General features: G+C 39.7%; 1 long non-coding RNA gene across 1 annotated transcript; it reads left to right on the top strand.

The window, feature by feature from the left end:
• Window positions 1-6,851: 6,851 nt before the first annotated feature.
• On the top strand, window positions 6,852-37,277 carry LOC119795633. Its single transcript, XR_005282348.1, has 3 exons — window positions 6,852-7,036; window positions 7,139-7,459; window positions 37,130-37,277. It is a non-coding gene; the product is annotated as an uncharacterized LOC119795633 (long non-coding RNA).
• Window positions 37,278-72,089: the final 34,812 nt, after the last annotated feature.

Consider the following 72,089-nt stretch of genomic DNA (forward strand, 5'->3'; position numbering starts at 1 on the left):
TGTTTTAGCAGTTTGATGCACTGAAGAGTGAATTATGTAGTTTTTTAGGACCTTAGGTAGAGCCAGAAGCCCACAGCCTTACAGATCCTCCACTGTACCCTCTACTGTGCCATAAAGTAGAGAGAAGGTGCTTTTTGAGACTTTTGAAATGGTTTACAACAGAAACATCTATTTTTTATTGACATAAAAGCAAATTAGACCAACATATAGAGCTCCAGTTAAAGCTTTATTAAGTTAAGAAAAAGCTGCATTGTTATCAGGACAGAAAACTGTTAGAAAAGTTCTCTTTAAGTTGTTTTAATTTACTCGTCATCCGCACCACACAAGAGTCTCTAACTTTTGCCCTTACTCTATTTCTTGGTAGGTGTAGGGAATTTTTTTGTAGACTTGATTACATTTTATGCTTTTCTTTTTAAATTTGAAGAGTGGTTTGGATATATAGAATATACAGTATACTGTAAGCCTTTTTGTCACTTCACATCCACACCCCTGGTAAAAGTAAATTCATGGATTATTAAATTAAAACTCTAGAGAATGTAACTTTAGAAGGAACCAATTTTTTAAATATTGTATTAAATGTTTTAAAAATCATGGGAAAAGTTGTTGTTGTCTGAGGTCCATGTTGCTCGCAGGCTTTTAATGTGTGATCTGCCCATGCTCCTTGGAACCTCTGTGGGCTTTCCACAGCAGCAGAGTGGAGTGGGGTGGACATGATGCAAATAACGAGAGAAGAGAAGTTTCTGTGCGGGGTGGAGGTGGCGGGTTGTAGATTCAGGCTGACTATACATTTCTTGGAATTCATTTAGTGCACATTTCTTTAATTCGTTAATGTTTGCAGACATTATGTTCTCTCATGTCCACCACATAATTTTAACAGGTTAGGTCTGGATTTTAATTTAATCATTGCAGCAGCTTGATTCTGCTGCAGTCATTCTGTTGTAGATTTTCTGCTCTGCACTGATAATCCAGTTGTGAAGATGTCATAAGCTCAGAACTTAGGACCCATCTATCCATTCATCCATTTTCTGACATGCTTAATCCCAAGTGGGGTCGCGATGAGTGCTGGAGCCTATCTCTAGCTGTCCATTGGCGAGAGGCAGGGTACTCCCTGGACAGGTCGCCAGTCCATTGCAGACTTAGGAATAGTGTTGCCCCGATGCCATTTTTTGGCCCCGATACCGATACCTGATACCTGGCTGTGCAGTATCGGCCGATACCGATACCATAATAATGTCAAATAATTGCCATCATGGCTTTGTCAAGCTGCTGGCTAGCTTTGTGAAACAGGAAAAAATCTAATACAAAGTGAATCCAGTAGAACTTTTTATTGCCTACCAGGAGTGGGTGAAAATAGTTGAATAAACTTATGGCTCTCAAAATGGTATCGGTGCCCTATTTGTTGGTACTTGCCGATACCGATACCACCATTTTAGGGCAGTATCGGGGCCCCGTCCGATACTGGTATCGGTATCGCTGCAACACTACTTAGGACCCAATATTCCAATATCCCATATAAACCAATTTATGGCATATTGCTCAATATTGCTAGTCTGCCTTGCTATGTGTTTCCTGGACGGGGCCACCTTTTACGGTTGCCTTTTGTATCTATGCTTGTTTTTCTATGTTCTGTCTTCTGTCTCCTTGGACCCCAGTTGACCTCAGCAGATGGCGGTTCAAACTGAGTCTGGTTCTGCTGGAGGTTTCTTCCTGTTAAAATTTTGTTTTTCCTCTCCACTGTCGCTACAAGCGTGAGAGGGAATTGAATTAAATTATTCAAAGCGAGACAGACAGTGGGAAGATTCAAAGAGTTTATTAAAACTCAGGATCGCAGCCAGGATCTGCAGTGGCTGCGGGGGGAGACGGGGCACTGCCTATCACTGGCAACTCTGGTTTAACGATGGACCGCCATAGAGATGCAGTGGGAGCCGCCCAGAGTGAACCAGATGCTGCAGCCCCAGTGAACAAGCATGAAACCAGGCCAGGTCAGGGAAACAGTTCACAACAGGTAGGCTCAGAGATGCAGGGGTCTGTAGCCTGGAAAGGGTTCTGATCAGAACAGGAACAGGCAGGTCCAGGGTTCCAGGAGTCCGACAGGGAATTCAGGCAAGTTCAGGATTCCAAGAGTCGACAGAGAGTTCAGGCAGAACATTCAGATTAAAACAGCCAAGCTCAGTAGTTGAGAGGCAGAACAAGACATGATATCAGAGAAAACTATCGTATGTTTAAACTAGCTCCCTTTACTGAGCCAAAACAGGAACAAGGCACACTCAGTGGATAAGAAAGAGGACATGATCAGGAACACAAGACAATACTAAAAACTCTTTCTCCCCACTAGCCTCAGAGAATGAGAACATCAAGGTCAAACTCAACATAATTTCCAAGTCAAAACTCAGAAACGACGTCAATGATCTGGACCCGATACCTGGGAGAGAGCCATACAGGTGCTGGTCATAAAATTAGAATATCATGAAAAAGTAGATTGATTTCAGTAATTCCATTTAAAAAGTGAAACTTGTATATTATATTCATACATTACATACAAACTCATATATTTCAGATGTTTATTTTGTTTAATTTTGATGATTACAAATGACAACAAATGAAAATCCCAAATTCATCATATCAGAAAATTAGAATATTACTGAAGACCAATAAAAACAAAGGATTTATAGAAATGTTGGCCAACTGAAAAGTATGAACATGAAAAGTATGAGCATGTACAGCACTCAGTATTTAGTTGGGCCTCCTTTGGCCTGTATTACTGCAGCAATGCGGCGTGGCATGGAGTCGATCAGTCTGTGGCACTGCTCAGGTGTTATGATAGCCCAGGTTGCTCTAATAGTGGCTTTTAGCTCTTCTGAATTGTTGGGTCTGGTGTATTGCATCTTCTTCTTCACAATACCCCATAGATTTTCTATGGGGTTAAGGTCAGGAGAGTTTGCTGGCCAATTAAGAACAGGGATACCATGGTCCTTCAACCAGGTACTGGTAGCTTTGGCACTGTGTGCAGGTGCCAAGTCCTGTTGGAAAATGAAATCTGCATCTCCAAAAAGTTAGTCAGCTGCAGGAAGCATGAAGTGCTCTAAAACTTCCTGGTATGTGGCTGCGTTGACCCTGGACCTCAGAAAACACAATGGACCAACACCAGCAGATGACATGGCACCCCAAACCATCACTGACTGTGGAAACTTTACACTGGACTTCAAGCAACGTGGATGAAGTGCCTCTCTTCTTTTCCTCCAGACTCTGGGACCTTGATTTCCAAAGGAAATGCAAAATTTACTTTCATCAGAGAACATGACTTTGGACCACTCACCAGCAGTCCAGTCCTGTTTCTCTTTAGCCCAGGCAAGACGCTTCTGACGCTGTCTGTGGTTCAAGAGTGGCTTGACACAAGGAATGCGACAGCAGAAACCCATGTCTTTCATACGTCTGTGTGTGGTGGTTCTTGAAGCACTCACTCCAGCTGCAGTCCACTCTGTGAATCTCCCCCACATTTTTGAATGGGTTTTGTTTCACAATCCTCTCCAGGGTGCGGTTATCTCTCTTGCTTGTACACTTTTTTCGACCACATCTTTTCCTTCCCTTCGCCTCTCTATTAATGTGCTTGGACACTGAGCTCTGTGAACAGCCAGCCTCTTTAGCGATGACCTTTTGTGTCTTGCCCTCCTTGTGCAAGGTGTCGATGGTCGTCTTTTGGACAACTGTCAAGTCAGCAGTCTTCCCCATGATTGTGTAGCCTATAGAACTAGACTGAAAGACCATTTAAAGGCTTTTGCAGGTGGTTTGAGTTAATTAGCTGATTAGAGTGTGGCACCAGGGGCCATCAATTTTGAACCTTTTCACAATATTCTAATTTTCTGATATGATGAATTTGAGATTTTCATTTGTTGTCATTTGTAATCATCAAAATTAAACAAAATAAACATCTGAAATATATGAGTTTGTATGTAATGTATGAATATAATATACAAGTTTCACTTTTTAAATGGAATTACTGAAATCAATCTACTTTTTCATGATATTCTAATTTTATGACCAGCACCTGTATATAAAACAGATGGAGCAGGTGGATGAGATGACTGGTAATTGGTAACCGGGAAGAGTTAGACAGGTGAGTGAAAAGAGTAATTAGGTCAGATATCAGTCATGATCATGACAGAACAGGTTTCAGCTGTCAATATATGGGCCTTATGATTAACTTCTTAGCCATAAAGAGTTCATAATCGGCTCAGTGACCGCAAAGTACTCCGGCTGTATAGCCAGCCCATGACATCACCCCTTTCCCACTGTGCTTTGCTTTTGCTTTCACTTTTACCATACCCTATTATAGGGAATCTCTCCTTCAATCTTTTACAACAGGCAATACTCGTTAAGCATCTGTATGATTTTCCTTTTACAATCTTTAACATGTAACATGCTAGCTAAGCCTTTTAAATTTTAAGATGGAGGTCTCAGGTTAGTTTCTGTACAAGTTCTCTGATCACTGGAGACAGTTAAGGACATATAGCAGAGAAGAAGGAAAACAGTTTCAAATGCTCTTCCTTTTCAGATCAGGAAGAAAAATCTAAGTTTTTGGATCTGTGTGAAAATAGATAAACATTACTCAAATACCCATATCGTCAAAAATCAACTTAATCAACAGGGAGAAAATAAAAACTCATAGTTGAAAGACTCTTGGCTGGGGATTGAGTCAAGGATTGTCTTACTAAAAACTGAACCACCAGCTTTTCAATTACTTAAGATTTTAATGCAAAACAGTCAATTTAGCAAAACTTGTACAGCCACTACTTGCATTCAATCAATTCATGTTAGTAGGTGTCCAGTTGGGAAGCAAGATACTAAAGGATATATGAGGGTTACTATGGAAGGAGTCTAAACATGCTAATCAACCAATGCCTGTCATGATCTTGGCACCATAGGCTGGGTTTTACTCCTTTTTCTCTCATCTGCTTTGCTCCACCCTGCGTTCATCATCTCTCATCAGATCCACCTGTTCCTGCTTCTATTTAAGCCACCGGTTCCCAGCCATCAGTGCCAGATCATTCAAGCTTCAAGTGAGACCCTTTCTAGCGCTGCCTGTTGTGTTTAGTTCTACCTGTTGCTGACAGTTTTCTGCCCCCGGACTTCTGAGTTTCGGCCGCGCTGTTCAGCCATGTTTTGTCCGTCATGTTTTTCCAGACTGTTACCTGGATTTTTCCTGTTGTCGACCTTGGACCAGTCTCCTGACGACGGCTTGGATTTGCCCTTCTGGAACCTTCAGTTCGTCTGCGTGCTCTGGCTACTGCAGGTAGCTCCTCTTCTTTCCTGGATCTCTGGCTCAGTAAGAAGCTACTCTGGATGTCACTCCTTCTTCTGGGCAAAGACTGAACTTTGCCAGGTTGCTGGCAATCATGCTAATTGTCGTTGAATTCTAAAGTCACTGACCTGAGTCTCCATTTCTGCAGAGAATCCAGTGATCCCGCTTCAGCTAACTCAAATGTCTAACTGTTTAGTATATATTTATGGTCACATGAGATTTTTCGATTTTTTTTGGAGAAAATTTCATGAGGTTTTTGTGAAAACAAAAGCGGCGTTTTGAAGTCCTTCACAGACCTTGATGACAAACTCATTTGGAGTTTCAAAAGTCATGAAAATGTCTTAAAGAGAGTAGAGAGTTGTTCAGTCAGTGTAGCATTACCTTGCTTACACAACAAGCATTCTGTATTCTGTTCTAGGTTCAATTACATGTTTCCTGTATTATTTATTTAAGTTATTTTTATCTGAAAAAAAGACTGAAAACAAAGAATAGGGTGAACAAGGTGTTGCTTTATTGTATGTCTCGTACCATGTCTTTCGGCTGTGCTGTTCTTTTTGCTTCCCGTTGCAGGTGATGAAGCAGACTGAAAATGTTTTGTCATTGTCTCCTTTCTATCTCCTCTTTCTTTCATCTTTTCTCTTTTTTTTTCTTTTTCTTCTGTTTTTCCTCTTCTGTTAAAAAAAAGACTGAAAAGAAAGAATAGGTAAAACAATTGTTCGTTTTTTTCCTGATTCAAAACTATGACAGAATGAAAGGTGGATTGTTTGATTCATTATAATCTATCAAAAATGACTCTGATAAAATGTCTCTTTTCAGTTTAAATGAGGATTGATGTCGGTAGATGTGAGCCGTAGGATGAGGTGGCTCACTTCCAGATGCTTTACTAATATTTGTTAAGGTAACCTGCAGACAGGGAATGTTTAGTCAATTGATTCCATATTTAATGTTTCTCTCATGTTAAAGATCAATTTTCATATTACTTCTCCCCAACCCTTAAGACAAAAGGTACTTAACCAGTTTACATTGACTTAATTATCTTATCGTTTTCAGGTATTTCTACCACACCATCCTATTACACATGTTTCTGTAAAGACTTCCAATATCCTCTACTAAAGACATAATACAAAGCTAATGTCTTATGATGGTATTTACTGGCACAGACATCTCAACTGATTGGCCTCAAGGATTAATTTTTGTTATTTCATTCTCTGCCCTCATGAGAAAACCCTGCCCCCCTTCTTGCCCCTCTGGTAAATTGGGTCTCGAACCGACACTGAATGAGCCGTATTCTGTTTTACCTCTTACCTTTGGGCCCTGGTTTCTTCAGAGGCCTACCTTTCATGGCAGGGCACTTTGGGAGGACCTAGGCTCTCATTACAGCTACAATGAAATAATTATGAATGGTGCGCAGAGACCTCATCACAAGGATATATATTGTATTATTTATTCAGTCAGTCCCCTGGTTGATGGGGAGAGAACACATATAAACTTGCAGCCACATTTCTCTTCCCCTCATTCAAGCTGCTGTTTGCTGCTGAAAGCAGAGGCCCACTTTGGCTTGGATTCTTCCTTTAGTTCTGAGCTCTTCTTCGTTCATTTTCTCTACTTGTTTTTCATTCTGGAGACGCACTGGGAGAATCCAAGAGCCCCCCAGGCTTCTTCTCTCTACACACCTTTGCAGGGGGTTAGAAACAAGATATAAATGAAGAGAGTCCCTGATCTCATATATGTATTACGGTCAGTAAATGTGCAAATGTTTGATATATTCCTAGGATATGCTTTATTCAGACGTTCCTTAATGGGTTCTGGTCTCTGACATTGCTGATATTGGCTGTGCAGGATATGGAAAAAGAAATAAAGAGCTTCTTTGAGGGTCTGAAGAAGAAAGAAAATGTTTTCTGCAACACGAAAGCTGAACAAACTTCATTTGCATCAAGAGATGAAACTTTTTTTCCGGAGACCAGTCGGTATGTAGGAAGAGACTGCAGCGCCAACGCTGTAGGTGCAATACAATAGGCCTCATTCAGAGGCAACTCTGCATGTGCTGCAAACGCTGATGGATCATAAAGAAGGAGGGAGAAAGAGAGCAGGCATTGGATCGGCTGTAGTGACAGCTGCATCATGGAGATCAGGAGGGAGGCGTCGCCCCAGGCACAACAGGTGAGTGATGCAGCTCTCTGCCTGACTGTCCGGCTGTTTGGCTGGAAACAGGAAGCACACAATAATTACAGAGCTACAGCATTACTGCTTCGACTAACATGCAATTTGCATCAAGCTCACTTCTATAAAAAAAACATTATTAAAGGAAAAGTCGCTCATATTCAGAATTCAAACTTCTGAAAGTTCTTTAAATCTGAAATGATTCCATCCTGTTCAATAAATGATCAGTGTTTTTAATTCAGAGTAATTTTCATGTGAATGTGCTTTACTGGAGGCATCCATGTTTGTCAAAGAACACTACTGCCACCTACTGGTTAGTGACGTCACGGTGCGGTATCGGCTGTTGATCAAGTCCCAGTGCTGTATCTGGTGTTTGTCACAACGCGCTATTATCCAAGTCATCTTGAAAACATTCTTCTTCGAAATGTTGGCTACATATTACGGGTTTTTTCTCTGGCCAGAAGTTCGATGGCAAATCCTGCCTCTTCAAGTTGGCGATCCAACGACCAACCCGTCCGTGGAGGATCAGGAATCAGAAAGGTGGAATAACTCTTTTTTTTACTTTTACCCGATGTATTCCAGCATCCAGCTGCCATGCACGTGGGGATTGTCAGTTTCACTATAGCTCTGGTGAATTTCAATGGTGAAGTCCTCTGGAAATCTTCAATAATTGTTGTTGATTGCAGATGTGTCTAGTAGTTCCCATTGATTTAGCTTGGAAAGCGGGGAGAATGGCGCTAGGCTTACCGCACCGTGACGTCACTGCTGGAAGATGGCAGGAGGGAGGGGCTACTATATTTGGACATAAATGGCCGCTCCCAGACTCAGTGATTGCGAAGAAAATATATATTTTTATTTTTTTTTACTAAATTCATTAAATTAAACAAACATCTTAGTTTTAGGTATTAGTAATGATCCATTGGTCATTCCTCGCTGACCGGACTTTTCCTTTAATAGTAGCATTTTAGAAAAAAAACACAGTAAACATGATGAACTTCATTATTTAAGGTGAACCAAAATTTAGCACGAAACTTTTAGCCTTCTTGACTAAGTTCCGATTTTGTAGAATTAAAATTACATATCAACAAATGGTGCCTGAAAATGACATGTAGGATGTTTTTCTCTCTGTCTGATATTCAATTAAACTAATCCTTGTATTTTATTAGGTTTCAATCGTAACAATAAGGAATTTATCTGTACTTGCTTTAAAGCAAGTCTTTACTAAAATGTGTATCAGTACTTAGGACTTATAAATAGATGGTGTGTTTGCTTGATTTCAGGAGCTTGTAGAAAGATTTTCATTTCAGCAGCTCTTCTTTAGATATCTGCAGGTCCGTAGTTTTGTTCAGTCTACTTTTCCTGGGTTTCCCACTCTACCAGAGGGCGCAGCCCTTGATGTGTTCTTTAGACCAATACGAACTCTTAAAGGTTGTATATCTTATATTTATGATCACATTAATCTTCTCAATCCTGAACACCTACACTTTATTAAAGGGTTGTGGGAGGAGAACTTGGGGATGGCGTTTTCACAAGAACTTTGGACAGAGATATTAGGACGAATACATACATCTGTGGTTAGACACATATTAGACACTCTCATCCAATCTAAAGTGGCACATCGAATCTATTATACTAAAACTAGATTGGCTAAAATGTATGATGGAATAACTGCAGCTTGTGAAAGATGCCAGCAGTCTACAGCGGACCTTGTACATCTGTTTTGGAACTGCCCCTCATTGTATAGTTACAGGTCAGACATTTTTGCCACTTTGTGAAAAGTACTGGGTGAAAAAATTGAACTGTCTCTGCTTCTGTCTCCTTGAACCCCAGTGGGCCTCAGCAGATGGCCGCTCACACAGAGCCTGGTTCTGCTGGAGGTTTCTTCCTGTTCAAAGGGAGTTTTTCCTCTACACTGTCGCTACAAGCATGCTTAGTGTGAGGGATTGCTTAAGAGTCAATGAGTCGAAAAAATCAACTGGTTTTCCTTAGATAGAAAACTTTGAATCAATCTGACTGGATGATCTGGTGAACTGGAAAGTGACCTGAGATGACATGATGTGAATTGGAGCTATAGAAATAAACTGAATAGAATTGAAATTGAACCCAATGCTGCGATATTTGAGACCCCCCTTTCCTTAGGGAGACATATACTTTGACTTCCTTTGCAAAATCTAAGAAAGATGTTCTTGCTTTTGCCACCCTACTGGCGAGACGAATGATTGTTTTGAACTGGAAATTCTTCTCAGGGTTCGTACGGGTGCTGGAATTCCTTGAAAATGCTTGAATTTTGACGTTGTGTTTTCAAGGTTTGGAAAGTGCTTATATTTTGGATGAAATGCTTGAAAATGCTTGAAATTGTAACTATTTCTTTCGCAACAAATGCCTATCTAACTGACTCGTGTGTTTATTAAATGGAGAAATAAAATGTTGGCGAGTCTGCGCTGTCGAGTCACATGAAGGGTAAGTCATAGTGACGGAGAGTACGGTGTGATAATGTAATGTTAGTATTGCAGTGTTTCCCGTAGCACTATCTCGGCGAGGCGGCCGCCTAGCCAAACTCACGCCTCGCCAACGTTCCAAAAAAAAAACAAAAAAAAGGAAGTTTTAATTCATTATCAGGCCCAGAACTTAAAACAGCATTGATAACTCTACTGCTGATGATACTGAATTGCGACACCCTCTGGTTGGTTATATAACTACGCCATGGCAGAGGAGTAATTTTCTTTGATCATCCGAGGAGAGGCCGTCATCCGCCCCGGCCGTCATCCGCGCAAAACTGGTTCCGTAAGGTGCCAGAAAACGTTTTAAAATGGATCTTGAAAGTGCTTGAAAAGTGCTTGATTTAGACTTTGGAAAAGGTGTACGAACCCTGTCTTCTGTACCGCGCTCTCACATCCATTGGATCAAGGACAATTTTCTCAAACTAGAAATGAAAATCAGACTGTCTATGATAGGTAGAAGTGGAATGTTTATGAGCCTTTGGGGACCTTTCCTTGAATATGTCAACTTGAGGGGGACATGCTGAGCATGATTAATATGCTCTGTTTGGCCGTGGCTATGTCTATTTAATTATGTCTTGTATTTAGCAATTCCTGTTTGATGTGTATTGTTTTTTTTTTTTTTTTGTCTTTGTTTGTTAGTTGGTTTTTTCTTGTATGTGTGTGCGTTAATTTGTTCTTCTTCAAAAAAAAAAAAAAGAAAACTGTAAATTTATGAGAAATATTGTCTGAGATCATTTTGCTTAATAAACAAAGTTTGAAAAAAAGTGTGTGATTATAGTGATAGGGTTTTTCAAAAAAAAAATGAAAGCCTTTGGGGAAGTATCAACTTTGTGAAATGTTAAACAGCTAAAATGATGACTGTGTTACCCTTTGACTCCTTTTACTCTCGTTCCATTAAAACATTAAAGAAAATAAACATTTCAAAAGATATAAGTTGATTATCTGATTCTCATTGTCAGTATTCTGTTCTTCAGTGATGTCAGCGGATGCTTTCCCAGCATCCCTCGGTGGAGACGGTTTGGGTGCTGCTTGGTGGGACACAATGAGTGCACCTCATCAATAATGCAAAATGTTTAGAAACTGCCTGGCAACCGCGACTGCAACTCCTGCAACTCCTGCATCCTGTATCAGAAAGAGAGCCTGAGAAACAGGAGAGAGGGAACAGATGTACACATATCTGAGTAAAAGGAGGAAGTGAAGGAGATATAAAAAATTATTACATAGAGAGACGAGTGGGGAAAGGTTTTTTTATGTTGTTCCTAAAGTAATTCAGAGTAAATAAAGGTTATTTTATGGGACAGTAAATTTGAGCAGCAAATGAGACTAAACCATCTGATTGTGTTTGTTTTTGCTTTTGAGTTTTCCTTTATTTTATTTGCACAGAAATGTCCAGTATCAGCGCAGTATACCTGCAAAATGGTGCATACTTCTCTTTCTTTCTGTCTCATTTTCATCATATGAAATTAGCAATTTATTGCTACTACAACATCGTCATAAATAATTTCTCTCTCTTCCAGAATGTTCAATTTACTTGAACAGGATGGAATAATGTCACTGTGACAGGTGCTAATTACATTTAAACATTGTTAAAATAATTGTACACCAATCAAAAGCCATTAAGCACAACCTTTACTAACGCATGGCTAAAATATGCTAAAGGTCTTTAAATAAGACATTACTCAAACATCTGGAATATGAAATTGGTGAATTCTGCACCAAAACCTTTTGGATAATCTTTCTATAAAGATGTAGTGGCATTGAGCTAAATAAATAAGTTAAAGCTCTTAGGAATCAAACCACTAGAAATTGTCCAGTATGGAAAGAAAACAAGGTCTGTCTATTCAAAGGTCCAGTGGTCAATTAAAGAGTCGCCTGCAGTGTTTTAAACATTCATCACTGCCCTCCTTCCCAGATTTGTAACAGTAAATTATTAAACCTTCACCTATATTTCAATTATTTAAATAGCCGCTGCTATTTTAAAAAACACCTGGCTCATTGGAAGATTGTATCAGAAGAATCCCATCTTGGTATGAAGATTTCACCTCTTAACCTCCCAAAATGATCTATGTTTTATCAGCCATTTTAACCTTTATGTCTAGTGTTCCAATTAATTCAACTATAACAAATATAAATACAATAATTTATTAATTTGGAGCCATGAATAAATTCTCCTAAACACTTTGCTAAATCTTCTCTGTATCGTGGAGGTTATGGTTTGGGATTTATGGGCGTGTCTTGGTGCGGCGGACAGGGATTCCCAACACTCATCTCTCCCTCTTTAACGTTCTGATTAATACTTGATGTTAGGAGGATAGATACCCCTTGTACCACAGCGTTTGGCTGATGCTTGAAACGGAAACATCCATCTGTGTGTGTCTGCATGTATGTGTGTGTGTGGTGGGGGGGGTGCTTTTGTCCAAATTTAGTTTGGTGATTATGGCCACCTGTAATTGATTGGCAGATTGCTTGAACTACAACATCGTCATAAATAATTTCTCTCTCTCCCAGAATAAACAATCACCCTTGGTCGGCCACTCTGGCAGCCTTTCATTGAAGAGGGGATGCATTTTTTATAAATTTCTTGACCTTTATTTAGGTTGTACAAGAGTTATTTCTTATTTATCAGGTCATGGGGAAATCATCCGATGTGCGAACCATTCAGGGACTAGAGCAGACACATTCCAATGATCCATGGGCTATTTTAACTACTTATAATTATCTCTATGAAACAAAAGACCCAAAAAAGATTAAACAGGTTTCCTTATCCTGTTTTAGTCCCGGTGCACATTATAAATTTAACTGAATTTCATTTTTTTTTTTTTTCATTCAAAGTAAAGCTTAGTACACGTCCACTTCCTTCACATGCGTACAGTAGCAGCCATGCAAAATGGCCCTTCCGTGTCAAACGCCGGCCGAATGGCAGCCAACGCCCAACAACTGCAGTGACCCCTCTTGCATGTTTTTTTATTCTGACTCCACCCTTCACTGAATTACAGGGTCTGACCAGGAGATGATGCTTCTCTTTAGATCTTAATGTTCACAAATTAAGACAGAAATAATGTTTTAGTGCAAAGATTGATGCTTAAAAAGGGAATCATAAGGGACCAGCCAGGGGCCATCAAGGACAGTGGGGAAATTTTAAATAGCTGCTAACTCTGTAGGGGCAGTGATAGTCATGCTAACTATGTAGGGGCAGTGATAGCCATGCTAACTCTGTAGGGGCAGTGATAGCCATGCTAACTATGTAGGGGCAGTGATAGCCATGCTAACTCTGTAGGGGCAGTGATAGCCATGCTACCTATGTAGGGGCATGATAGCCATGCTAAGTATGTAGGGCCAGTGATAGCCATGCTAACTATGTAGGGGCATGATAACCATGCTAACTCTGTAGGGCAGTGATAGCCATGCTAACTATGTAGGGGCAGTGATAGCCATGCTAACTATGTAGGGGCAGTGATAGCCTTGCTAGCTATGTAGGGGCAGTGATAGCCTTGCTAGCTATGTAGGGGCAGTGATAGCCATGCTAACTATGTAGGGGCATGAAAGCCATGCTAACTCTGTAGGGGCAGTGATAGCCATGCTAACTATGTAGGGGCAGTGATAGCCATGCTAACTCTGTAGGGGCAGTGATAGCCTTGCTAGCTATGTAGGGGCAGTGATAGCCATGCTAACTATGTAGGAGCATGAAAGCCATGCTAACTCTGTAGGGGCAGTGATAGCCATGCTAACTATGTAGGGGCAGTGATAGCCATGCTAACTCTGTAGGGGCAGTGATAGCCATGCTAACTATGTAGGGGCAGTGATAGCCATGCTAACTATGTAGGGCCATTGCTTTGCACTGAATCAAATATGAATCTGACCTAAAAACGGAGTGATATTTGGTTGATTAGGATTTATTTTATAATCAACTGCACACTGAAATTAACCTAAATCACATCCTGTATTAATTCTTCTGCAATAATGCGGATTTCACCTAATGGAGCATATATTTTCCGAGCAAAACAGAACTAATTGTGTTCAAAACTAAAATATGAAGAAAAAAACAATAATATAAAGTAAAGAAATGTATGGGAAAAAGAAATTAGATCATGGGAACTTGGCCTGGAGCGTTGCTTCTTTCAATACACTTGTCGTGACAGATCCTGTAGTCTTGATTAAGCCGTGCTTCTTTTATTCAGAAGCCACAGACAATGACTTCCCCTGAGAGATAATAAATATTTTACTTTAATGCTGTTTTCATTTATATTTTATGATCCAATGTTAAGGAATGAGTTCGGCTTTCACTTTAAGGTCTACAAAGTAACACATACGTATTTGTTACAGATGAAACAAAAATAGAAAAACTATTCATAGGAAATAAATTGAAATAAAAAGAGGTAACTTTGATGAAACGGTAGCTTTGGGAACCAGAAATGTTTCAGAACATCTCCAGATGGTCCAAACTGTCTGGGTCAATGAAACAGAATCACCCAGAGGATAGATGTTCAAAATGGGAAGATGGAAACAAGAAACTGTTTATACAGGAGTTTATTTGTAAAGATGTTTTCTGTCCCTTTAAATTACTGAATGCCGAAAAAAAATTTGAGCTTTGTACATTATGTTTCCTGGTATTAAATCATACCAAAGATTTCTGGAAGAGGATTGTGGTCCTCCAAATATATGGTTAAGCCTTGTGCACATTTAAATTTTTTTATTATTAATTAAAAAAGCATGTATCACACTGCTTAAGGGGGAGACAATAGTGTCAAATGTGCGTATAAAGCCCCAGAATATAGATAGAGGGATGGTTAATGTGCTGGCCGATGCTGGTTAGAGAGAATTATTATTATCTGCACTATCTGAAGGCCTGAACAGTCCTGGGCTTGGATGCCACTCAGAGAAAAAGGAGGCATTAGCTAAGAAACAACATAAAAAGTATAAAACAATAAAAATAAAAACAAAAATTCAGACGGTGACGCTGACTTTCCTTTTCTCAGGAAAAATGGGAAAGCTTGCAAGGATGGGAACTCACCCTGTACACAGCTGTAAGGTTATGGAGTAGCATCATGATAGTGCTTTGCTGAAGTAGGGACTGGAGTATTTTATAGATTAAATTCTATTCAGTTTATTTCTATAGCGCCAATTCGCAACACGTCATCTCGATGCACTTTACAGATCACCAGATCATCCAGTCAAATTGTTTAAAAGTTTTCTATCCAAGGAAAACCAGCTGATTGCATCGACTCATTGACTCTTCAGCAATCCCTCACTCTAAGCATTCGTGTAGCGACAGTGGAGAGGAAAAACTCCCTTTGAACAGGAAGAAACCTCCAGCAGAACCAGGCTCAGTGTGAGCGGCCATCTGCTGAGGCCCACTGGGGTTCAAGGAGACAGAAGCAGACATAGAAAAAGAAGCATAGATACAAAAGGCAACTGTCAACCAGCTCCGCAGGCGGCCCCGTCCAGGAAACACACAGCCAGGCAGACGAGCTCCGAGCCAGCTCCCATGTCAGAGGATGAAGAGAGCACATCCAGTTAGTCACAGTCAGAGAAACAGGACTACACTGGAAAACAGGCCAAGCTCCAACATCTAGAAACAAAGGTGTTGATGGCAGCAGCACAGCTGATATTTCTCTCCAGGATGGAGTCACAGCCAAACAGGAACAGACCAGATGAAGCTACTATGAGAAAAAGCAGAGAGAGCAGAACGTTAGAGACTAGATGGAATAATGAAAACAGAACATGTGTGTCAGAATGAAAAGGACTTACATGTAAATACGCAAACTGCTGAACTTAAATAAGAGTGTATCCGGTTTATTAGGTGTGTCTTAAGGCGTAAAATACTTTACAGTACAGTATTTATTTTGCTTATTTTTTAACTCTTCACTATATTTGTTTGACCATTTTTTCTATAATATTGAGCAGAATTTCTCCATTGTGGGGCAATAAGGAATTTTCTATTCTATTCTATTCTATTCTATTCTATTCCATTCTATTCTATTCTATTCTTTAGGTGTATCTTTTCCTACTGTGTCTAGTTCCCCAGGAAACTGCAGAGCAGCTGAGCACACATAACGGATCAAATGACACCAGCGCCGTGGACCGCCCAACCAGAGGATGAAAGCAGTGAACAAAAGTGGTTCTAAGTGTTTTCCTTCATGTGGAGTCGGTCCCTTTGCCTACTGGGAGGCACTGGTGGTATTCTGATGCCTTTGAGACAATCTCATCCATATTACATCGTTTTTACCATGAGCTCTGATCAAACCCACAGAGACATAAGGGAGGACAGAAAACGGAGGAAGAGCAATGGAGCAGCAGGAGGGAAGGCCACAGTAATATGGAAGCAAATGTGAATTACATTGAAGTGAGAGTAAAGCGAAAGAATGGGTCCCGCAGTGGAGTCTGGGGAAAAGTTATAAAAGACCATCTAAAAAAAAAAAGGGAAACATAAAGAAAAAAAAACAGCATTGAAACAGATGATGGCATGCCCAAAAATAGAAGAAAGTGAGATGCTTTTATGTTAAATGACACGCCCAACTCTTGAGTCATCTTTGCACTCATCCGCGCTCACACACAAAAACACAAAGACTCGCACAGAGGCACGCACTCCCATCATCCCCCCTGTCCCTCTGCATTAAGAGCAGCCTCGGGGCATGCAAGTCTCAGACTTACTGAGGCAGCCGGGCAGACAGTAGAGTGGAAGTTGGGAGGGATCAGTCTGTTAAGAGCTGTCATTGGAATAAAAGTTAGCTGTGGGAGTGTGTGCTAGCAGAGACTGCGTCGGTCGTAGCGGCATAACGGCTTACAAAGAATAAGGCTGACAGCCGACATGATAGCTCAGTGGTGCTTTTGGTCATTTCAGACTTTAAACTGAACAACCAAAGTCAGCGTGTAAACTACAAGTATCATTTTCATTCTTACAACGTGATCAGACATATTGCTGATTTAGACATAAAATTAAGACAGAAAATAAAATTTTTTTTTAAATTTACAATTAATTTTAAATCAACATTTAAAATATTTTACATTTTATACATGTATTTTTTAGATGTGCAAGATACACACACCAGCCATTTAATCTTTAATGACTAGTAATGCGTCATTTCATTTTTCGTCGGACTGATGACGTATTTCCTTAGCCTGGGTGCCATTCCGAACTTAGTCCCGCCCACAACGTCTGAGGTCAGGAAGTTCGGTCTGGCATTGCTCCATAGTAGCGCGAGTATGCTAGCACAATATCTGGCAGCCCAATCAAATTGTCAGGGCGGGCTTTATACGATGATGGACAGATGATCAACAGTAACGTTATCAACCACGTGACCAAAGCGCGCTTGGGTGACAACAACAATGGCTGCCGCTGGAGAGTTGAGGTGAGTAGATTCTGCTATTAGGTCTGTTCTAGAAGATATCGACAGCAAATTAATTTTAAAAGAGGAACAGAGAAACGCGATCAAGGCTCATCTTCTTATTCTAGGCGTGCAACTGCACGCTTTGATTTTTGTTGACAACAACTATGCGTGGCTTAACATACGTCACGCACTCCGTTTCTCTTATTGGTTGTAGGTCTATCCAATTGAGTGCAGAGGCATTTTTTTCCTGGTTCCTTCGAAACACGCCCCATAATCACAGCTCTATGGAGCAGCATCAGACTCATTCTGACTAGAATCGAGTAGGACTACGTCAGGCTAGTATTTCCTCCCTAGAGCGCAAAAATCTTTTCCCATTGACTCTCGTTAAAAGTTGTACATGTGCAGCAGCTCCCCTGAAATAGAAAGGTATAGGAGAGCTGACAGGAAGTGTGTTTGCTCACCACCTCCCGCCACACTGCATACGTTCTGCAGGTGATTCACAGGTCGAGTCACAGGAGTTGATTGGAGAGAGAGAGACAAACATGGCGTAAGAAACAACTTTTTCCAGGACCTGGTTTAGCTCCAAGGCTAGGCTAACTGCATGCAGCAAGGCTAAAGCTTTATCCTGCTTTCCTTGCCTCCTTTTCCAAAGGTCATTATCTCATCCAGCATGGATAAAGACAGCTAGGACTGATTTAAAGCACCTTTTTAGAAAAGGCAAAACGAATAATCTGGGATTCACATGAAAAAATAATAGAATATAGTCTACTTATTCTAGATGTTTTCTCAGAAAATAACTAGTTTTTATTTCTATTAAAAATATATAAAACTGACTAACAGCTTCTCCATTATTAAACTGGTTCATTATTATTTTAGGTTTGTGACTCAATATTGGACCAAAACACAGATTTACCTTCACAGTCTCAGAAGGACAATATTTATGTACAGGAAGTAAACCTGGACATGAAATGATGTTTTGTTTTTATAAAGTGTTTTTATAATGTTTTTGTCGTTGGCATTCATATAAATATACTGCTGTGATAACTTAGTATACGTTTGATTAGTTTTTGGTTTAGGTCCAATTTGAACTTATAGCGCCCCCTGGAGAAAGCTCCACCAGCCGCCACTGTTGTCTTTTGCATAGATGCGTATTTTTGTTGTCAGTAAACAAATTATTCATACTCACTTTTGCTTATTTAATTAGTGAAACTTATATTTGTGATCACTAATAAGACTATTGATGATTCTCTAACTAACAAAATCCAGTCTAACCATTTCTAAATGAAACGTAATAGTTTGATTATAATAATTAAATATTTTCATGTACTGTATGTGAACTCATTTATCCCATAAAGTCTGTCAGAAAAGATAAATGATTTTAGTAAAATAATTACTCTTTGGACATATTGTTGGGTTTATCAATAAATAACATCTGATAGGTGAGATACTAATATAACTTATTAGTTGCTTTAAATGCACGATCCACCATCTTCTTAGGCAGAGTCTATTTTCTGGGATAATTGAAAACAAGCAAACCTTGTCATTTGCAGACATGAACCAGCACTATTTATAAGAAGTATTTGTGATTAATTTTTTTATCAAGCTTTAACACATCAAGTGAAGAGAGGTACCTTGTTGAGAAGTTATATGGCTAGAAGAAGTTAGCACTGCATCTAAAGCAGCAGCAGCCATTATAAGTGGGAAGAATCTTATTCAAAATTAGGATTTTCAATTCATTATTTTAATCAGTTTTCTATGTTTCTATTAGTTATATTTTCCATATGATATATTTTCCTGCATTTTTGCACAGCTTTTAATTATTTATTTTACAATCCATTGGTCACCAATGGTAGTTAAACTTGTTCAGTGAGGGAATGGAATAACTGAACTGGACTTACGGAGTAAAGTTCAAGTGAAAGTAGGTATCTGTTATTAATGGTGATGAAATAAATGAAATATATTAATTAGATTAGATTACTAATTGGGTCTTTCACAGCAGTGATCCAGAGGAGTAAATCTGGCTGAGAAAAGTTTCTTTTTTTTATGGGGAGCCTGACAGAAACCACCAATGTGCGCTGAGAGGGGATCTGGTCCTCTAAACAAAAACACACAAAGCAACTTTTATCTAAATGAGACTCCTGGAGGGCATGTGGAGCTCCTCTAGCTTTCATTGACGATGTTACAGATATTAAACTAAATACAAACAATGATCTTCAAACTTTAGTGGATTTTTCTATTGATTGATTGTGAGTTTTTTTTTCCTCTGACACTGAGCTGAACTCACATGCGCAGACGAATGAGAGTGATGGAGGCTAAGAGGGAGGGATGATGGGCTCTTTAGTGGTTGTGTGATCGTAGCCACCAGTTCCACAGCTGGTGCACCAGCAGGCAGCCCAGCCTGGCCATATGTTGCCTGGGCTGCTCCCTTTGCTCCCATTATCCTCGGAGCAGGATCAACCTCTCCCCCACTCCCAACTTCCCAATCCCAAACCACCAGCATTACAATGCTCTTACACCCCCCTCCCCATCTCAGCGCCACTTTCAGCTCCCACCGCAGCTATTATGGTTTGAGAAAAGGCTTCCACACAATCTAAAGCCTGTTGGCCATTTCGCCATTTGTAAACTGACATTATTGGGTCCTTTCAGGAAAATAAAGCTAAATAAACAACAGAAGGAACCACTGATAAGGGAAGATTTCATTTGCTGATTTTATTAAGATGAAAACATATTTAACTGCAGTTTTTTGATTGTCATCAAGCTCGTCATGTTTGACTTGATGGGTGACTGTAAGAAGAAACTATCTTTTTTTACTGATTATTAGGAGTTTATGAATATTTACAATATTTAAATAAAAATGTAAGCAAGAATGTTTTTCATTTCAAAGTTTTAAGATATTTTCTGTTAAAAACAAACGTTTATTCTTTAAGAGTCTTACTGTTTATCCAGGCTCAGATAGAGAACATGATAAGTCTTCACATGTTTGTGAGAAAACTATTGGTCTTGAGATTTTAGTCCTTAAATTGTGTCTATGTTGTGTTTATGTCAATTTTAAGTCTTTATCCTTTGGTCAGCAGCCTCTGGTCTTTGGTGCGACAGGCTTTTAATTTCAAATTGTTTCAAAGATAATATATAAAGTCAGTGGTTGTTTACTCTTTATTGCTGGAAGTACGGCTTTGTTAGATCATTCTGACAGAACTCTACAATAGTCAGAAAAAGAAGTGACTCTCATAGAATCTTTGAGCTTTTTTCTCTAATTCAACCAATAATCATTATTCTTTATAAGTTGCCTGTGAAGCTGAGATTAATTTCCTTCCTATTAATTCTTGTAATATTTCTAACGCATTAAACACTTATTTCTTAAAATAATTCAACCTTAAATTCAACCTTAATTTGATTTTATATATATATATATATATATATATATATATATATATATATATATATATATATATATATATATATATATATATATATATATATATATACAGTATATATATATATATATATATATATATATATACACTGCAAAAAATTTAAATCTTAAAGCTACAGTGTGTAATTTTCAGCGACATACCCGTTATTTTTTCTACATCGTTGTGACATTTTGGTGAGCTGCTTTGCATGGTGATATAAACAGACGAAGTAATTGTAGTCATTAGTTTAACAGCGAGATTGTGTTCGCTGGAAGAATATATATTCCCCGTTTACAGAGTCCAAGTCATTTTGGTGGCACGGGGGTTACAAGGCGAGGAAGAGGGAGAGGGCAGGGAGGCCGTGCAGCTAGGGCCAGGCGAGGGAGGGGTGCCAGCGGGGTGAGAGCAGAGGAGGAAAGGCTTGAAGATCTCCAAAGGAGCCGGAGAGAAGTAACCGAGGTATATATCCAGAAAATTATTTTACAGAAAATTACTGAATCATTACCTGTGAAACGTCAGGGACGTTGCTGAATAAGTATACTGGAGAGTAACAGCATCATCACGCCGCAGCATGTTATTGTTTTAGACAGGTCTGAGCATCCTGTACTCCAAAAACTGCAGTGATATTAGACAATTGTGTGTGTAGGATTAATTACCTGTCCAAGAGAAAACTGGCAACTTGAGCGTCCCTTTGAAAACCTTTTTCCTCCATCAGTGACTTCCATCGTGTAAATGCCGTGCCAATGTTGATCCGTGTTTTTTGTTGTTTCTTGTCACGCTTGCGTTTATTCTCGTCGTGTTTCCGCTTCTTAGATGACGGGGGTTCGGTGCCCGCCGCTTTTCGTTGTGATACAGTGTAGGCATGATCCTCCATTCGTCTGATGTTTGGCCACACAGTGCCAAACAGTTTGCAAAGTCACTCACGCCTGCCGCCTTGTTCACCTTTCTTGTTACCGAGGCGCAGTATACCTGCTTCTTCTTCTTCTTTGGTTTCAGGCAGACTAAACGCTTCTCAGGCATAATACTGCCATCTACTGTTCAGTACCGTCTCAGTTCATCTCTCTCAACTTGCCGTAGTTATTTTCGAGCGTCATGGGAGATCTCGCAATCGCTAGTTTGTTGCCTCTGCGCTTGCCGTAGCGCAAAGATGTCAGCCTCCATGGCTGCGAGACCCGCTCCTATGTAATTATAAATAACGAATTCTAAGGCAACGCAAATATTATGGTTAAAAGGCTGAGCTCATAGGTGATGATAAATAACATAGTTATGTATAATATATTACATTTCTGACTTTATATGCCTGTAATTATTACACACTGTAGCTTTAAGAAGTCCTTTTGTCTTAAAATAAGTGCATTTTTTCTTGGATTGAAGAGGTAAGTGAGACACTTTGCCAATGGAACAAGAAAATTTTGATTTAAATTAAGAAAAAACTATTGCAATGTCTTATTTCAAGTGCATTTTATCTAATTATCTTATTTTAAGAGTAAAAATACTGATTCCATTGGCAAATCCTCTGACTTACCTACTCAAATTAAGGGTAAATACACTTAATTTAAGTAATCTTTACTTATTTCTAGATTGTTTTTGCAGTGAGATGATCTGCCAATAGAATGAGTATTTCTACACCCTGAATAAGACAATTAGATATTATAGACTTGAAATAAGATATTGCAGCTGTTTTTTTTCTTAATTCAAATGTAAATATCTTATTCCATTGGCAAAGAGTCTCACTTAGCTGCTAAATCCGAGAAGAAATGCACTTATTTTAAGAAAAATTGACTTACTTGTGTGACTGCAGTGCAGTCATTTCTATCCCAGAGAAAAAGTTTCATTCCCTCTAAACTGGAAAACTACCAAATAACTGCTGCAGCTGTTGATAACCAGCATTTATCGAAAGTTTTGACAGCACCGTCCACCTTTTACTACGTATTTCCCTTCATCACACTCTGGTCTTGACCTTTCTGTGCAGCTTTGCTCATTCTTACCTGTATTTTTACGTTTTTTATTCTGTTCATACCATCTTTCAAAACTATAGAAATGTAGGTGGAACAGAGTTTCTAAATTTCCTTTTTATGTGCATATTTTTTTCAAAATTCACTTCATACTCACAATGTTTTTGTTTTTTTGTTTAAGTGAAGTGATTAGAAAATAAAGTTGTTAATCCTGTTCGGCCTGTTTTCCAGTGTGGTCCTGTTTCTCTGACCGTGACTGAGTGGATGTGCTCTCTTCGTCCTCTGACATGGGAGCTGGCTCGGAGCTCATCTGCCTGGCTGTGTGTTTCCTGGACGGGGCCGCCTGTGGAGCTGGTTGACAGTTGCCTTTTGTATCTATGCTTCTTTTTCTATGTCTGCTTCTGTCTCCTTGAACCCCAGTGGGCCTCAGCAGATGGCCGCTCACACTGAGCCTGGTTCTGCTGGAGGTTTCTTCCTGTTCAAAGGGAGTTTTTCCTCTCCACTGTCGCTACAAGCATGCTTAGTTTGAAGGATTGCTGAAGAGTCAATGAGTCGATGCAATCAGCTGGTTTTCCTTAGATAGAAAACTTTGAATCAATCTGACTGGATGATCTGGTTGAACTGTAAAGTCTCTTGAGATGACATGTGTTGTGAATTTGGCGCTATGTAAATAAACTGAATTGAATTGAATTAATCCGTGTGAATAATATAATAACGGAATATTTCACAGTGTTGTTAAAAAAACACTTTTTGGATTCACACTGTGAAAACAACCATAAAACTAAAGCTAAAACTGATTAGCTTAGCCTTGATTTAACTTCTTTTTTGCTGCTGAAGTTAATCACCAACTTGCCAAATAGATTTTTTTTAAACAGCAAGACTATGTTTAGTAAAACACAACGTTTAGCTTATCCTGGTTTCTGCAGCGAAGGGATCCTGGACCAGAGGCAGGTTCTGATTTTTATGGTTGTTCTTCATTTCTCGACTCCATTATCCACATTCTGAACAAACTCATGTTGGAATTAAAAAAACAAAGAACAGATTGATATAAAACCAAACAGATTGTACAATGACTACAGGATGCTCAGCAATGCCAAAGATAAATCCTTCAAAATCATCGAGTGATAACACTATGCTGGTTCTATCTCTCTTTTTCTGCGTTTTCAGCTTAGTGAGCGTTAATGAATAGCATCTATATTATGATGTCTTTAACCCAATAAGAGCTATGTGGGATCTCTGCTCTCAAAGGAGCATTTTTATTGAAATAAGCATGTAGAGAAAAACAATAGTTCTTTAACACTAATAATCAAACTGAAAAATCCGATTGAACCAAAGGTGAAATGTTTGGCAGTAAGAAAGCAGGAAGAATTTAAATGTTTGTCCTTTCATCTGACCTTAGAGTTTTTATTATTCTGTGTTTGCATGAAATAATAGAGCAATATTTGTCCCAAAGGAGAACGAACTCCTCCTTAATCATAGCCTCGCCACCACGGCTCTGCACCCCCCCCCCCCCCCCCCCCACCCCTCATCTTGTGTGGGCCCCTGGCAGAGATTCAGGGTCATCTACAGTTTCACAGTTCCTGCTCTCACTGCTGTCACTCAGCTGAGCCCTGCTTACGCACAGCGAGCCCGATAATCATATTATCAGTCCTAGCTTTTAATCTGCCCCCACCACCACTACAACTCTTTCCCAAGTGTCTGTCTTCATTCATTCGTTCTTCTGGTTTTGCTTCTGCATCTCGAGGATGTGCATCCAGACTTGTTTCATGAGCGGAAATAAAAGTATTTTAGATTATTTTGACAATTATGAATTGTTCACTGATTGAAAAGCAACAGATCAGAGTCTCTGAAGGCTTCAGTGGTCAGAGGTGATCTTCCATTAAGAATTCTTTTTTAATCTTATTAATATGACATTTACCAGTGACACTGTTTAACTGAGATGATAGTTTAAATGACTCTCATGTCTCACAGCTGGAAAAGGCTGATAAAGCTTTTAGGTATCTTGTTGTTGATGATTAAAAAACCCTTGAAAGGAAACACAGTAACCCCTGGAATGTAAAGGGGGGGGGGGGGTGTCATTATGAATTTATTACATTAATGATTAATCAATGACATTTGATATTATGAACAACATGTCCAACGGTAGAACAAGACATTAGGATGAATGGACAGACGGACAGACGGATGGATGATGATCTGTCTGATGGATGGATGGATGGATGGATGGATGGATGGATGGATGGATGGATGGATGGATGGATGGACGGATGGTTGGATGGATGGACGGATGGATGGTGATCTGTCTGTTGGATTGATGGATGGATGGATGGATGGATGGATGGATGGATGGATGGATGGATGGATGGATGGATGGATGGATGGACGGATGGTTGGATGGATGGATGGATGGATGGATGATGTTTGTTGCTCTCCTATCCTTCCAACAGAGCAGAAAGACCTTATATTAATGGACTAGCAGTTAATCCTCATTACATATTGATACAACAGAACATACAGTAAAGTGAGTATTAAGTATTAAGGACTTCAAATCACCCCCCCCAACCTCCACCCCCAAATTTGTGAGCCAAATCTCTGAGTCTTTAATGTTTTATTTACTGTGAGCTGGTGAGCAGCAGTATGATAATTATTTGCCTCTACTGTGGGGTTTAGATGATCCCAGAGTCACACTCTCCTCTGTGACAGCTTGAGGATGAGATAGTTTTACACAAACGCACATATAGGCCAGCACATACACAATCACTCAGAAAAATATATAAACATGGTTGTAGACACACATGAAATCCAAATGCATTTGGGATGTTTTGCATGTTAGATATTAAGCGTGTTTGAGGTGTTTGGGGTTTAGAAGCAGAACTATGGTGGAGGAGATCAGATCCTGCAGACTGTTAAAAAATATGCCTTTTTTAAGTTTCAACTATACAAAGCAAATCCTCATAATTTACCAAAAAAGGGCTTTTGGAATATTTATGTTAGTTTTGCAGCAAATGAGTGAGCACTGTAATTATCACCAGTAAACGACTTCCCTCTTTAAATTTGTTTATTATTGCTTTTTATTTCTATCATCTCAAGCCCAAATCGAATGTTGTACCATTTGGTAAGATATGGCTAGATTTATTTCATTAAACACATTTGTTTATGTCTTTATTTGAATGTAATCCGTTTTTTTTATATAATGCCTTCAGATGGTATATGTTGCGAATTTACATTGACTTCAATCAGAAGCTAACTGTCTGCTGACTCCTCTGCCTCTGACTCTAAACTTCACTATCAATACTCAAAAGGAATTGTGTGAGAACATTACAGCTCACTGATAATCATGCTTTCTGAACAAGTGACTTAAGTTGGCACCCAAGTATTGTTGGTTGCCTATAACTATAGCTCCATTTACACTGTCCCTCTAAGTCGTGCTGAGATCATCCGAGCACGGTAACCGAAATAACTGTTGCGTGTAAATGGCACGCACACCTGAATCAACATCTGTCCTTATTTCCTGCACCTGGAAGCCCTGATTAGACTATCGTTTGTCGTATCCACTTCCCAAAATCCGACTCAGTCAAGTAAATTCCCCAAAGGCCTCCTTCTTCACCTGACTATCTGCAAACAACGAAATATCACAATGATAACAAAACAACAGTTCCTGAATGTTAAGGGTGCCACCATGTTGGCTTGCTTGTTTCCCTCCAAAGAGCAGTAGTACCATAGATCGCCACTAGGAGGTGAGGAACCGTGCTAGCGCAGTGTGTAAACGGTCGTAAGAAACTAAGCTCGGCACGGTTTACTGATCCAAGCTCACCACGGTTTGGTTTTCAAGGGGTAGTGTAAGATTAAGATTAGTGTCATGATCTTGGCACTGATGAGCGGCTTAATTACTTGATTCATGCCAGATTATTACTGTTCTCTCTAGCCAGTGGTGAGAGCATTTTTAGAGTTCCTTGGTATTTCTTATTCCCTGATCCTGACCTGTTCTGCCTCTCAGCCAGTGAGCCTGCCTGGTCCCGTTTGAACGGTTTACCTGACCGGGCTTCCGACTCCTGGACCTCTGAGCCTGCCTGTTCTGATCTGTTTGCCTGACCGGGCTTCCGACTCCTGGACCTCTGAGCCTGCCTGTTCTTATCTGTTAGCCTGACCGGGCTTCCGACTCCTGGACCTCTGAGCCTGCCTGTTCTGATCTTTTTGCCTGACCGGGCTTCCCACTCCTGGACCTCTGAGCCTGCCTGTTCTGCTCTGTTTGCCGGACCGGGCTTCCGACTCCTGGACCTCTGAGCCTGGCTGTTCTGATCCGTTTGCCTGACCGGGCTTCCAACTCCTGGACCTCTGAGCCTGCCTGTTCTGATCTGTTTGCCTGACCGGGCTTCCGACTCCTGGACTTCTGGGCCTGCCTGTTCTGATCCGTTTGCCTGACCGGGCTTCCGACTCCTGGACTTCTGAGCCTGCCTGTTCTGATCTGTTTGCCTGACCGGGCTTCCCACTCCTGGACCTCTGAGCCTGGCTGTTCTGATCCGTTTGCCTGACCGGGCTTCCAACTCCTGGACCTCTGAGCCTGCCTGTTCTGATCTGTTTGCCTGACCGGGCTTCCGACTCCTGGACTTCTGGGCCTGCCTGTTCTGCTCTGTTTGCCGGACCGGGCTTCCGACTCCTGGACCTCTGAGCCTGGCTGTTCTGATCCGTTTGCCTGACCGGGCTTCCGACTCCTGGACTTCTGAGCCTGCCTGTTCTGATCTGTTTGCCTGGCCGGGCCTCCCACTCCTGGACCTCTGAGCCTGCCTGTTCTGATCTGTTTGCCTGACCGGGCTTCCCACTCCTGGACCTCTGAGCCTGCCTGTTCTGATCCGTTTGCCTGACCGGGCTTCCGACTCCTGGACCTCTGAGCCTGCCTGTTCTGATCTGTTTGCCTGGCCGGGCTTCCCACTCCTGGACCTCTGAGCCTGCCTGTTCTGATCTGTTTGCCTGGCCGGGCTTCCCACTCCTGGACCTCTGAGCCTTCCTGTTCTGATCCGTTTGCCTGACCGGGCTTCCGACTCCTGGACCTCTGAGCCTGCCTGTTCTGATCTGTTGGCCTGACCGGGCTTCCGACTCCTGGACCTCTGAGCCTGCCTGTTCTGATCCGTTTGCCTGACCGGGCTTCCGACTCCTGGACCTCTGAGCCTGCCTGTTCTGATCCGTTTGCCTGACCGGGCTTCCGACTCCTGGACCTCTGAGCCTGCCTGTTCTGATCCGTTTGCCTGACCGGGCTTCCGACTCCTGGACCTCTGAGCCTGCCTGTTCCTGTTTTTGAATAATCCCACTGTGTGCTTTGCCTGAATGATGGGTCCTTCTGTTCTGAGTCCTGACACTTAGTCCCTCTTTAATCCGCTGATTAGTTCCTTTAGTCAGTAAACAGATGGAACTCAGTAATCTAGCACCTAGTTAGTCTTAACCATTACAGAACATCAGTATTCTTTTTAAATTATTTTTTAAAGAAAAATTATATTAGTATAAATTAATGCAGCACCTACACACCTTGTATTTGACACATATGTCAGTGTATCTGTCTGTACCTGACACTGCAGGCTGCGGTATATCTGCCTTCTCCTCCCGGCCTGAAACAGGATGCAGCAGTGGTCAACGTTTGTTTGGTTAAAGCTGCAGAACCGCAAGGTCAAATTTCAGAGACAGCAGAGAAAAAGCTGGACACGAATATACAGTAGAAGAAGAAGAAGAAGAAGAAAACTGAGAAGGGAAGAAGCCCCCATATGACACCTTTTTTTTCAGCATCCCTCAGAACCTGAGATACGGAGCACACACACAGAAACCCACACACCTTTGTTTACTAAACTTTCCGCCTTTGAAATATTTATTAGCACTGGGAGTCTCGGCGTGCCTGTGTGTGTCTGTGTGCCACTGTGTGTTTGTGTTTATGAGTGTGTAAAAGAGCAGAAGGGAGCCCAGGAGACTCCCATCCATCAGGGGAGCGAGCAGAAACCGTATGCAAGTGTGGAGAGTGCAAGAGATTGGGTCATACTGCTGTAACAGAGCCGACATGAGCAGACTTTGACAAAACTATCTTTCTGGCATGAACCTGGGGCTAAGCATGCCCCTAACCACCCTAAGACATATAAGTTAACATTTTAAAAAAATACATGTGAACATTCTCAAGACTCTTGCTGTTTGAGTTCCAGAGGTGAGTAACGTTAGTTAGATTTACTTATAAAATATTTGAAAAATAGTACTTTTAAGAGTAGTTTTAATTTTCATTACTTTTCGCTTTCACATATTGTTACTTTGGTAAAATTGTTTGCTCTACCTGCCAGGAGGAACTTGAACAATTCAGAGATCAGGCGAAAACGAGTAGCTGCTGCAAGTTATTTTTTTCTTTCCTAACTTACGGTCCTGGAGTAAATTCAGCACAATATATCAGCTGTGCTGCTGCCATCAACACCTTTGTTTATAGATGTTGGAGCTTGGCCTGTTTTCCAGTGTAGTCCTGTTTCTCTGACTGTGACTAACTGGATGTGCTCTCTTCATCCTCTGACGTGGGAGCTGGCTCAGAGCTCGTCTGCCTGGCTGTGTGTTTCCTGGACGGGGCCGCCTGTGGAGCTGGTTGACAGTTGCCTTTTGTATCTATGCTTCTTTTTCTATGTCTGCTTCTGTCTCCTTGAACCCCAGTGGGCCTCAGCAGATGGCCGCTCACACTGAGCCTGGTTCTGCTGGAGGTTTCTTCCTGTTCAAAGGGAGTTTTTCCTCTCCACTGTCGCTACAAGCATGCTTAGTGTGAGGGATTGCTGAAGAGTCAATGAGTCGATGCAATCAGCTGGTTTTCCTTAGATAGAAAACTAAAATCAATCTGACTGGATGATCTGGTTGAAATGTAAGGTGCCTTGAAATGACATGTGTTGTGAATTGGCGCTATAGAAATAAATTGAATTGAAAAATTGTTCCTCATTTAATGAAAGAAAATGTCAGAATGGCAATAGGAATAGTTTCAATCTGATAAAAGAAATGATACATAAAATATCTTTTAAAATAAACAAATGACAGTCAGACATTGTTTTTAAAATATGCTTCAATAGAATAATTAAACAAATAGAATTTAAAATTCAGAAGCAGGCCTGCACTATAACTCAACTTGATATTTAGCTGCAGGGAAACACTTAAATCATGTAGGATAGTGGGCCTGAGGACCGGGTCTAAGTCTGCTGTAAAGATTGATTTTTATAAGTTATATTAAGAAATGTGATAACAAAAGTGTTGTATTCTTATAATTATAAGCAAATTCTGGTATTCTAAAGTATAAAATAAAACAAAAAGTTTTTTTAATACTTTGGATTACCAGAATTTGCACTTAATTATCTGCAGTTTTATTATGTTTAACAATTTACTCTCATCAAACTGAGGATGTGCTTTTTATTAAGATCAGCACATCTGTATTAATAGTTATTAATAAAAGCATCATATTGTTAGAATCTGCACTATTGGGCAAATTTGTCTGCGCAAACAAGAAATGTGATTTCAGCCTCACCTGCTCAAAGCATCGATACACGCTGTATGCTAAGTATAAACATGTATAAGTATCACTATGCTGCGTATAAACTAAAGGAATTAAAGGAAAAGTCCAGTCAGCATTTTCCACCATAGTTACAAATCTTGGAGTTAGAATGGATTCTCAATTTACTTTTGAAAATCACATTAAGCATCTGTCTAAAATCTGTTTCCTTCATCTTCGTAATATCTCCAAAATTCGTCCGTTCCTTTCTTTTTCTGATGCTGAGACTCTCGTTCATGCATTTGTCTCCTCCAGGTTAGACTACTGCAACTCTCTGTTTGTTGGAATCCATAAAAAACATCTTCAGAAGCTCCAATACATTCAAAACAGCGCAGCCAGGATTCTCTTGAGGGCCCGCAAATTTGCCCATATTACACCTATTCTGCATGACCTTCACTGGCTTCCCATCACCTGCAGAGTTCAATACAAAATCGCGCTCATCACCCATCAGTGTTTAAACGGATCCTCACCGGATTATCTGAAGGACCTTCTCACTCCACATTCATCCACCAGATCTCTTCGATCACAAGACTGCAACTTCCTTCACCTTCCTCGCTCCAGATTAAGGTCCATGGGAGATCGGGCCTTCGCTGTCGCTGCCCCCCGTCTCTGGAACTCTCTCCCAGATCATCTGAGAGCTCCACAACCATTGAATGATTTTAAAAGAGGCTTGAAGACTTTTTTATTTAAGCAAGCCTATTCTGCCTCCACATGATTTTTATGTTGTTTATTTTTATCTTTGATTTTATTGACCACATGATTTTTATGTTGTTTATTTTTATCTTTGATTTTATTGACCACATGATTTTTATGGTTGATTTTTATCTTTGATTTTATTTGCACTGTGTAGCACTTTGAGATTTTTCTTAATGAAAAGTGCGGTACAAAATTGGATTTATTATTATTATTAATAATCAATGGATCATTATTGATACCTAACACTGATACGTCTGTGATTTAGTGGATTTCATGTTTTTTTTTTTTTAAGTTGATAATTTTCGTCTCGATCACTGAATCTGGGAGCGGCCATTTTTGCCCAAATATAGTAGCCCCTCCCTCCTGCCATCTTCCAGCAGTGACGTCACGGTGCGGTAAGCCTAGCGCCGTTCTCCCCGCTTTCCAAGCTAAATCAATGGGAACTACTAGACACATCTGCAATCAACAACAATTATTGAAGATTTCCAGAGGACTTCACCATTGAAATTCACCAGAGCTATAGTGAAACTGACAATGCCCACGTGCATTGCAGCTGGATGCTGGAATACATCGGGTAAAAGTGAAAAAAAGAGTTATTCCACCTTTCTGATTCCTGATCCTCCACGGACGGGTTGGTCGTTGGATCGCCAACTTGAAGAGGGAGGATTTGCCATCGAACTTCTGGCCAGAGAAAAAACCCGTAATATGTAGCCAACATTTGGAAGAAGAATGTTTTCAAGATGACTTGGATAATAGCGCGTTGTGACAAACACCAGATACAGCACTGGGACTTGATCAACAGCCGATACCGCACCGTGACAATGTCACTAACCAGTAGGTGGCAGTAGTGTTCTTTGACAAACATGGATGCCTCCAGTAAAGCACATTCACATGAAAATTACTCTGAATTAAAAACACTGATCATTTATTGAACAGGATGGAATCATTTCAGATTTAAAGAACTTTCAGAATTTGAATCCTGAATATGAGCGACTTTTCCTTTAATAAAACAATAATGAACATGTTAATGAACATTCAGTTTTATTGTATTCATTTATTTTAAAGGTGGTTTAAATTGAACAATATAATTTTACCAAAGCTATAAGTTGTTCATTGCATTTATCACATAAACTGATGGGGAAGAAAGTTTCTTTGGCAACTAGATTTTGCAAATAGCTCCATTTTAGACCATGCTAAAAGTAAAAGTTAGCCTGGGTGTCATTCCGAACTTAGTCCCGCCCACAAAGTTTGAGGTCAGGAAGTTCGGTCTGGCATTGCTCAATAGTAGCGCGAGTATGCTAGCACAATATCTGGCGGGCCAATCACATTGTCAAGGCGGGCTTTATACGATGATGGACAGATGATCAACAGTAACGTAATCAACCACGTGACCAAAGCGCGCTTGGGTGACAACAACAATGGCTGCCGCTGGAGAGTTGAGGTGAGTAGATTCTGCTATTAGGTCTGTTCTAGAAGATATCGACAGCAAATTAATTTTAAAAGAGGAACAGAGAAACGCGATCAAGTCTCATCTTCTTATTCTAGGTGTGAAACTGCACGCTTTGATTTTTGTTGACAACAACTATGCGTGGCTTAACATACGTCACGCACTCCGTTGCTCTTATTGGTTGTAGGTCTATCCAATTGAGTGCAGAGGCATTTTTTTTCCTGGTTCGTTCGAAACACGCCCCATAATCACAGCTCTATGGAGCAGCATCAGACTCATTCTGACTAGAATCGAGTAGGACTACGTCAGGCTAAGTAAAAGTGGCCGTCTTCCGTAACCTATAAACCTTTTCATGTCCTTAAAAAAGCGACGTCAGCCTCCATGTTCTGACCAGAGTTCCTGTGGAAGGTTTTACTTCCAGAATCATCGCAGGAAGTACCTATACTGAAGGGCTTCCTTTCATTTCTTATTAAAAACTCAGTTTGAGCCAAATAACTACAGTCGATCAATTTGGTTTAGAGAATGTAAGTATTCTGCATTCTGACTCAGAGGGACCTATGCAGCTCTTAATTCAATTATAGCAAAAAAGACCAGAGGTCCCACATTACTAAAACTAGTGAAAAAAGTGATCTAATTATTAATTTTTATTTAGTTTGGACAAACATTTCATAGTGATGCTACGGCGTTCTTGTTTTCCAGGCCTCTGAATGCTGCTGTCTGACTCTGAAAAACACTCTCTTCCTCTTTAGTTGGATTTTGTTTCATTGTTTTAATTTGCCAGCCCTTCCATTTCCCTTCTCTCTCCTGATTCTCATTGGACAATGAAATCTAGAGTAAAGTGGGACCGATCCTCATAAATCATTAAGCAAGGTTTGTTTTGCCTTGTGAATGTAATTAATACATAATTAATATTTAAAGATTGACTCATTTATCAAATTTAATTTCTCCACCGCAGCAGATACAGCGAACTGAAGAAAACACAAATAGAGGAAGGGTTTTTCTTTATGCTGTTTTTCTAAAAGAGGCAAGAATCCGGGATGGAAAAACGAAAAGGAAGGAGAATAAACAAAAGGCTGAGGGAGGGAAAGACAAATTAGCACTAATGAGGCAGCCTCTTAATTGGCAGACAGGTAGCAGTTCAGTCCCAGAGGTGGGCGGAGTTAAGTCAGAATACTTGCTGGCATAAATGAGTCTCTTTATGCCCCTTATTTGTTTTTAATTCCTTATTTTTAAACACACTGATGAATAAATTGCAACCTCTTATCTTGTTAGCTATTGTAAAGCTAAATGTTCTAACAAATTAGGTCATAAAAACTTAATATGAGGTGTATAAGATCATTCACAAAACAAATAAATAACTAGTCAGTGATCGGTGCAACTCAGACTGATTAATATGTACATACCAGAAAGTAATTGTTTGTTTTTTGGATGATTTTATACAACTTTTACTACATTTTTATGACCAAATAATTTTTGTAGAAAATAGATCATAGTATTCATACATTCTTTACATGTCTGCAAAGAAATAATTCATATTCAACAATTGTTACTAGTATCAACACATTTTTAGAACATTATTTGGGATTTTTTTTTTTATCTATCATTTCATCAGACTTTTAAATTACAACCAAAATTCAACCTTAATTTACTTAGTGGTGACAAAATATACATTATTTTGCTAAAAGTATTTGCTCACTGAACCAAATTATTGTAATCACTTATTCTAATTACTCCAATGGCCTCAGGTGAATAAAATTAAGCAGTTAGGAATGAAGATAGTTGTTAGAAGCACATGTGAAAGAATGAGTCAGTAGCTACGTTTACATGCGCAAAATTTCCCCGATCCGATCCAAACCTTGGTTGATCGGAAATTCAAAATCTCCGTTTACATGGACACTAAATGAAATGATCCGATCATGACGTGTGTATACATGTACCAAGCGTTGGATCAGATTAAATCTTTTAAGCATGCGCAGAACTTCCTGCCAAACTTGGCAGTTCTGTCTGCGTCTGGTTTTTGGGAGGCCTGACAAACGATGCGCTCGGAGCGAGCGGAAAGAAAAACGGAGAGAGGAGGAAAAAAGAGCTTGGCAGCGAAATGTCCGAGATAAAATGTAGAGAATGAGCGATTGAACCGGCGTGGGAGAGCGAGTGGGCTGTGGAGAGGAAGAAGAGGAAGAGGAGGAGGATAAATCCCTGCTTCCTGCAGCTTTAAATGAACTTGAGTGTATAAGTCGGCGTTCCTAGACTCCCCCCGCCATGTTGTTCACAGCGAGAGCGAGAGCGACCGGTGGTTTCCTGTTGTTGACAAGGCGGAAAAACGTCACGCTGACGTCGCACACATGCGCAGTGAAGATTATTTTACTCTTAAGATCCGAATGGGTGTTTACATGGACGCCAATCGGAATGGCGATCGGCAAAAACCACCTCTCTCTTTCGGAATTAAATTTAGATCCGATCGGACCGAATCGGATTAGAATCTTCAGTCTGAAATGTTTACATGAAACATTTTTGATCTGATCAGGCCTTCAATCCGATTAGTTGTGTCCATGTAAACGTAGCTACTGTCTGGACCTTATCAACAAATCCAGTCTAAATTTTTTTTTTATATTCCACATTTGATGGTCAGCTGTACCATAAGAAAATGGAAGTGGTTCAGAAAAATAGGAACTCAGCATCAATAAGGAGGCGACGTAAACTGATGGAGAGAGGTCAGCAGATGCTGAAGTTCATAGTGCCAGGAGGTCGTCAACTTTCTTTAGATTCATTACACCCAGCAGTCTAGTTTTAGAAGTAAAAGAAGGGGGACAGTGAAATTATTTATTTATTTTGGAAGCATACATAGCCTAACTAATCTAGTCTATTAACCTAAAGCAATATGCATGGTCTGGTTGTTCCATGGCAGGTGGTCATTCACCTTGACCAAGACACCTCACAGTAGAACTGCAGTCAGTCCCTGGCCTGGCAGAACGGAAAAAACGTCCCAAAATAAACACGTTCTATCAAAGAACCGAAGAAGTAATGGTGGACATTGCTGCTACAGTGAGTGAAGATTGCGACCAGGAAATGAATGGAGAGAGCGTGGGTGGGGAGGGGGGCTGTGAAGCTGAACGTAGTCCGATAAGACTCATTTTACAGCAGAATATACTAAAATATATCCATGTCTACTCAAGGTAAGGAATGATGAAGTTTGTATGGTTGTCTACGATGGCTGGGGGGGATCAGAACTCTGGCTGCAGCATTTTGGATCAGCTGAAGGCTTTTAACTACAGTTTGTGGACTTCCTGATAGTAAAGAATTACAATAGTCCAGCCTTGAAGTAACAAATGCATGGACTAGTTTCTCAGCATCACCCCTGGACAGGAGATTAAGAGAAGTTAAGAGTCATCCAGGTTTTTCTGTCTTCAGACATGCCTGTAATCTATGTAATGGGTTAGCTTCATCTGGATTTATAGACAGATATAGCTGGGTATCATCAGCATAACAGTGGAAATTAATCCCATGCTGTCTAATAATTCTACCAATTGGGAGCATGTATAAAGTAAAGAGAATTGGTCCTAGCACTGATCCCTGTGGTACTCCACAGATATTTATAGGTCTATAATTCACCAAGTAATCTTGGTCAAGAGATAATTTGTTAAGTAAAGTTTTAATTCCAGCAACCTTAAAAGCCTTTGGTACATATCCCTGTAACAGAGATAGATTAATCACATCTAGAATGGAGGAGGAGATCAAAGGGAATACCTCCTTAAATAATCTGGTTGGAACTGGATCTAACATACAAGTTGAAGGCTTAGATGAAGACAATAGTTTTGCTAACTCAGAAAGTTCAACTGGATGAAGGCAGTCTAAACCCGGTTCAGATTCCATGACTACCTCAGATGCTGCCCCACCATTCGGAGGTGTCTTGATTTGGTCAAAATGTTTGGCATGATTCACAAGAATCAAGGACTCGTTTTTTTAATTTAAGATTTATATTATTAAAAGAATTAAGACTCTCTTCATGCTGAATGTTTCTAATTTGCTCTGGAGCAGATAAAGGCCCATAGCAACATAGATCCTCTGTCTTGTCTAACAGTGACGCAAGGTGCTTCCCCACAACATTATACTTTGTTTTTCTCCCGACCAATCAGGACAGTTAGTTGAAGACAACATCCATCTTAGTCTCGTCCACAATCCCTCTGGTCCAAATCAAGTTTCAGAGGCATGAGTCAAGTCTTAAAATAAATAGTGATTATCTTTTTGAACAACCAGGAATTTAAATTCTCCTCTTAGTGTTTTCGATTCGTTTTCACAGGTAAAAACTGGTATAAGGTAAGATTATCGACATCGGATTGTAGAGAAGAAGCTGCAGCTGCATTTAGGCAGTAACAGTATATGGCTACTGTCAGAATATTTCAGTCTTTTTACATTTCTATATGTATTTATTGCCAAAACCTTAGTATGAAAAAAAAACCTGAAAATGATAAAAAGTTTAAAGATTGTTGTTTGCAGATTTTTTTCTTGGATGGATGGATGGATGGATGGATGGATGGATGGATGGATGGATGGATGGATTGATGATGGATGGATGGATGGATGGATGGATGGATGGATGGATGGATGGATGGATGGATGGATGATGGATGGATGGATGGATGGATGGATGGATGGATGGATGGATGGATGGATGGATAGATAAACATGTTCATCATAGTCCTCCCTTGCTTTGCTCCGTCTTTTGTTTGCTCTTTCTCACTCTTGTTCTCCTCCTAATCCTGCTTCCCATTTCTGGTCGTTTTCCCCAGGAGACGCCATGAGAGCGAACGCTCGGCCCGTTAAGTAGGACCACTTTATCCTGTCAATACCTTCAGCAGAGCGTTATTGACTTGAACTTTGAGAGAGTCGCTGTGTTACAAAGGAGGGAAAGAAAGACTTGAATACAAAAATGTTTAAAGGGGGAAAATGATTTGTTGATGTTTTTAAAGGAAAAGATACTTTAATCAGTTTTTTTTTTTTGCTGTGATCAATGCTTATCAATTCATACATTTACATATTAATTCTGATGTTATCTTGTTATTATAAAGTCTTCATTCAGGCACTGTCAGCCTACTGGTCTTAAATTAATGTTAAAATCTTTGACAAGTGTTCCTTATTTTCTTTGTAAGGTTGGTTTATATTTGGAGTGTTTCATTATTTAATTTCTACAAATGTTTTTGATTTTTTTCCACCTATGATGTTTGCTTTCCAAGCGAAGAGTCTCTTTAAATGTTTGATGCAATCTCAAAATGTTGATACTTGTGTAATTGTTAATGTCTCTTAAATTCTTAAAATAACTGGACTGCTAGTAATTTAAGCTACAGTAACTGGGAGGTTTTTCATATCTTTTTAAAACAATCAGATTTGTAAAATCATGGAGAGAAAAAAAAGTAAACTTCCTCCGGCAAATACAGTATATTTGTGTTTCCTTGCACACAAAAGAAGTAAATATATTTATTGATTAATTATCTATTTATAATTGACACATAACAATATATAGTAAGTAAGATTAAATTGCATTGGTATCCCCATATACAGAATACAACCTGCTTATCAATAAAAACAGTGTCACTTGAGAAACGTAAGAAGACAAAGTGCTAATTTATGCAGCAATTGTTGGTTTGTAAGGTATGTGACATATATATATATGAAAACCTCAGTGTGCCATTTTAACTTCTTAATCTCAATAAATCTACAATCTACAATAAATATTATGAGACACAAGCATAAAAGCAGCTAAAATGATAAATTCAGGTTTTAGTTTTTTTAGTTTTATTTTTTGCATTTAGTCCAAGAGAATATACATATTTCAATTAATAATTTTATTTAAAAGAGTAGCAACATTTTATGCTCCTCACTACTTTTTAATAATTTTGTAGCAAAACTCTTTCAGTCAGTTAAATAACTGATAAAAATAAAACTTTTGAAGGTCTAATTATTTTAGAAAACAAGAATCGTATTCTATAATACGTTTGATTCCTCTGATTAAAAGTCTTTTAAGGCAATAAATTGCATCATGGTGATTTCCACTCTATTTTTTTTTTTTTTAGGAAAAACATCACTATAATAGGAAAAAGCAAATTAAAACATATATTGGAGTTTATCTGCCCTTTTCTGGAATATATTTCTCTCACCTGAACACCCAGATTGTGATGCAATTATTATCCTAAAAAGCGTGTTGTTTGTGTTGCATGATTCAAATTATTAAAGGATCTGCAGCTTGAGTTGTCAGAAGTAATGACTTTTATACAGAGGTCAGATTGGACAAAATATGAAAAAATAACACAATCAGCCATTCATGTCCAGAATAATGACATGTACATGTGATGATGGGCAAGCACGCCTGCCTGAGCGAATGTCAGAAGAGAAGGAGCTTTTTACTCACACACACACTTCCTGAGTCCACGGCTCTGATGAAAGCAATTCCAAGCTAATGGATTAATTTCATTCCGCTGCTTTCTGCCGTGCTGAGGACAATTAGCCTGGAATGGAGCTGTGAATATTTAATGAGAACCATTGAGAGGTAAGATGGGGAGGGGGGGTTCTGCAAATAGGGAGAGAGGGAAACCTGGAAGAAGAGAGCATGTCAACTGAGAGTGAAAAAAGGACAAGACAATGAATGTTAACAAGAAAAGGGGAAATTATGAAGGATTTCTTTGAGGAAAACGTTAAAAGTACTTTGTGAGAAATAGAGATATGTCCAACTGTTACTACTGGCATTCATAACCATATTTAAATCATTGTTTAGTGAATAATAAGGGTTAAAAGTGATAGATTATTAAATATAATTTTTAATAAAAACCCTGGATTGAGGTCATGTGTCAGATGTCCAATCATTCTCATTTCTATCATCATTTAAAACAGTTCAGTCTAAGTTTACTTTGTTAAATCTCCAGAGGACTTAAGTGAAAGTATCAGCAATAGACTATCCTACACTCTATGCGTATTTCCTGTTTGGTTCTTTACCGGCTGGTTTTGTTTGTCTGGCCGCCATTGTGGAAAACGACTGGTGAAGATGGAGCAGCTAGCAGAGCGAGGTGCGCGAGAACGCTAGGACCTTTTTTCCACCTGGATCCCCGCTCTTTCTGTCCTCATGTCCCTCCGTTGTCGGACAAACTTGCTCCCCCTTCCTCACCGCCTCGGCCGTATCTAGACCCACAGCTAGTTCCTGATTGGCCCTCTGGCGTAGTGGCGTGGAACAATAAAATACCTGCGACAAGCTAACTGCGACGCACTGCTGTATTATCGGCCCTTTAGAATCAGAATTGCATGCTCTCCAATGACAAAGTGTAACCATTTTTTTTTTTCAAATGAGTGTTTCTGAAATACTTATGACTAAGACCCATTCAAAATTCTAAATCCCAAAATACTTGTAAAAGGAATATGAGCTGCAGCTTCTTCCGGAAAGGTGCATTACACTTTGTGACAAATTACGATAGCTGCTGACAAACCCACTTTTTAAGTCATTTGAAAGAGCAAATTCCACCTCCGACAAGGAGATTTTTAGCTAGCTCCTCTTCCTCTTCACCAGCATTTTTAGCTAGGTTTATATGTGTGTGTGCGTGTGTGTGTGTGCGTGTGTGTGTGTGTGTTTGTTGGTTGAAGAGCATCGATATCCCAATCCTACAGAGCTGAGGTCTTCAACAGGGGGTCCGCGACCCCTAGGGGGTCCACAGAGGTACTGCATGGGGGTCGCAAAAGTCTTGGTTGATTACTTTCTTTTTATATTCCTCCCTGCAATTTTTGCCACTAATTGAAATGTCTTTAAATCCACATTAACATGAATCCAACAGACTGTAGTAAACAGATAAATGGAGGCAGAAGATGTCTTTCAGTCATCAATGCTCACATTCAGAGACACACAGGAGCTCTTTCAAACTGGACACCGTTTCATTCACAACACCTGTCCCATCAACCAGGAATTAGAAATACTCTAAGGCCCCGTCCACACGAAGTCAAAACGAACATGAAACGCTAATGTTTTCCAGAACGTTTGTCTTAAAGACGGAGACGTAAAATAAATGTGATCGTCCACACGAATGAATGAAAAAGCTGCAAAATGTATGCCAGGCCTGTAAGTGGCGCTGTGGTGCCAAAGCAAAAATAGGCGACGAAATGTAGGGCATGCGCAGTAATATTTATACATGGTTGCCCTGCGGGTCCATTTTGGTGGTTCAGTCAAATTCAGGTGCTGAACTATGTGGTCGATATTGCTCTGTTCTTCCTGGAGATATTCCAGAAGAAGAAGATTCTGTTGTAAGCCCGACAGCAGGGTGAGTAGCATGAGCAGCAACCATTCAACACAGTACGGCGCCATTGTTGTTGTGATACTGTGTCGTGCATGCGTGTTTAGAGGCGATGCTATGACGCATGCGTGTAAGAATAAAAATGCGGTCAGACCTTAAAGATGGAAACGCGAAAACGGCGTTTCAAAATCTTCCCACTCTGAAGGCTGAATAAAAAAAAGATCGTTTACAGACCCCTGAAACGCCGGCTTCGTATGGATGAGAGGCTGGTTTGGTGAAAAATTTGTGCGTTTAGGCCAGTGTTTGGCTTCGTGTGGACGGGGCCTAATAATCCCAGGGAGGGATTACTTTAGTTACATTGCTCAATATGTAATTTGGGCTACGTTCACACTGCAGGCCTTGATGCTCAATTTTTATGTGAAATCCGATTTTTGTTTACGTTGCTGTTCACATTTCCAAATATATAAAGCGACTTGTATGTGATCTCCTCTGTTAACTGCAGTCATACAATGCAAGGGTCCTGCATGCAAGTAGAGAACGCGATGACGTCACAGGCCAACCTGCTCTATGTTTATGGAAGTAAACATGGATGGTAGTGCCGGCGCGCATCTATCAGTCTTTTCCAACCATAAAATCACAATCTTTTCAAGATGGTTAAACATAAATACTGCTCTCCGCATCATCATCTGCCATGGTTGTTGTTTTTCTTGCAGCTTCTGCGCAACAAGACGCAGAATAGTGACCTTTGTCGGGTATTAATGACGTTCAGGTCACAGGTCGAATTTAAAAAGATCAGATTAGGACCACATAGCCAAGTGGCCTGGGTCGGATTGGAAAAAATTGGATCTGTGTTGTCATGAAAAGATCAGATACAGGTCACATATGGGCAAAAAAAATCTGATTTGGGTCACTTCAGGCTGCAGTGTGAACGTAGCCAGAGTGACTATAGGACCAGTTTGATATAACAATATATATAATTAGGGGGTCCCCGCTCCATCTCGCCATCAGTTTGGGGTCCTTGGCCTGGAAAACGTTGAAGATCTCTACAGTGGGATTTTCCATAAATAGCCACATTTTGTTTTTCTTTGTTTTTTTTTTTAAGAAAGTTTGATAATGTTGACTAGGTCTGATTTTTCTTCTCAATTTGTTTGAAAATGTAAAACTTTCATCTCATATGGTAAATTTATTCAGAATCTTCCCAGCTTCTTTAGCTCTGGGATTAAAACTGCAGAGAAACAGTTTGGCCAAATTTTGGACCCAGTAAAACTTGAAACTTTCCACCTTGAGCTCAACTTTAAACCTTTGCAGCAAAAGACTATAAGAGAATGTAGAAACAGAGAGTTGTGTACCAGTTGGCATGCATTGGCACCTCTGTTCCTTTTTTTAAGTGTGTAACTTTGTGTAACTTTTGTCACCTGAGGATTCAGCTGAGGCAAATTCACAATTACTGTGAATACAAGAGATGATGCTCGCACGCGCCTCTCATCAGGTGGACCTTTCTCTTTTTTTGCCCTGAGGTGACAAACTGTGATGGCTGCACCGTAGCCTGTCGATCAAAATCCCCCAAAGTACCTAAAGGTTTCAAAAAGAACAATTGCAAGCTATCGAGCAGAACAACAGTGAGAGTCTGATAAAAGTACAGCCAGGTATGAGGATGATTGGTGGCTGGAGGGATATGGGAAGTCCTGGGGATTATTTGGGAAACAAACTTTTTTTACATTTATTTTCTCAAAAATTAGTTTTATATATATTTTTTTTTTCATATTTGCCGATAATAAATTAAAAATTTTCTATTATATCCTATTTGAGTTTCATGAAGCATAAAATTAAGAGCAAACAGGGAATTAAGTTATATTCTCTTTCAATTCTATTCAGTGTATTTCTATAGCTCCAATTCACATCATGTCATCTCAGGTCACTTTCCAGTTCACCAGATCATCCAGTCAGATTGATTCAAAGTTTTCTATCTAAGGAAAACCAGCTGATTGCATCGACTCATTGACTCTTCAGCAATCCCTCACACTAAGCATGCTTGTAGCGACAGTGGAGAGGAAAAACTCCCTTTGAACAGGAAGAAACCTCCAGCAGAACTTTGCACCTCAAACTTACAAGAATCATATACAAAGCCGTTGGGGAAAAAATCAATCCATAACATAAATATGCTCTGGATAAAGAGGCTGATCTATTTTAGATACTTCTCAAAATGCAAGGAGATAAAATGCTATTCAGGGAACCCGTGGCGGCTGGTGGAGTTTTCTCCAGGGGGCGCAATAAATTCAAAATAGATGTTTAGCAAAACCAATCAGACCTATACTAACTTATCCCACCAGTATATTTATATGAATGCCAACAACAAAAACATTCTAAAAATACTTTACAAAAACATAATTTCATGTACAGGTTTACTTTTTGCACATAGATCTTGTCCTTCTGATGCTTTGTGTAGATAAATCTGTTTTACATGCTCCAATATTGTGTCACCAACCTAAAAAAATGATGTACCAGTTTAATAATGGAGAAGCTATTAGTCAGTTTATATCAATGTCAATATCTAAAACTAGACTTAGACAGACTATTCTCATTTTGTAGACACTCGGTGTATACAAAAATACATTTCGTTCAGTACAGCTCTCCAGACACTTTCATTTAGACCGGAGGTCTTCAAAAGGGGGTCCGCGACCCCTAGGGGGTCCACGGAGGTTCTGCATGGGGGTCACGAAAGTTTTGCTTGATTAGACTTTTTTTTTTATTTCTCTCTGCAATTTTTTCCACTCATTGAAATGTTTTTTAAATCCACATTAACATGAATTCAACAGACTGTAGTAAACAGATAAATGGAGGCAGAAGATGTCTTTCAGTCGTCAATGCTCACATTCAGAGACACACACACTGCAAAAACTGTTAATCTAATTTAGTAATTATTTCTTAAAATAAGTGGATTTTTTCTAAAATTGAGCAGACACTTTGGCAATGGAATAAGACCATTAACATTTAAAATAAGAAAAAACACCTGAAGTCTCTTATTTCAAGGGCACAATATCTAATTATCTTATTTCAAGGGTAAAAATGTTCATTCCATTTGCAGATCATTTTATTTTCCGGCTTAAATTAAGGGTGAATACATTTATTTTAAAACATTTTTACTCATTAGCAGAATGTTTTTCCAGTGCAGGAGCTCTTTCAAGCTGGGAACCGATTCATTCACAACACCTGACCCATCAACCAGGAGTCACAATCAGAAATACTTTAATAATCCCACGGAGAAATTACTGTCGTTACATATAGGACCAGTTTGATATAACACAATTGAATACAATATATATAATTAGGGGGTCCCCGCTCCATCTAGACATCAGATTGGGGGTCCTTGACCTGGAAAACGTTGAAGACCCCTGATTTAGACTATATATTATTCAGGGTTATGCATCTCTTCCATAGAGGATCTTTGTGGAGAACCTGGTCAGCCTACACAGGTGGAGATGATCTTTCTCATCAGTGCTGGGCTTAAAAGCCTTCACTCAGGGCTGGTTTCTTTTGTTGTTGATGTTGTTCTGTTGCTTTCTAGTCTCTTGATTCCTTCCATTATTTTATCCATGGGCGTAGGTTTGCATAGGGACCATAGGGACATGTCCCTACCAAAGTTTTGAACCGACCTAATTGTCCCGACCAATAATTGGATGTGAGCAACATGTTTATAATTTACAGCAGTAGTTGTTGCAGCAGTGGCTTCTTTTCCTCTCGCAGCTCCTCTGCTTGCTCTCTCCTGTCCCTTTAATGTAGCAGCGCATGGAACTGTGCTGCGCTGTTTAACTCAACTCTCATTGGTTGTTCTGCCTTAGGTTCCGCCTTCTCTCTCTCTGATTGGCTGTTTTCTTGTCTGCGTGTGCTTGGAGCACAAAATTGAACATTTATTCACACTAAAATGCCGTGGTTACTACAATTAATATTAGGCTACAAAACTAGTCCCAATAATAATAAAAAAAGGAATATTATGTACACTAAAAAACAAAAGCCTTTTTTTTTTCTGTTATAAAACGAAATATTCTGAGTCAGCCAGGAGTTCTGAAGACTGCTGGAAAAATGGGCAAATAAAGGCTGTAAGCCATCAACATTTCTGATTCTTAGCCACAGCCAACTAAAAAAGAAAATGTGAGGGTTTCCTTTTTGCCTATATCTAGTTGCTGTTACTGTTTTCATTTTTTGATGACTCTTTGAGGAAGTTCAGGTATAATTATTAGCAGGTGTTATTTCTCTTATAGAGTACAACAACAAGAAATGGTGCCTATACATCTGCTATTTTTGGTTTAAAAAGCATAATTAGGGTTCCACATAATAATAGTAATTTAATTGACTATTTATACTTCTAGAAATAGGATAAAGAAAAGAACAAACAGAGGAAGAATATTAATATTGATTTTATCTTACATAGATTTCCACACATTCTATAAGTAAATTAGTACAAACATTAATGTCTGGTAAAAATGCTTGAATCTGACTGTTTATTTTGGATATTATTACATTCCAGATAAGATAGTGTTATAGTGTCTTTTATAATTGCTAAAAGTGATTTTATATTTGAATACACTCATTCTACGGCTAATTCTTAGTGTTGTGTTTGTAGACGATGCCACTAAAAAAGAAAATAGACATAAGGAGCTATTTAAACAGTCAGACAGTAAGCAATATAGGACAATGATAAAAGGTTGTGTTTCATTTAATGCTTTACTATTAAAAATGCACTTATACATTATATGATTATAGGAAACACAGATATCCAGTAATAATGATGCAGGGCAGCTTGTACAGTAGGTGAAGCAGCTGCCCTTCAGTGCTTTAGGTGATGTCTAAATAAACCAGGTGGTACTAAAATATTTCCTCTTGGGGAATTCTGCATGGAGAATATTGACAGACAAACATTTTTTTTTTTTAAATCATATACACACATACTGTATATATATATATATATACACATATATATATATATATATATATATATATATATATATATATATATATATATATATATATATATATATACAATACAATATATATATATATATATATATATAATATATATATATATATATATATATTTATTGTATTTTTACAATTTTGGTATAATTACTGATCTAAGTGGGTTGCTCTGTCGGGGAAAGGCACATTTTACATTTATATTACTGTATGTTTTAAAGTCTCTATACTCCAGTTAATGATAAATTACATACTAAATTAGTTGACAATTATTGAAATAATCAATTAATACATTTAATTTTTTTCAGCCCCAGATGAAATACATGAAATGGGCTATACAGAGTAACTACAGCCCAGATGTTCAACTTTTATAGTGAAGTTAATATTTTAATGAATGTATTATTTTGCTTGATACAGAGAGAGAATAGTAGGTACAAATATTAGAGTGGGGTTTAACTCTGCACTATTCTATATCTTCAAAAGAAAATCCTGTATTTACCTTCTCTCTTAGTCGTTCAAATGATTTTCAAAGTGGAAAAAAGTCCTAATTCATTAGAGCCGGTGATACCTCAAACATTGATAAACAGCATCTAAAGAGTGTAGTGCTTATACAATTTTTATTAATGTAGCAAAAGGATGCTTTTCTCTTTTAACAATGAATTCCTCTTATCAGTACGGATGCTCACATCGAGCTTAAAAAAGGGCATGAATATTGCATAGCACCAATGACACCAGACCAATAGTGTCCCCACCAAAGTTCAAATCAAACCTACGCCCTTGATTTTATCTGATGTTTATTGTTTTTTTAATTTTCAGTATTTTTGAATTTTGGATTGTTTGCCTGTATTCTGCTTGGACTTTCATTAAATCATCAAAAACTCATCTGTGCCTACTCCTCTCCTCAAAGCTTTTACACAACCTGACAACATTATTGCAATTCTGACTAGGAAATTAATTTTGATCAGGAAAAATCATATTTTAGGGATCTAAAAATTGAAGAAGACAGAGCAGAGTGCTTTTAATAAGAGTCAAAATGGCCTGCCATAGCCCACTTCATATAAACCTGTGCATTAACTTGAGCAGCAATCTTCTCCTTCCCCATCTTCCTCTCCTTTAGAGCTGTAATGCTGTAGCTCGTTCTTTCAAACACATTCTGCGTTATTATTAAATTCTGCTCTAGTTCCAGTGGGGTGAAAAAGGCTGTTGATTGTTGTCAAGACGAATCAGTGAATCAGGGCTCCACTGATAATGGCTTTTCATACTTGTTTCTCACGTGTTCAGCTCTGAATGGACCTACTTAGAGTTGATTAAACTAACTCACTGCAGCCGTTGTGAAGCCGAAAACTTCCCGACTTTAGGTTAGAGCTGAGGATTTAAATCTGAGTTTGTTAAACCTGCTTATTGAAAAAGACCCTTTGAGCTTGATTGGCTTGAAGGGCTAATGAGGCAGCTAAGGGGTAGCTTGGGACCAAGTTCTCTGCTAATCGAAGAAATACTTTCATTCACACCTTCCTGTTTAGTGCAGACTGGCTGCTTTGAGTTAGAAGTCACAGATACGTTCAGCTAGCCTGGTGAGACCATCCTGATCTCGCGAGCTTTCAAGGTTTCACTCGCAGATCAGTCTGGAGACTCTCTGTTGAAGAAAATTTGGAGCCGTTCACCAAACGAACGTCCAATCAGCGTTGGCTTTGAGGCGGGTTGAGGTGTGACGCAACGAGAAGCGCGACAGTTCAGTCTAAAGAACATGGCGGCTTCAGCCGATGAAACTAGCGTTAGCGTGGCTATCGAGCAAGTTTTATGGGAATTACAGAGTATTTCTTCACTGAAAGAAGAGCAAAACACTGCTCTGGAGGCTTTTCTCAGAGGAAAAGATGTTTTTGCTCTTCTCCCGACTGGTTTCGGCAAGAGTAGCCTGGCTTGTGGTTGTGTTTTCATCGTCGCTCTGTTAGTACGCCATATGCTTCGTTGATCTGATTGGTTTATTTGGCCCGTCTATCACCAACATAGGCCAATCAGCTAACCAGTATTTTCGCCCCTTCCCAAAATTACTTCAACGGAAGGTTTCCAGATGGATATGCGGAGCAAATCCATCTGGCGGAGTCAGGTTAATGTTCAGTAGACTCCACAGAGGCAATGCTTCAGGGTTGGATGAGATCCGACCTGAGTATATCAGGTATATTGATATCGTTGGGCTGTCATGCTTGACGTGTCTCTTTAAAATCTCATCTTTATCAGAAATCAGGGAGTGCGCTAATCTCGGATTGGGACATGATTTCTGATCGTCAGACGGGACGATGGTTCCCCTCTAGCGAAGACGGATAATAGGGTGTATGGAGGTCTCAGCTGATAATAATAAAAGACGAGTGCAAGTTAAAATACGGGTTCAACAAACCGAAGCCCATTTGAAATTCAAAATGTTGCAAAAAATGGTAATGATAATTTGAAGAATAGGACACATGTGGTCTTGTTCCCCATTTGTAAATGCTGTCTCTCTTGTTGACGTAGTTATCAGCTGAGCTTTTTATTAGCATTTTTTGGCGGTGCTTAAGAGCAACGGAAGTTGTCATCCATGATATGTTACTCTGGGTTGTTTTTTTTCCCAGCAGGCCGGTTGCCTAACTGTCATTTATTAAATAAAATAAAATGTATAAAAATAAATAAATAAATGTATTATTTACTCAGCTCTCCAGCTTGTTTTTGGCCACATGAAGCTACAGACACAGCAGCAAAAATGAATGTCAGTAACTGGTGATTCTAATCCTGCTCTCTGACTTATTTATGCAAATGTCAAGGACCTATGCATGTCTAAAGTAAGAGCTCCGCATAAAACAATTCAATTATCAGATTTAACTGAATTGTTTGACAGCTGGAATGTATGTACTTCACTTCAAATCTTTCCATATGATTGAACTGAACAGACTTTTTATAGATGTTATGTTGTAAAGTGGAGTTTTATAAATAAACTTAGAACCTAACTTTTATAAAACAATGTTTTTTTTTTTCTTTTTAGAAACTTCAAGTGTTCTATACTGAATAATCACTCTTAAAGTGATGTTTTAATTGTGAATTATGCATAATGTTATTCTTCAAATGTTATATTGGTTGATATATGATCAATGAAATCACAGATAACTGAAGGTAACTTATCAAGTTGGCTACAAGTCACCTAGTTTTAATGTTTTACGTCAGTGTTTCTGGGATCTGATCATTTTGAACAAAAAGTCTAGAATTAAGGGTCTTCAAACAGGGGAGCTTCTCTTGTTAAGCTTAACCTGCAGCGAGGGGGAAACATATGGCACATGGGGCAAAGGATCAGCTTTGCAGAGCGCTAAATGCTATCCTGTTTCCCTGTGGTAACATACAGTCGGCTGTTATCCTCGACAGCTGCTGTTCATGAATGCTGCTCCTTGTGCCAAGTCTGCTCTCTGAAGCAGGAACAATTCAGACATGTTTAGATAAAAGACCCTCGGATGTGATCAGCCAGCAACTCAGAGAAGATCAGTCAATGAACTCTTAAAACTGCTTGAGGGATGCTGCCGAATTTAGTCACACAGATATAGAAGAAAAGAAGGAAGGATGTGGAATCGCTGTATTTCAAGGTTAGTAATTGGTTGTAAGAAAATTATTTCCACAATAAAACAAAATGAAAAATGCATTACTTTTTTTTTTATAAAAAGCAACAAAACAAAAAGTTCTAAACTCTTCTCTTTTTTAAACCATTTACATAATACAAATATAACAAATTCAAAACAGCAGTGCTGACCACCCAGTCCTACAGTTGTGCAATATATGATTCTTCATCGTGGTGAAAGTTTCTGTTTATGCTGATATGACATCAGTTCGGACGTATGATATGATATGTTTTCAGAACTCTAATTAAATTCACAAGTTTGTTGGAGCTTTTTCTGCTTTTTTTCTAAGAACAGCTGTGATGTGCAATCAATTTCTGATATAGAGTAAACCGATTATTCTAAGTAAAAGACTACAAAAAGGTCTGCTTCATTTAGGTCTAGACTTTTAATGGAGATTCTCACAAATAATTTTTTTATTTTTTTTATCTAAACCAGGGGTTTTCAAAGTTTTCCAGGCCAAGGACCCCCAAACTGATGGTGAGATGGAGCGGGGACCCCCTAAATATATATAGTATGAAATAGTGTTCTATCAAACTGGTCCTATAGTCACTCTATTACAGATGGAGTAATGTAATGAAAGTAATCCCTCCCTGGGATTATTAAAGTATTTCTGATTCTGATTCCTGGTTGATGGGACAGGTGTTGTGAATAAAACGTTGCCCAGCTTGAAAGATCCATATTGAGATTGGATCCCAGTTTTCGTTTTTTTTTTTAAAGAAATTGCTCTAATGTTTAAAGCTGAATGCATCAGTTTTATTGTTCTATTTCAGATTTTTATAAAAAACTGTAATTTTAACTTGAATTAAGTCAAAAATATATAAAATTCCTAAATTATGAATGTATATTGACCTAATAGGAAATATAATTTTGATTAAACCTAATATATTATTATATATTAAACTTTAATATATTTGAATCCCTTGCCCTGTTATTTTATTTCATGCCTTTCTGTGCCCCCAGGAAAACCAAGCTGGCCCCCTGGTACATTTGGTCTAGAACCGCCACTGGCATTGATGACTGAAAGACATCTTCTGCCTCCATTTATCTGTTTACTACAGTCTGTTGGATTCATGTTAATGTGGATTTAAAGACATTTTAATTAGTGGAAAAAATTGCAGGGGGGGGTATAAAAAAAAAAAAATGTCTAATCAACCAAAACTTTCGCGATCCCCATGCAGTACCTCTGGGGACCCCCTAGGGGTCGCGGACCCCCTGTTGAAGACCTCTGATCTAAACCATATATTAGCTGCTTTGGCTAAGCAATCAGATTTTTCAAACTAAAATAAAAAAAACACAACTGAGTGGGTTCTCTTAGGGGCGTGTGCCCGAGCCCCCTGTGTGGAAGTGGGAGCGATAGGAGGGGAGGTGACGGATCAGAGGAGCGCATGATCAGTATCATAACATCATTTTATCCTGTTTAATATAGAAAATGCCAACAAGAAAAATATTTTTTCTAAAGGTGGTTTTGACGCGCCCTCTAGTGCAGCGCCCCTATGCGTCGCATACACTGCATCCCCACTTTCTGCACCACTGTGTGCTTGAATAATAAAAAAGAAAAATATAATTTAGTAATCAAGCTTTAATTGTCACATCAGCGCCACCACATTAATCAGGCTCAGAGACAAAAGCGTCTGAGCAAGCAATTCATTCTGGTGTCTAAAAATGCTTCAATCATGTGACACATATCAGTTGTGTGATGAGAGGAAAGTAAAGTTTGCTCGTGTCTGTTGGGTTGACCGACCTAATATATGTTCTGCATCCAGTGATCTAAAAAAAACAATGTGCACCTCTATGCTCAGATCTTTATCCTTCTACTGTAAATTATCCTTCACTTTGTGTTGGTCAGTCACATAAAACTAAATGAATACATTATATGTAATTAAAAAGTGGAAGTGTTGAAGACTTTAAAAACTTTCTTAAATCTCTGATAAACACTTTAAAATAGTCAACCGGATAAAGAAACTGATTTATTTTCATTGTGCATCAAAAACCTTCCAATACCATCCGACTGTTTCTGAGACGCTTGTTTCTAAATCAATATGGATTCCATTCTCACAAGTCAACAGTCTTTTGGTTAGTTCCCTAACATGCATTCCAAGCAACTAAGCATCACAATGAAATGAAGTATAATAACGTAATGCACCATTTCGATACCTGATAGCGAAGTAGCATCTCATCTTAGACAAGCTGAACTCATGAAAACATCCTGTCATCAGCTTCTGTCCGTCACCTGTTGATGCATTTAGCTGCTCGATTCTCTTTCCGCACCAATAATCCTCTCCCAGTTCCCCCCAACTAATATTAGTTCATTTGAATTTATTTTAAAAATGAATATTCATTGAAAAAACTTTGAATTGTACTGGAAAATTATACTTTAGCTTGGTTATTTAGGGTTTTATAAAGAGAGGATTTTATATTATATTACGGTTTAAACAGGAAGCCAATGAAGGGAAACTAAAATATATGATTTTTCATTTTCATCAGGATTCTGGTTGCAGGATGTTGGACCAGCTAAGTTATTTATTCAATTTCCTTTGCTTTTTCTTCTTTTTTTTAAATAAAAAAGTAAATACAAGCAAATATATTGCAATTCCCTCACAGCAAAAGCAGACTCAAGTGGTTCTTTTACCGTTTATTTCAGAAGTTGCTCTGGGTTTCTCCAAATCCACTGATAAAATTAGGGATGCAGGATATTGGGATTTTGGCCGATATCCGATATGCCGATATTTTAAAACTCATGTAGCCGATAACCGATATCGATACCGATGTTAAAGCTGGACAAAAATAAGTAGTCATTGAAAATAGCAGTTTTGTTATCCATTTCTGACACTTTGAAAAATAATAAACTCAAATATATTTTCATATGCTGATATCAAATTGATTTTTAAAAACGCGGTATCGATCTATTTTACTTTCAAAATCTGGTGAAATTTCATCGTTCTGTTACAAACTCTCGTGATATTTTGCAAATTCTTGTGAGATTTTGTTAGTAAAATAGATCGATACCGCGTCAATATATCAACATATAAAAATATGGCAACATTTGGTGAATTTTCGGGGGATTTCGTAGCATAACGATGACATATAGCAATATTTCATTAGTAAAAGAGATTGATATGGTGTTTTTAAATGGCAATATATCAGCATATGAAGATATTGGGATATTTTAATGGATCAATATTTTTTCCCTCGTCTTTAGAAGTTTTTAAGTCTGTAAAAAAGAAGTTTTTGAGGAAGAAGAAGTAGTATTTTTTCTTTTTTTTAGACTTTAGAAACTCAGAAGCTGATCAAATATCGGGTTAAATATCGATGGGGTGGCCGATGTCCGATATTCAGTTTTAAGGCCGATACCGATAGGGGGCCGATTATATCGTGCATCCGTAGATAAAATTGTAACAAACATGAACATTAATGTGACAAAAAACTTGCAGCACATATAAAACAATAGTTACATCATACACAGATAAATAAAATACCTTGTTGGCTGCATTCTGTTAGAAAAAATTGAATTATCCAAAGTCTTTAGAATTGTTTCCATAAACATAAACGTCCGTATCTTCCAGCAAAAATCCTCCATAACCACTTGATTGCGTCTACCAGCCGAGCTCAAACGAGACATTCTTATCCCTATAATGCCAAATGTATCATATTTGATACATACGGTTTCTGAAATGTTTTGCGTCTGACACCTTTTGCATAATTTAATGGTAAAAACTTTGCTCAAAATCCTATTGTACACAATCAGATATACCTGATAACAGCCAGTAGAAGACTAGACAAAAAATAATCTTGACTAATCGCACATTAATACATTATTAATATCAAACATGTATTTCTGTTTTTTCCTTTTACATATTTGTTAAAAGGGCAAATAAGGAAGTCAAACCAAAAAAAGGAATTTTCTGTTTTGTTTTATTCTTGGATCGGGCTTTGAAGGGTTAACTTCAAAGGCACATTATTATGTTCTGGATCATTAAATATAAGACAAATACAACTTAAAATAAATCCAATCAGACATTTACCTTAGAAAAAAGGAAACAAAATTTTAGAATTATTTACAATAAGCATAAATGAGACAATTACATATATGTATAAAAGCATTTATGTATATATTTTTACTGTTAAGCATCAAACAGTTAAACAGAATATGTAAATTCAAACTGAAAGCCAGCAATCATGGAAGAAATTAGAATGTTTTTTTGAATCAACATGAAAAGATTTCCTGAAAAATCTCCTGATGGCCCATTTTTTCTTCTCTTTGTCTCTGATTGTGCTCTGATATTCCCTGGTGTATGCGCTGAAATTAACAGCACAGACATAATGTACAGTATTGACATCTGCACATGTCAAAGCACAACAAATGATCTTCCCTCTGTCTTGTTGAGAGACTCACTGAGATTCGAGGCATAGATCATCTGCACTCGGCACTCATCAAGCTGTCTCACTCACGGGGGCATTAATGCATTGATGACATCAGCATTTCAGGAGCCATTAAGAGGAGCAGAGAGCAGCGTTAGAAAAAACGTGGATCAACAGAGATTGCAGAAAGTTACAGACCTACCTGATGGGGAGTCCTTCGTATTTTGATTGATTGTGCTTTCCATATGGGTTTGTTTATCCCTCAGCTTTTCAATATAAGCCACACTATAACTTAATGGAACATTTGCTCTTAGAGAAATGGAGTCATGACAGAGAATGGCAGCACATCTCCGGTTCAACCTGCTAATTCATGAGAATCCTTTGACAGACCTGCCGGTCCCTCCATGCAGCAGGAAGTTGGCCTCCGATCTCTCCGTCACTGCGACACGTGAACAGAAACAAACGCCTTAACGAGAATAACTGCAGCAATCACAAGGAGAATCTGTTGACAACAGGCATGTTTATGGACAGACGAACACAGCAGACGGATGAATAAATGATGTCTGTGATCTATTATGAATGCTTCTTGTTCATTATACATTCTCATGTTCAACAGGCCACTCCGCAGGCCACAACACTGTCCTCTCGTCCAGGTCTTAATGTAACAGATCAGAGTAACTCCAACATTGATTAAGACTGATCTAGGTGGTAGAGCCACATGACCACAGTCTTTATTTGACGGGGGTTTGATACGCAACATGGGAGATCTCCCCCTAATAAACTGCTACGTCTATGGAATAAATATAATTCTTATCAGAATAAATGCACTGAAAAAGGTGGTATAATAATTATTGATAAATATCACTGCAGAGCTTTAAAGTCATACGGAAATCATATTTAAATGTCAAATCATTCTGGTTTAAAAATGTATATAAATGTACTCTTTATCACACCATATTGTCCCAAAATTTAGAAAATTTCTATTAAAAAAAAAATCCTGTCGTAAAATCAGTGTTTTTCTTCATTATCTTCTGCAGGCCAGTTAGTTCTACGTCAGCCTGAACACCTAAATTCAGCCAATTGCAGCTAATATACAGTACGTAACGTTTGAAATAAGAAATAAGAATCATTTCTATGGAAGTAAATCTGTGTCGCTGGGATTTGAATTAAAAATGCCACTGAAATTTAAATGTTGATTTTTTGTACTTTCTGTTTCAGTGTTAAAATATATTCAAAACACATTTTTGACCTAAAAAAATTCATTGTCATTATTTCTACAAAGATTAAATTTCATTTGTTATTTTCTCCTCAAGCTAAAAAATTCACATTACTATTTCAAAGTGATTACATTTTCAATACTTATTTTTCAGTTTAATTTTTTGGGGTTAAAAATATCTGCATATAATTAAATTCAACCTTTAAAAATTCAAACTCAATATTTTCAGCCTCCTGAGATTCAACTGGCTCTATTTCACTGTCTTAAATTTGGCGTCTAAATTCAGCGTAAAAAGGGAAGGGTTACTTCAGGTCACAGACATTAGCAATGGATTGTGGCGCCCAACACCCAGCCAATCCAGTTACGTTTTCTTAGTCACGTGACGTGACGCTTGTGGCGTTCATACGGAAGGAAAACCAGCATGACGGAGCCTGTCATGCAAGCTAACCAGTGTTGTGCCTGAACGCGTTCATTGAACGTAAGTTCATGAACTCGTTCATATTTTGGGTGAGGATGATGGAAACAATCTTACATTTCTCTGCAAACTTTGCCCGCCGGCTTTCAGTAAAAAAATCCGCACTTCAGTAACATCCAAAGCAAATCTGAAACGGCATATGTACTGAAATGGAATTTCAAATGGAAAAAATGATTAAAATTAAAAAAACATTTGCTCCTTAAAGACTACTTTCCTGTTTTTCTTTTAATAATTCCTCATAAAAAAGACCATTCAAGCAGCACATTTTTCCTGATGTTTCTGAGAATATACTGTAGGGGTGAAAGCTGCAGCTGCTACTAGTGTGAAGTGAATGGACAGCAACAAAGCGTTAAAGCAACAATGGGGAAATGCTGTCCCCTCAATGCTAATGTAAACCCTGGTTGGATAAGGATTCAAAACTGGATATGAAGATGAAATCTGACGCACAGTTTCAGAGTTACAACTGATAAAATAATTGCTGTCTGTGGTTCTACAGTAGGCTATGGTGTAAATGAGCAATATATGAAAAAACAAGAACTTTGAACTAGTTCATTTTTTGGAACTGTGAACTTAGTTGAAAATTTTGAATTATGAACTATGAACTGAACTAGTTCATTTTAAAATGTGTGAACTGAACTTTGAACTAGTTCGCGTAGAAAGAGAACTTTCCCAACACTGAGGGTTAACGCTAACTCAACGGTGAGTTGCGTCCCAGTGTTCACAGGGATGGACGTCTGTGTCTTCGGCAGGCGTAGAGCTAACAGAACTGGCAGCGTTGCGAGGCGAGTGTAAAGAGTCACCTCTAACAATCCTACTGCATGTAGCTGTATTTTTATTCATTTCTTGTCCATAAGTGGGACTCTTTAGGAAGCTCTAATTAGAAACCTACATGTGTGTTTCTGTGGGTATGAATATCACACAACAAAATATCTAATTAGCTACTGGGTTTGACAGTGGAGAGGAAAAACTCCCTTTTAACAGGAAGAAACCTCCAGCAGAACCAGGCTCAGTGTGAGCGGCCATCTGCTGAGGCCCACTGGGGTTCAAGGAGACAGAAGCAGATATTGATAAACTAAATAAGGTCTTAGGCGCTCAGGCCCCAGCAGAAGACTTTGATGATGAGAATTGACCTTTGCTTGGATGGATAGATGTTGGTGGAATTACTTAGAGGGTGATTGGGACTGAGAATAGTCTGAGAGTGAGGGAGGACATGTAGCGCAGGAAAGAAGCTGGACCAGGAGCTAAATGAAGGGAATCTTGAAAGATGATTGGGCCTCGGAGGAGGTTTGGCCCCAAATGATTGGCTGAAGCTGGATAAGGGACATCGCAGGTTGTTCTGGTGAGTCTGCCAGGTTCAATTTTCACTTAAACTTCATGTCTTTATATATATGCAGAGTTTAATGTAGACAAAGAGGGAAATCTTGGAGAGACTGGTAAAAACAGCTAAACAAAGATACATATGGCTAAATTTTGTAATTCTGTATGAACTTGAAAGAATTCAGCACTTCTAAAGAAATTAGATCAAAAGGGAAGAGCGTCGTGTTCAAACAGCTTACCTGGATAAAGGAGATATTTGGGCTTTAAATGAAAAGAGGTAATAGATATTAAAATTAAAGTAAAGCAGAGTATTTCAAATTCAGCCTGATTTAAAAATGATTGAAATCCTTCAAAAAGTATTAAATTAACATTTCTTTTAAGACCCATTTTAAAAACAGTAATATTCAGTGATCTATTGAATAAAAGATAAGATGATGCAAGATGTTAATATTTTTACCATTCGTTTGATTTCTTTGCATCAGTTTGTTTGCATTTTACGAATAAAAGCAGCAGGTAAAATCTGGAGAATATTAGAAGTTAATGTATCAAAGGATATTAAAATAAGACTCTTAATTCAGCTTCTCTAAGTCCAGACCAAACGTCTGTCAACAGGCCTGTAAGGTCAGCTGGAGCAGGACATTTAAAGGCGGGGGGTATTTAATTGGGGTCATTTGAAAAACAGGGGCCCTTCTTTTTTTTACAGATTGCATTGACCTCTGACTGCCAGAGCCGAGCCTCTCAGCTGGAGCTGATTGACGCCAAACAAAAGGACCTGCGGGCCATCGTGTTGCTCGACAAGTGTCGGAGCGCCAGAGTCTGACCATGTTACCATACGTCCATGTCTGGACCTGTTAGCACTGGCTCCACTGCACAAATACAATACAAACATCATTGCAGGAGCTAATTGGGGGGAAATTTTCATTTTGTTTTGTCTTTGCTGGAACAGTTTTCACTTAACAGCTGTTTAACTGATTTAAAAGAAAACCTTCAAATCATTCAAGGTGACTGAGGAGTTTCTCAGGATAAGGAACCAATGTGGTCACAGAAAGGAATAGAAACGTAATCTTTCAAAAAAAAAAAAAAAAAGGTTGGGATTATAGATTTATTGTAATATTTTTCATTACTTCAAATTATATTTTATCAAATTTATGTAACAGGAACATCTCAAAAGTGCAAAATATGTTATTTCTCATGTATATTGCTCTTTTTATGTAAAATGCTCAATAAATGAATTACAGTAAATTACATGCCCAGTCCTACCTTGTTAGTACCAAGTTGAACCCTTTTTGCTTTCAAACCTGTATTAATTCTCTTTTAAATTGATTTGTTTAGACCATCTAAAGTACTACTTAGAGGCTTATAGGGCTTGGGATCCGCGTTGCATTGTGGGAAGTGGCGGCCATGTTGAGGGCTACGCAACGTAAACATAGCTCTGATACAACGTTGTTGTTGAACGAAGAGACGTAGAAGTAGAGAGAAAAAAGATGTTAAAATCCCGAAAAGGATCTGGAATTTACCGGGACACATTAAATAGAGAAGCCACGGACCGGTATGTTGACAAAATCAGCATTATTAATAATCTGGATCCATATGAAGTTCCAAACAATGAGTGGAGCACCGATGAGTGAGCGCCTATACTTCAAAACAGTTCCCAAGCTACAAGTCCTTGGAGTCTCATGTGCAGTTCATGAATGGATGGGTTCAGGAGCTGCAGATCATAAAGCCAGCAAACAGTGGGAACACAGTAATCCGTACGAAGGTAAGCTGTGATCAGACGGGCTCTGGAACCTGCTAGTTTAGTAACTGCTAACCGCTAATGCTAACAACCACTCATGCATGTAATGTACTTTTAACTAGCTGCTATGTGTTTCAAAGATCTAGTTAGTAACGTTAACTGCCAACCCTCTGGGTTTCTCGCATATTTGAGCCTTTTCCCGCTGCCGTTTTTATTATTTTCCCGTAAAAGATCCCAACTTTGAAGGAAAGAAACAAAGTAGGCTATAAAATAAAACCGTGCATCTTTAACTTACCAGAATGAAAATGCAGGGAACACACTCTCAATGACATCGGGATACTGTGGAAAGTTATGTTCGGTCGTCTTACAGCCGCGATCCAAGCTAGCCGATGACTCTTTATCTCTGACACTTGGTCTCCCTGGTTACGCCTCCAGGCAGGAAAGCGGTGGAAAGTTAACCCATCTTCTATGCTGTTCCCATGGCGATCATGTGTTGCACTCATAGGCGGATCTACTGGGGTGGCATAGGGTGGCAACTGCCACCCTAAATGACAGCCTTGCCACCCCAGCTGCCACCCCAGTTGGCGGTAGGGGTGGCGAGGCTTATAAATTATGGATCATTTGAGAATTACGACCGCTAATTTCTAATGTCGGACTGCAGTGAATGCAGCACGAGATGACGCGAGAGCGACTGAGACTGATTGTTTTGAAAACCGAATGGGGCAAAGCGAGGGAGCCAGGGGTCATGGGGAGAGGAGAAACGGGATGAAACAGGTAGAAACTGATTAACTATCTATCGAGAAATGAAATCATAATGAAAGCACAATGTTGCTAGCATAGCTGCAATGCTGATTTACAGATGATAAAAATCAGGTTGCAGAACGTTATTTCTCTATCTATGATGTTAGTTAGGCCTGACGTCTCAGGCTAATAAAGACATATTTGCGGTCAACTATGACAGAAAAGAGACGATCAAGTTTGGTTGTACTCAAATCAAAACGCACAAAGGGATTGGATCTAAATAAAGTTGTGAAGCGTTTTGCTGAGCAGTATGAAAATCACTGCATTCAGCTGTTATAGTCATGTTAACTTTATGTTCTGCTCTCTGGTGAGCCTTTACAGAGCTGTTACATTTTGTTTTGGCACCTGAGAAAATCTGATATTTCCTTTAATAAAACCAAAAGTGTTAAAAGTTAAAATGTGATACTGGTGTGAATCCTGCTTAATATGAAGCAGTGTTGTTGTTTCTTTTTTTTAATATATAATATGAAACTATCCAGAAATGACGCGTATGAACCTACTCACAAGCAAAATGTATTTTTTATGTTGCTTCTTTTCAGATTTGTGGAGATTTTGATGTAACATACAGAACCCGCCTTTTTGTTGATTTGTTGATACAGCAGTATGGAGGACCAACTCTGCCATATTTAAAAATAAATACAGAAATAAATAAAAGCTTAATAAATAAATAAGCATACAATTGATTGCCACCAAAAATACAAACAACAAATAAATGTAAGTAGAAATTAAATTATACAGCTAGTCATACAGGTATATAACTCTTTTAATTGGCTTCTTTATTTCTTTGCCTTTTTAATATTTACCTTATTTATTTTTTTGTCATTTATTATCTTCAACTTCATTTTTTCATTACTTATATTTTTAAGTATTTATTTATGTGCATGTTTTCATATTTTTGTCTGTTTTAATTTTCCTTTATATTTTTTTACCCTAGTTATTTCTTCGCTGCTATTTCTTTCTGCCTGCCCTTTTAACATTTCTGCCTGCCATTATAATATAATTTCTAATTACATTTATTTGTTGGTTGTACTTTTGGTGGCAAATAATTGTATGCTTATTTATTTATTGAGCATTTATTTATTTCTGTATTTATTTTTAAATATGGCAGAGTTGGTCCTCCATATACAGCTCTATCTACAGCAGATCTACATGCATGAAATGTCCCTTTCATGTTGCCTTAACTGCTGTATGTCACGTTACTGAGGAACAAATGGGGTAAATGTGTGTTCAGAGTAAACATTACATAGATGTCTGGTACCTTGTTCGGGTGCCTTGACCCATTTATTTCTACTGTGTAGTTCTGCTCACTTTAGTCCAGCTCAGTCCATAGATCTCTGATGGGAAACTTTTTCTTTCTATCGTTTCTTCTTGTGCAAATGCTGCAAAGCTGCTCCTCTGACAGTCAATCTCACACATCTGCCACTCAATACCTGTGTCTTACCTTAATACCTTTCCTATCATAAGGCCCCTCTAGAAGTAGTGTTATCATTCTTCTATCTCCTATTAAGTGAGATCACATTGTACGATGTATTAATAATATGAACTGTTTCACATGAAACACTAGTACTGTACATACTATTCTCACCAAACTGTGATAACTGTGATTAAATTCAGTGTAAACAAATGCCATATGTTGCCACCCCTAAAAAATTCCTGCCCCCCTCTTGCCACCCCATAAATATTTTCCTAGATCCGCCCCTGGTTGCACTGTTACAGCCCACAATCGGTCTCCGTCAGTCACGTGACTTTTGTTGCTAAGACGCCATTTTAGGTGGAAAAGGCGTAGTGTACCGCGCCCGATGTAAACAATTGACGTCACTTGGCGGAGACCGATACAGCAACGGTTTACCATGGTTGAAATCAAGTTAAGGTGAAATTAATCAAATTAAAACACGGCTGAGAGGGAGTACAGTACACTGTAGTCATAGGCAGTAGTCTGAGCAGTGGTAAAGGAGGCCTTCAAGATGGCGGCCAGTAAAGTAATTACGTCATTACGACCAAGCCCTATATGTGATCTTAGTCTCGTGTTCCAATACGTTCAAAAACCTCTTGAATTTAGACTGAGAGGCTTTGAAGGCAAACTAATCCTCATGTCCTAACACTTAAATTGGTAGAAATTTAACCACAGTTGGATATTCCAGCAGGACAAAGATCCTGAACACTGAACTGGTATTTGAATGGATAAAGCAAGTTTATATCAATGTTTGGAAAGCTATAGGCTTAACTCTACTGAAACTATGTTTGCCCTGCTTTAAATTCAGCTCTAACGAGGTTGACTTGCAAAAATGACCAACCATTTCTGCAAAAATTATTATCAAGGCATCCAAACTAAGTTAGGCCAAAAGTTTGCAAATATCCACAAAATCATGTACAGATGGAATTTACCTCTGGTTATTTACAGAGTAATGATTTGTAAGCATGCATATACTTCAACTTGTATAGATTAAAAAAAAATCTAAAATAGAAGTAGATCGGTGCACCGCCTTCAGCTTTAAATAATAACCGTTATTCCCTGAGAAAGACTGATTGAAACAGATCTTTAACGCTTTTAAACGTCTCAATCTTATTTCTCTTTATTACTCAAAACAACAACTTGACTTTTTGAGGAGTTTTCCGTTAACACCTCATCTCCCATCTGGAACTTTCTATCAGATCAAACTGTAATGGCATGTTATGGCCACTTGGTGGCACTCTGGGTTTGAATGGAAAAATGTAGAAGAACAAGAAAAAGTTAATAAAGTTATCTAGTTACATCCTGATCGTTGTGTCCTTGAATATAGAGAATAGAGGAACAATACATGGTGTCAGAAGATCATAACTCACGACAGAAGGAGTCTAGTGACACAGATAACGTGTCGGAGGAGTTATACGGTGGGAAGAAAGAAACGGATCACCTGCGGTGCAAGGAAAGCAGTGAGTCGGCGAAAGCTAAAAACAAGCTAGCGACTAGCTAAAAGCACGAAGCATGGACAACGTATTTACCATTACCCCACCGGGACCGTTCGATTTCGAGCCAAGCTCGTGGCCAGCATGGATAAAAAGATTCGAACGCTTCAGAATGGCGTCTGGATTGATGGAAAAAGACGGCGCATATCAGGTGAATACTCTCATTTACACAATGGGGGACAAGGCTGATGACATCCTAAGTTCATTGCAACTAACAGAAGAAAAACAAAAGGACTATAAGGAGGTAAAAGAGGCTTTTGATGGACATTTTATCGGAGTGCATAATGTTATTTATGAACGAGCCAAGTTTAATAAGAGATGTCAGGAAGTTGGCGAATCTGCAGAGAATTTTATCACCGCTGTGCACAAGCTGGCTGAACACTGCAACTACGGCCTCTTACGCGAGGAGATGATCCGAGATAGGATTGTTGTCGGCATACGTGACGCCAAATTGTCTGAAAGATTGCAACTTAACCCAGCGTTGGATTTACATACGGCCATTGTTCAAGTGAGGCAGCACGAGGTGGTGAAAAAGCAACAAGCTGTCCTGCGGTGAGCTGAGTCACCAGGGCAAATGGATGCAGTTTTTCATAACTATAAGAGACAGGCTCATAAAAATAAATCTTGGCAACGTGCCAACCCTTCTCAGCCTCATGCTACCACGACAACGTCCAAACAATGTGGAAAGTGTGGCAAAACCCCAAAACATTCATGGACTGAGTGCCCAGCTAAAGATGTTGAGTGCAGAAAATGCCATAAAAGGGGACACTTTGCGAAAGTGTGCAGATCGGCTCCAAAGCTGGAATCCATTGAGGAGGACGCAGCTAGGGCTTATCTAGGAACTATTGACCACCCACATTTGTCGACATGGACAGAAATACTTACCATAAACGGCAGCCCGTTGCGTTTTAAGGTGGATACTGGCGCGTCTGTGACTGCTATCCCAGAGACGGAATATGTACGGGATCGATATGGCAAATACACAGCGCCACAAAGACCACTGCTGGGGCCCGCCAATCAACCTCTGGATGTTAAAGGGCAAGTGAAGGCTGTCATTCAGAGAGGCAACAGAAGGATTGAGGAGGAGGTGTTCATTGTGAAGGACCTGAGCACACCCTTACTGGGCCTCCCTGCAATTCGCAGACTGCAGATGATTCCACAGCTTCATAGCATAGACGATGCAGAGGCATACTTCCGCTCAACCTACCCAGATGTCTTCACAGGGCTAGGTAAACTTAAAGGAGAGTACAAAATTAAGCTGAAAGATGATGCAACACCCTATGTTCTCTCTGCTCCGCGTCGTGTAGCCATTCCCCTCCGCAGCAAAGTGAAAGAGGAATTGGACCGGATGGAGAAGATGGGGGTCATAGGCCGCGTGGAAGAACCAACTGAATGGTGCGCAGGCATGGTCCCTATTGTGAAAACATCAGGGAAAATACGCATTTGTGTAGATTTAACACATCTGAATGAGAATGTCATCAGGGAGAGGCTCATCTTACCGGCAGTGGATGAGACGCTGGCCAAGTTAGAAGGAGCCAGGATCTTCACAAAGCTCGACGCGACATCAGGCTTCTGGCAGGTACCGCTACATAAAGACTCAATGCTGTTGACCACGTTCATCACACCAGAGGGACGCTATTACTTCAAGAGGCTCCCTTTTGGAATATCTTCGGCTCCAGAACATTTTCAAAAGAGGATTTCTCAGCTGATTGATGGTATTGACGGAGCCCTGTGCCATGCTGATGATGTCCTTGTCACGGGAAAGGATCGAACAGAGCATGACGAACGGCTGCACAAAGTGCTACAGAAATTCAGAGAAGCTGGACTTACTCTAAATGAGAAATGCCAGTTTGCTAAGGGTGAAATTCGATTCCTGGGCCATGTCATAAACTCAACAGGCATCAGAGCAGACCCAGATAAAATAAAAGCGATCCTGGATATGCCTGAGCCGAAGGATGTGGGGGACGTTCGCCGTTTCATGGGCATGGTGAATTATGTGGGCAAATTCTCACCACGTCTGCCTGACCTGACAAAGCCCATCCGTGACCTGTTAAAGTCAGAGAACAGCTGGATATGGCAGGCACCCCAACAGAGAGCGTTCCAGGAGACGAAAAAGGAACTAGGGTCAGAGACTGTGTTAGCCCAATACAGCCCGAGTCACGAAACCATGGTATCAGCTGATGCTTCTTCCTATGGACTGGGAGGGGTGTTGACACAAAAACAGCCTGACGGTGAATGGAGACCTGTAGTTTTCATTTCTAGAAGTCTGACCAAGGCCGAATCGCGGTACGCCCAAATAGAAAAAGAGGCTCTAGCTGTGACCTGGGCGTGTGAGCGCCTGCGAGGATACCTGAGTGGGCAGGATTTTACTATAAGGACTGATCACAAGCCACTTATAACCCTCCTGAAGCCCAGAGCACTGGACGACCTCCCTCCAAGGATTATCAGATTCAGGCTTAGATTGCTAAGATTTAATTTCAACATAATCCATGTCCCAGGCAAAAACTTGATAACCGCTGATGCCCTGTCGAGAGCGCCTCTTCCAACCACGGCTACGGAGGCAGAGCAAGACCTGGAAAAAGAATGTAAAGCGTACCTGGACAGTGTAGTAGAAAACCTCCCAGCCACACCGACAAAGCTGGAACAGATTAAGAGGGCGCAAACCTCAGACAACACATGCAAACGTCTCAGTCACTACATTGCAAATGGCTGGCCCGAACACAGACGAGATGTACACGAGCTGCTGCTGCCCTACTGGCAGGACAGGTCAGTTCTGCACGATGGAGGATTACTCATGAAAGGTGAGAGACTCATAATACCTGAAAGCATGAGACCTGATATCCTGCAGAGACTTCACCAGGGACACCAAGGCATCAACAAATGCCTAGCTAGAGCTAGAGAATCAGTCTGGTGGCCAGGCATCACGTCTGCTGTGAAACAGATGGTGGAGAGATGTGAGATTTGCGCACGGGAAGCTCACACAGCAGTCGAGCCCCTGCTCACTACCGACCTCCCAAACAGACCATGGCAGAGAGTCGCGGCAGATCTTTTCCAATGGCAGAATGGGAATTACTTAGTCATGATAGACTACTTTTCTCGTTTTATTGAAGTTTGCAACCTACCTAACAGCACATCTGCAAAACAGACTATTGCAAGAATTAAAGCTGTGTTTGCTAGACATGGATGCCCAGAAGTGCTTGTCACGGACAATGGCCCACAATTTTCCTGTCACGAATTCGCTCTGTTTGCACAAGAGTATGACTTCAGGCACGTGACAAGCAGCCCCCGTTATCCGCAGAGCAATGGGGAGGCTGAACGGGCCGTCAGAACAGTGAAGTCCCTTTTGGAGAAAGAGGGAGATTTCCATAAGGCTCTGTTGGCCTACAGGGCCACCCCATTGGCACATGGGAGCTCCCCAGCACAACTACTGATGGGGAGGAGAATCAGAACACCAGTCCCTGTGTCACCGGAGCAGTTACAACCAAAGTGGCCGGATCTCAAGACATTCAGAGAAAAGGACACTGCCTTGAAACTGAAACAACAACAAACGTTTAACCGGAGACACCGTACTCAAACTCTGCCACCTCTTCAGCCCGGACAGCAGGTGTGGATCAGACCCACACGCACCAGAGGGACAGTTGTGGGACCTGCACCTACACCGCGCTCATATGAGGTGGAAACCCCGGAAGGAGGACGGATGCGGCGCAACCGTTCACAACTCAGAGAGGTACCAGTACCTCCAACATCAGGTGAGGTGACGACGACTAGGTCAGGGAGACTGTCCAGGGCTCCTGAAAGACTGAACCTTTGAACAGTATACACACATGCACATCACGGTGGACAAGGAAGAAAATAAGACATGTTAAAAAGAAAAAAAATAGTCACAATTTTCCTGTTTGAAAGTTGAAATGTTATTAGGAAAGGCAGGTTCTGGTTGTTGAAAACTAAAGGTTTAAGTAATAGCCACAGTGAAATGGAATGTCTTCGGTTAGCCGCTCAGGTTACGTCCATTGATGAATATATTACAATGATTTGAAGTTCTGCCAAATCGGTTAAACGTTTATCTAAAAGGGGAAGATGTAATGGCATGTTATGGCCACTTGGTGGCACTCTGGGTTTGAATGGAAAAATGTAGAAGAACAAGAAAAAGTTAATAAAGTTATCTAGTTACATCCTGATCGTTGTGTCCTTGAATATAGAGAATAGAGGAACAATACACAAACATCTCTTAGAATCAAAACAACAGCTTCTGTTTTTCTTTCAACAGACTTTCTAAAACATATCCCTTATTTCTCTGCTTGTCTGTCATTGATTCCGACACAATGAGCCTCATGGTGACTCAAACCGACAATTATCTCTGGTATCATCTCAGTCTATTGTGAGCTGAGGTGGTTCTCATTGTTACAGTCTGGTTATTGTTTCTGAGCGTGTGCGCTTCACTTAAGGCCATGTATTAAGTGAGCTGTTGCAGAAATATTTTTAAATCTTACAGCTAAGGTAGTGTAATTGTGTGCTTTAGAAGGATTGCAGCACTGATGAATATTCATGCCAAAAATCACAAATTTTAAGAAGCTGCAGGTAAAATATCAACCATTTTGGAAAAAGACGTTGTGAATTCCCCTTGACTAAAAAGTCGCTGGTAAAGTTTGGGAACAACAGTCCTTCTACATGCAGGAACATGCAGTTCAATCTGAAAAACTCACATGGAAAAGAAAAAGACAATTGGAAAAATTTTATTGATACATTTAGTTTAGTCTTTGGCGCTCAGACCCCGGCAGGAAACATTGGCGCTGAATATATTTGATATGAATAAACAGGAGTAAAGAGCAGAGCTGCCCCCCAGGTCTGAAACTGGTGGTGGAGTGGAGATAGATGGAGTTGGTCAGTCTGTAGACTGCTGGTTGGAGAGACGGTCTGCTGAGCTTTATGGGGAGATCCAGTGGACTGCGTGAGCTGATACTAGAGCTTCACTCAGGGACCTGGAAGATGGAAGTCCAGCTGGATAACACAGGTGGAGAGAACCTGTCCATGATGAGCAAGCATGAAGCGACAGTGGAGAGGAAAAACTCCCTATTGGGAAGAAACCTCTGGCAGAACCAGGCTCAACATGGCGATCTGCTGCCAGACCGGTTGAGATGAGACAGCGAACGCAGTGAGAGTTCAGGAGGAATGACGCTCTGATGAAGCTTTAGCTACGATGGTGGAGGAGGGGCTGGAGCGGGGAGGAAACGGGGTCATCTGAATAGAAGTCCCACATAGCGCAACCACAGCCTGCACCTTAGGCGCCTTCTATGAGATGTGGATTGGAGTCCCTTTGAAAATGAACTATGGATGCTGATTGGCCCATGACTGAGGTGAATAGTAATAATTTCTTCAGTTGAACTTCCGCCTGGGCTCCATTTATCGGGAAAAAAATTAGATATGGATATTTCTCTCTCGCCCTTTACAGAGAAATGGTCTATTTAATGTTTTTCTCACAAACTTGGAGTAAAAACAAAAACATCAAATACAACAATGTCCACATATTAGTTCAAATATTCAAGGTATAGAATTAATAGAATAGAATAGAAAATCCCTTTATTTTCCCACAATGGGGATATTCTGATATTTAGAGCAGCAAAGAGATTCTAGAAAAAATTGTCACAGTACTGTATTGTCAGTACATTTTTTTCCATGTACAGGTGCTGGTCATAAAATTAGAATATCATGAAAAAGTAGATTGATTTCAGTAATTCCATTTAAAAAGTGAAACTTGTATATTATATTCATACATTACATACAAACTCATATATTTCAGATGTTTATTTTGTTTAATTTTGATGATTACAAATGACAACAAATGAAAATCTCAAATTCATCATATCAGAAAATTAGAATATTGTGAAAAGGTTCAAAATTGATGGCCCCTGGTGCCACACTCTAATCAGCTAATTAACTCAAACCACCTGCAAAAGCCTTTAAATGGTCTTTCAGTCTAGTTCTATAGGCTACACAATCATGGGGAAGACTGCTGACTTGACAGTTGTCCAAAAGACGACCATCGACACCTTGCACAAGGAGGGCAAGACACAAAAGGTCATCGCTAAAGAGGCTGGCTGTTCACAGAGCTCAGTGTCCAAGCACATTAATAGAGAGGCGAAGGGAAGGAAAAGATGTGGTCGAAAAAAGTGTACAAGCAAGAGAGATAACCGCACCCTGGAGAGGATTGTGAAACAAAACCCATTCAAAAATGTGGGGGAGATTCACAAAGAGTGGACTGCAGCTGGAGTGAGTGCTTCAAGAACCACCACACACAGACGTATGAAAGACATGGGTTTCTGCTGTCGCATTCCTTGTGTCAAGCCACTCTTGAACCACAGACAGCGTCAGAAGCGTCTTGCCTGGGCTAAAGAGAAACAGGACTGGACTGCTGGTGAGTGGTCCAAAGTCATGTTCTCTGATGAAAGTAAATTTTGCATTTCCTTTGGAAATCAAGGTCCCAGAGTCTGGAGGAAAAGAAGAGAGGCACTTCATCCACGTTGCTTGAAGTCCAGTGTAAAGTTTCCACAGTCAGTGATGGTTTGGGGTGCCATGTCATCTGCTGGTGTTGGTCCATTGTGTTTTCTGAGGTCCAGGGTCAACGCAGCCACATACCAGGAAGTTTTAGAGCACTTCATGCTTCCTGCAGCTGACCAACTTTTTGGAGATGCAGATTTCATTTTCCAACAGGACTTGGCACCTGCACACAGTGCCAAAGCTACCAGTACCTGGTTGAAGGACCATGGTATCCCTGTTCTTAATTGGCCAGCAAACTCTCCTGACCTTAACCCCATAGAAAATCTATGGGGTATTGTGAAGAAGAAGATGCAATACACCAGACCCAACAATTCAGAAGAGCTAAAAGCCACTATTAGAGCAACCTGGGCTATCATAACACCTGAGCAGTGCCACAGACTGATCGACTCCATGCCACGCCGCATTGCTGCAGTAATACAGGCCAAAGGAGGCCCAACTAAATACTGAGTGCTGTACATGCTCATACTTTTCATGTTCATACTTTTCAGTTGGCCAACATTTCTATAAATCCTTTGTTTTTATTGGTCTTCAGTAATATTCTAATTTTCTGATATGATGAATTTGAGATTTTCATTTGTTGTCATTTGTAATGATCAAAATTAAACAAAATAAACATCTGAAATATATGAGTTTGTATGTAATGTATGAATATAATATACAAGTTTCACTTTTTAAATGGAATTACTGAAATCAATCTACTTTTTCATGATATTCTAATTTTATGACCAGCACCTGTAGGCTGATAAAAAATACCACAGCATATAAATGGGGTAGAGACATCACTGACAAATCATATCTCTTTCAAACATACAGCATTTACAGGATTTTGAAGGGAAAGTGGATTTTTTACAAGAATATAAATGTGATTGGTCAGATATTCTGGCAGTAATGTCTCTTAATGTCTGGCACCAACTAATTGTCAGGAATCCAGTTTGTGTGGTCAGTTGTTTTGTGTTTGTCTCTCCTTCCACCACCAGGTGGCGCCCTGTCCTCGTTGGTCAACCTTGCACACCTGCGGCTCGTTGGATCATTATTTGGAGGAGTACTTAAGCAGTGGGCTGTCACTACCTCGTCACCAGAGTGTTTGCCAGTTTTGGGTACTCTAGCCAAGCTGAGTTTAGCTGAGTCTAACCTGAGCTTCGTTTCTCTGAGACTAACTCTGTTTTAGTCTTTGCCTTTTGGCAGGAAGTCTTCCCGCTGACTGGAAGTTTTGTCCTTTCCCACCAGGAAGGATATTTTGTGTTCACACTGAGCTGGGTAAAAGTTCCACAAGATCCGTTCAAGTACCGTCGGAAATCTAAGTGGCAGTCGGCTCTCATAGTCCTAAGGGTCCAACTCCACCAACCTGTCCGCCCTCCAACGAGTTACTCTCCCTCTGAAAACTCACACATTCCGGATTCAAGGCTTTGATTGAGATCCCCTCCTAAGTTCCTTTTTCCTCCATGCTCAAGAACTCTATTCTGTTTCCTACGGCCATTGAACTAACCGCTGTGAACTTCCCTTCCACTTCTAGTTCCGGTTCATTCAATTCTCTGAGTTCAAGATTCCTCCTCCTGTTGTCCTCATCAATAAACCTGTTAAACTTTCCCTTGGTTCTCTGAGTGGTTTTCTGCATGTGGGTCAGATCCCTTAAAAGCTTCATGACATTAAAGGTACACTATGCAACCGGTGTTGATTTTCCAGCGAGACTCCCCCCAGAGGGCGAAAGTAAAAGTGCACTGTCGTAAATATGCACAGCTGTTCTCCTGGTTTCTCCGTCAAGCCAGGCGCGGTTGTTTTGAGCTTAGCAGACAGGCGAACGCAACGAATGACTAATGCTGCGTTCACACCGGACGCAGCTGGCGCGACAGAAGCAGCGAGTTTACATGCAAAGTCAATGGTTGACGCGCGTCAAGGCGCAGCAAAGGAGCTGCAGGCCCAGCGCGTCTGAGCAGCTGAAGCAGGGAGAGAGACACAGCGCTGATGATCAGAGGCTATGATCTCTCCTCTTAAACAGTTTATTGACGCCTAAATTAACTTAAAATGCAGAAATCTGCCGGCAGAATATGCAGTTTGGATTATTTAGATGAAAAACACCTACCAGCTGCCGCGGTGAACCGCTGCTGATGAAGGGATCCATCCTGTCGGCGCCCCGCTGGTATGTGGGGGTCTGAGCGGCTCCGACAGAAAAAATATTGAAGGCAGGATAATAATCTGAATGAACTGACGGCACTGATTACGTTTTCAGGTGTATTTTCTCATTTAAACACATATTAAAACTACTCTATTCCAAATGATCACAGCAAATATAGCTGCAAGGCAGAGAAAGGATAGTGAAGCTCCGCCCAACGCGCGTCAGACACACTTTTGCACCACACAGCCAGAGCAGCAAAGCTGCTTCAGCCGCGCGTCAGAACTAACTGGTACAAGCAGCAAAAAGGAAGCAGCAGACGCGATTTTGCTGCTTTTGCTGCGGGAACGTAGCATAACTGCACAAAGATCGCCACTGTGCTAGCAACGAGAATGCTTTTAACTGGGGGCGTGTAGCAGTTCTCGCCGTAAAGCAAGACTGACTCTCACGAGACTTCTGAGCCTGTGGGTGCGGGTCGGTGCTCCTGCAATTGCAAGTGCAGTATTTCCCCCACAGACCACCAGGGCGGCCGAGAATACCCTTGTTCAACCTGAAATGACTCATTTAATCATCCAAAACGTTATGGAACACATTAATTAACAGAAAAATGTTGCATAGTGTGCCTTTAATGATCTCAAGAAGAAAGTCTTCGTTTTCTGGTCGCTGTCGCTGCTGACTGAGCAGATAGGCTGCTGAGGAGTAGGCAAGCTTCACAGAATAAGTTACCATGGCAACGTATTGCTTTTGTGAAACCAAATTCTAGCTTGATTTGCCTGGGATGTCCGAAAATCACAACTTAAAGCCTCTATTTTGGTTTCATGAAATAGTGCAAAAAGATATTAGAAAAGCATACAATTAAACCAAGAACCAAACAAATGACTGAATCTAAATATCATAGCATGTTTATGTACAAAAGAAAAATAGAATAAAGAGACAAGGGAGGGGTTGAAAGTGAAAATATTTTTCTCCCTAATTCATATTTTGTTTTTTTGCAGTCCTTTTATATTTTGCACTTGTTCTATTACATTCAAACCTTTGAAGGATCAGCAGACAGAGATAACTTTATCATGTTTTATAATATTTAACTTAAGCTACTTTCATCATTTCATTTTTACTATGGTTCTTTGCACGTTGAGTTGATTTCCAAAGATAGTTCATAACTGTCATTTAGCATAATGATTCTTTTTGGCATTATTACCTCAGACTAAATGGTTTCAAACCTCACCACATTCAACTGCCTATAGAAAATCTGATCTGCTCATTTAATGGGAGCCATTTTGATTTGTAGGCCTTCAGATTGTGCAGAAATCTTTGTAGATCACCTACATCATGTCCACACATTGCACATGCTAAAAAGATTTGCTAA

Source organism: Cyprinodon tularosa, unplaced genomic scaffold (assembly GCF_016077235.1).
Source record: "Cyprinodon tularosa strain WSP-4 unplaced genomic scaffold, ASM1607723v1 ctg518, whole genome shotgun sequence".
NCBI lineage: Eukaryota > Metazoa > Chordata > Actinopteri > Cyprinodontiformes > Cyprinodontidae > Cyprinodon > Cyprinodon tularosa.